The following is a 61,382-nucleotide window of genomic DNA, read 5'->3' as shown; positions in this document are numbered from 1 at the left end:
CTGCCTCCTGCACGACTCTAGTAAGGATTGAGCCTGCTACCCTGGGCATGTGCCCTGACTGGGAATCCAACCAGGACATCCTGGTTCATGGGTCTCGCTCACCCACTGAGCCACACCAGCCAAGCTAACAGCTTTTTTATACAATTCACATAATTTACAATTTGTCCATTTAAAGTACAGTTTAGTGATTTTAGTGTATTCACAGAGATTTGCAACCATCATTATAATCAATTTTAGAATATTTTCATCACCCCAAACAGTAAACCCTTATCAATTAGCAGTCACTCCCTATTCCCCATTCCACCCCACTCATCTTCTGACTATATAGATTTGCCTATTTTAGACATTTCAAGTAAATGGAATCATACAGGAATGTATGTAGTCATTTGTTACTTGGTTTCTTTTTTAAAAAATATATATTTTATTGATTTTTTACAGAGAGATAGAGAGCTAGAAACATCGATGAGAGAGAAACATCAATTAGCTGACTCCTGCACACCCCCCAGTGGGGATGTACCCGCAACCCAGGCACATGCCCTTGACCGGAATTGAACCTGGGACCCCTCAGTCCACAGGCCGACGCTCTATCCACTGAGCCAAACCGGTCTCGGCATACTTGGTTTCTTGGTACTGGTTTCTTTAACTTAGCATTATGCTTTTTTGTTCATCCATGTTGGAGCATGCATCAATACTTCATTCCTTTTTTTTAGCCAAGTAAAATAAAATTCCATTGTATGGATATAGCAGAAGTATTTAATAGAGCTTTAAAAACTCTATTAAATATTGTTTTATTTATTATACTAGAGGCCTGGTACATGAAATTCGTGCACTGGGTGGGGGGGGGGTGTCCCTCACCCCGGCCTGTGCCCTCTTGCAATCCAGGACTCCTCGGGTGATGTCCATCTGCAGGCTCAGGCCCAATTCCCCCAGGGGATCAGGCCTGAGCTGGCAGTCAGACATCCCTTTCCCAGTCCAAGGCTCTTGCAGGCAGGGAGCCCTTGCTCCTTACCGTTTGCCTGTAGCAGAGGTGGGAGAGGCTCCTGCCACCTCTGCTGTGCTCACCAGCTGTGAGCCCACTGGCAAGCCCAGCTTCTAGCTGAGCAGCACTCCCCCTATGGAAACGCACTGACCACCAGGTGGCAGCTCCTGCATTGATCGTCTGTCCCATCGTGGTCAGTGTACATCATAGTGACTGGTCATTCCACCGTTTGGTCAATTGCATATTAGCCTTTTATTATATAGGATATTATATTTATTAATAAAGTTTTGTTGAAAACTTGATTAAAGTTTTATTTATTTTTTAAAAAATATATATTTTATTGATTTTTTACAGAGAGGAAGGGAGAGGGACAGAGAGTTAGAAACATCAATCAGCTGCCTCCTGCACACCCCCACTGGGGATGTGCCCGCAACCAAGGTACATGCCCTTGGCCGGAATCAAACCTAGGACCCTTCAGTCCGCAGGCCATCGCTCTATCCACTGAGCCAAATCAGTCAGGGCTGAAAACTTGATTAAAGTTTTAAAGTTGCCGCCCTACCCAGTTTGGCTCAATGGATGGAGCGTCGGCCTGCGGACTCAAGGGTCCCAGGTTCGATTCTGGTCAAGGGCATGTACCTTGGTTGCGGGTACATCCCCAGTAGGGAATGTTTCTAACTCTAACCCTCTCCCTTCTTCTCTGTAAAAATTAATAAAAATATTAAAAAAAATAAATGAATAAAGTTTTAAAGTTGCCAAAGTAATGCATGCTCACTGTGACAAGTGAAACAAAATAAGAAAACAAGAAAAGGTTAATAATTTCCTCATTTTCCCTCTCTTGAGGTAATTAATGTTAACAGATTAGTCTATAAGCTTCCACATTTTACTTTATATGCATCTTACTTTAGATGCACATGTATATAAGTACTTGTTTATTTTTTGTTATTTAAAAGAATGTGATTATGCTATGGATATTACTTTGCAAGTTTCTTTTTTAACTTAAACGTACATTATAGATGTTTTCAATTCAACTTATACAGATCTAATTAATTTTTAAATAATTGCAAAATATTCCATAGAATGAATGTGCCACAGTTTATTCAATGCTAAATTGTGTAAATAACCATAAATAGTATTGATGAACATTCAGGTTATTCCTTTTTTTTAATACTACAAACAATGTTGCAATAATCATTCTGGTACGTATATATATATTTTTTAATTTTTTATTTTTATTGATTTCAGAAAGGAGGGGAGAGGGAGAGAGAGATAGAAACATCAATGATGAGAGAGAATCACTGATCTGCTGCCTTCTGCGTACCCCCCAAGGGGTCGAGTCCACAGCCCGGGCATGTGCCCCTGACCAGAATCGAACCCAGGACCCTTCAATCCGCAGGCCGATGCTCTCTGCACGGAGCCAAACCAGTTAGGGCTGGTATGTTATTTTTATAACTGATTATTCTATTTCTGTATAATTAAAATTCTCTCTTTAGCCATCTTTTTTTTTTTTTAATATATTTTATTGATTTTTTACAGAGAGGAAGGGAGAGAGATAGAGAGTTAGAAACATCAGTGAGAGAGAAACATCGATGAGCTGCCTCCTGCACATCTCCCACTGGGGATATGCCCACAACCCAGGTACATGCCCTTGACCGGAATCGAACCCGGGACCTTTCAGTCCGCAGGCCGACGCTCTATCCACTGAGCCAAACCGGTTCCGGCTCTCTTTAGCCATCTTAAAATGTTTTTTATGTAGTCAAATGTTTACATTTTCTTATATCACTTTTGAATTTCCTGTCTTGTCTAAGACAGAATTAATATGTAGACTATTTAGAATACGAAAGAAATGAGATGTGAAGAAGTAAGACGCTATAAAAATGAATTTCTTCAAGACAGTTTCAAAGAAGAAAAAAGACACGGAGCAGAGACAGAATTATAGATTTGAGTGTTGTCAAAGATAAACAAAGCCAGACACTAAAATTTAAATTTTAATCATAATATACTCTTACAATGGGGAAAAGAGTACGCACAGTATGAACTAAACTTTGATTTGCACAGAAGTGACTGGGTCCTTTAAAGGGAGAATGAAGAAATAGGGCGGGGGATGAGCAGGGGCCAGTAAAGTCAGGGAAGTGAAAGATCACAAACATCAAGAAGGGATGGGGGTGGGGTGCTGGGGATTGTAGCACAGGGCTCTATCTTCATGTGTCAGATGGGACAAAAAGCCAGTAATTTGGGGAACCTTGAGTTTTCTCAGACAGGCACTTTAAGGGGTGCTAAGGTTATCCCAAGGAGGCCGCTTTGAGCTGTTAGAAACTGTCAGTGTTTTTTTCATCTTTATAGGCCAAAGTTGAGGCCTAGTCAAGAGGAGGACTCGGAGAGAAGCTGAGCTAGAGTTTGCAGAGGGAGAGAATCTTAGTGTTTTGCTTCCTAGGGAGACTGCTTTTTTAAGCAACGCTCTTAAATAAATGTTTGTTATATTACCTGATTATTACCCGTCAGATATGAGGTAATATTTTCCCCATGATTAAAAAAAATCTTTTTAAAAAGGAGACATATGTAATACTTTAAACAATAAAAATAAATAAATACGTATAAAAACACCTTTTTGAATTTCAGTGGCAGTATTATTTTATTTATTTTTAAATATATTTTATTGATTTTTTACAGAGAGGAAGGGAGAGCGATAGAGAGTCAGAAACATCGATGAGAGAGAAACATCGATCAGCTGCCTCCTGCACACCTGCCACTGGGGATGTGCCCGCAACCAAGGTACATGCTCTTGACCGGAATCAAACCCGGGACCCTTCAGTCCTCAGGCTGATGCTCTATCCACTGAGCCAAACCGGTTATGGCGGCAGTATTATTTTATTTTATTTTATTTTTTTAATATATTTTATTGATTTTTTACAGAGAGGAAGGGAGAGAGGTAGAGAGTTAGAAACATCGATGAGAGAGAAACATCGATCAGCTGCCTCCTGCACATCCCCCGCTGGGGATATGCCCGCAACCCAGGTACATGCCCTTGACCGGAATCGAACCTGGGACCTTTCAGTCCGCAGGCCGACGCTCTATCCACTGAGCCAAACCGGTTTCAGCGGCAGTATTATTTTAAAAGGCCAAGAGTGCAGAATACAACAGCCTTTTTGATCCACCTCCCACTTCTCTCACTTTGCAAGTCTTTTACATTATTTCTTCACTGTGTCCTTTCAGTAAATTCTTTTCCAAGGTTTCAGTAGCAGAAATGAAATTTTCCAAATATGATACTTGTTAAGGTGATTTACATGGCTAATTCTAATCAACCAACAGAAATTGAGGGCCTAGTAGGCTTAATGCATTGAGATGTTGTGGACATAATGTAATTCGAAAATAGGAAAGTAAAAGACACACATAGTTCTTTCTTTATAATTCTAGATGTAGTGCAAAAGAGGACTTCATCTTTCTATGTTCATGTTCTTAAGTAGAAGTGTTTCTTTCTTGTATGACTTGCATCTTGTTCCATTAACACTTCCACTTTCTTTTCCTTACTCTGCTCCACTGGTCTCCTTGTTGTTTCTTAAACACACCAGATGTTCTTCTTGCCTGGAAAGTTCTTTCCCCAGATAGTTGCCTGGTCCACTCCCCTCACTTGATCTAAGCTTTGTTCAAATGGCATCTGACTTAATAAGGCCTACTACCCTGACCATCATATTTAAAATTGCAACCCATTCCCATTCCTCATACCCCATTCTATATATTACATAATTTACTTATATACTCTAATTATCATCTGTCTCCCTTCACTAGAATGTCAGCTTCATTAGAATAAGTAGTTTTTAAAATCGGTTTTATTCATTGATTTTTCTCATTCACCTAGAATATTTCCTGCCACTTAGAAGGAGCTCAATAAATATTTGTCCAGTAAATGAGTGTTTTTTTGCACTGAATTTTCTACTTCCTTTCTCCAAGTTCAACTTTTCTTTCTTTTTTTTTTCAGTATAATTGATTTTCCTTAGAATCTGGATACAATTAACTGTAGCAAGACAGCGCTCAATACTATTTAAACCTCATTTTAGGTTCTTTAAACTACCTCAGTATTTGTAAATACGAATTCACAATTAACTAAAATTTGACATACCAACAAATTTATTCAATATTGATGTAACTACAACATTTTATATGCAACCTGTGGACTTTAATATAACAGAATTTGACCTTTATAAACTAGTTACTCTTTGCTTATTTGTCCTAACCTTATTTAGTGTTGCACCAACAGAACCCCTTCTATAACTTTTGCTATGTAACCAGATTCCGCCCCTTAAGACAAAGTGGAAAAGAAGCAAAGTTCCCACCCAGAAAAAACATTAACAGGAAAAAAAATTAACAGAATTATCCAATTCTAAAGTATCAGCAGATATAACATCAGAAATAGATTATGGGCAACTCTTAAGTCTTTTACTTAAGTAGTATATAGAAAGTTACAGTGTTGACCAAAAAAAAAAAAAAAAAAAAAAAAATCCCACCCAGTTTCAACATTGTGGGTTTGATCAACCAATGAATGCATAAATAAGTGGAACAACCAATCAATGTTTTTCTCCCTTTCTCACTCACTCTCAAATCAATAAATTAAATACACACACACACACACACACACACACACACACGTTTCTCATTGTTTTAATGGGTCTCAAAATTCTGTGACAGAACTGGCCCGTGTGCTGGCTCAGTTGGTTGAGCATCATCCTGTGCATAGAAAATTGGCCTGTTGGATTCCTGGGCAAGGCACATACCCCAGTTGTGGGTTCCATCCCCGGTAGGGGGCAAGCAGAACAGGCAGCCAATCAGGTGTTTCGCTCTCACATTGATGCTTCTCTCTCTCTCTCTCAAAAAAAAATCTGCAACAGATTTTTACTCAAGTTGTTTCCATTAAAAAGTACTAATTTAAAAAACTAATAACTTTAAAACTGCCCCCCATACACACCCCAAATGGTCCACAAAACATTCTCCTTTCCTTCTGAAGGTTTTATGATGCATTATAATCATTAACCAGTCTTTTACTATTACACTTAAATGGCCAATTGAGATAAACCGTTCTGAGACCGCTCTTCCACCACTAAGACTGGGGTGGCAGATATTAGGGATAATACTCATTTAGCTTTCTGAGCTTTCTGGGGAGACTTGCTGTCTTTGCCACCTCCAGTTGCCTTCTCATCCACTGCTTTGATGACACCCACAGCAAAACGGCCCAGAGAAAGATAGTCAGAGAAGCCCTCTGGGCTTGCTAGGAACCATATCGGTGATGGCAGCATCACGAGAATTAAAAAATGTTGGGACATACTCCAGCTCTTTTCCAGAATGACAGTTGATTTCCTTCAGCTCAGCAAATCTGCAGGCACTGTGAGCTGTGACACAGGTGCATAGCCAGCACTAATCTGGCCTGGATGGTTCAGGATAATCACCTGAACTGAGCAGCCAGCGGCTTCCAATGGTGAGTGCCACAACCAAGTTCTTTGATAGACACGTTCTTGACATTGAAGCCCACATTGTTCCCAAAAAGAGCTTCACTAAAAGTTTCATGGTGCATTTCAACAGGCTTTATTTCAGTGTAACGTTGACTGAAGCAAAGATGACCACTATGCTGGATTTAAGAACACCATTCTCCAATAGGCCCGCAGGGACAGTACCAATGCCACCGATTTTATAGACATCCTAGGGGGACATACACAGGGGCTTGTCAGTTGGATGAGCTGGTGGTAGGATGCGATCCACAGCTTCAAGCATTGTGGTTCCACTGGCATTGCCATGCTTACGGGTGACTTTTCATCCCTTCAACCAAGGCACATTAGCACTTGGCTCCAGCATGTTGTCAACATTCCAACTAGAAATTGGCACAAATGCGACTGGGTCAGGGTGGGAGCCAATTTTCTTAATGTAGATGCTGACTTCTTTAACAATTTCCTCATATCTTTCAGGCTGTAGGGCAGCTCAGTGGAATCCATTTTGCTAACAGCAACAATCAGTTGTTTCGTACCCAGTGTGTAAGTCAGAAGGGCATGCTCACGGGTCTGCCCATTCTTGGAGATACCTGCTTCAAATTCACCAACACCAATAGCAACAATCAGGACAGCACAGTCAGCCTGAGATGTGCTGATAATCATGCTTTTGATGAAGTCTCTGTGTCCTGGGGCATCCATGATGGTCATATAATAGTTGCTGGTCTCAAATTTCCACAGGGAATATCAATGGTGATACCACCCTCATGTTCAGTTTTCAGTTTATCCAAGACCCGGGCATACTTGAAGGAGCCCCTTTCTATCTCAGCCACCTCCTTCTCAAAATTTTCAGTCGTTCTTTTGTCATTCCCACCACATTTGTAGATCAGACGGCCAGTAGCGGTAGACTTACCAGAATCTACCTGTTCACTCATGACGAAGTTGAAATGAGTCTTTTCCTTTCCCATTTTGGCTTGGATTTAGTGATGGTTTTCACCACATCTGTGTTCTGGTGGCAAACCCATTGCGAAAAAGCTTCAACCTTTCTTTTATACTTGTTTTCCTTCTACCTGTACTGTTCTTCATATTCATATACTGATTTTTATTTTCTTTTTGGGGGGCTGGATGGGTGGGGTATTTTAATTATGGAAATGGGATGGTATAGTACCCTTCATTCAGCCACCAATTTTCTCACCTAACAATACCAGGACAATAGTTACAGGTCCTACATTCTTTTTAATGCTTTGCATAATGTTCCACCACATATATGGGCACACTCTTTTCACTTCCTTCACCTTGGAGCCCACCCCGGGTCGCCCTCATTTTCCCTTTCACATAACGTCATGTACCCATTCATCTCTTACCCGGCAATCCCCGGAACATCCTAGTAGCGACCACTCAGTAAGTTATTTGGAGCTCCCCTGGTCTGTTTTAGACAGGGATTAGCCGTGTGCATTGTTTGAGAGGGAGTGATGAAAGGGACAAAAGAGGACCTTAGGGAAGAAATAAGGTGTTTCATCCAAACAGATGGGAAGGAAGGAGAGCTGGGCGAGCTTCCTCCGGTGCCTTTGGTGTCTCCTTGAAGTAGGGTAGACTTTTTGGAGCTCCTGGAGGGATGGGTGGAACGGAGGTGTCAGGGTGCTGGCAAAGCGGGGGGAACCTGGGCGGGGGGCCGGCGGGGGCGGGGCCGGCGGGGGGAGGGCGGGGCGGGCGGAGCACGCAGCCGCGCAGCGGCGAGCCGAAGCTCAGTGTGGTGCTCCGGGTCTCCCGAGTGCAGCGATCCGGGAGACATGAATCGTGCGGCGGGGGAACTCGTCCCTTCTCTTCTGGGGCTGTGGCTGCTGCTGTGCAGCTGGGTGTGTCCCGGGAGCACCGAGCTGCAGGCCCCGCCGGACAAGATCGGTAGGCGACCGACCGTGGGGGGCGCGGAGGGCGGTGCGGGAGTGCGCCCTGCGCCGGGCGGCGGCTGCCCGGTGCACCAGGCCCCGCACTGGGTCGCGCGGGCCGAGCCCTCTGCGCTTGTTGTGATCTGGCCGGTTCGCGTCTCAGTGTCGCTTTCGGTGCCCCGGAGATGGGCCCACTTGAGGAATGGGCCGTGGAAGGGGGACCCACGCGCGCCGGCAAGCACCTTCCAAGCGTCCCTGCAGCCCCTGTCTCGGAAGCCTGGTGGTAGAGGAGCCCTCTCGCCCTCTCGCCGCCTTCCCTGCTGCTCCTTTGGGGGGCCGGTCCCCCGGTTTGTCTTAGAGCCACAGGCCGCTTTCGCTCTGCAGATGACAGGCGCCCGCCGACTCAGCACATGGAGCCGTGAACTAGCTGACCCCGTCTGCTTCCCTCACGGGGGCGAAACCCCCGTCCCCGCTCCGCTTTGTTGCAGTAGGCCTGCGCTCAGGCCCCTGGCTTGCACAATTTCCCTGCCGAGGGTTGCTGCACAGCTGAAATATTGCACTCTCTCCACTTTCAGTCTTTATGTGCGTTTGCTTCCTGTTCGTTTTGCTTTGCTTTGTTTCTTACTCCCTTTAAAACTGCTCTTTGGGATCATTGTCCTGTCTACACTAAGGAAACAACAAATCTAGGCAAAAATGGCTGCCCCTTTATTTAAAAATGTATGCTGGACAGACCCATCTCCTCTGTTCCCATGAGTTGGGCACAAAAAAGGTTGTGCAGGCCCATTGGTGCCTCCACAAAGAACTGTGAGAATCTTTGGGCATCTGGCAAATGAATGTCAGCTGGCAAGTTAATTTACTGCCACTGTTGTCGGAGGTCAGTGTTTGTGTCCAGATTCAGAATTCTATCTTCACTGCAACTCATACTGGCCTTCCCCTATCCAGGCTTCCCTAAATTGTTCATAATAGCCTTAAGTAACATCTGTTATTGCTTAATGGTCTTTCAAAAACAACAAAACCCACAAAGCTGGTAAGAGTGAAATACACTGTTCCTTTTTTCCCTCCATAGCCGTCATTGGAGCCGGAATTGGTGGCACCTCAGCAGCCTATTATCTGCGGCAGAAATTTGGGAAAGATGTGAAGATTGACCTGTTTGAAAGAGGAGAGGTGGGGGGCCGCCTGGCCACCATTACTTTACAGGGGCAAGAATATGAAGCAGGAGGTTCTGTCATCCATCCTCTAAATCTGCACATGAAGCGTTTTGTCAAGGACCTGGGTATGTAATTTGATCTTAGAGCTTTCTGTGTGACCATCCACGGATATTTTGATCAGATAGGGAACTGAAACTTTTCCACCTTGTTCATTGTCTTTTACAGACAAGTTGGTGAAACTCTTCCCTCACTTTCCTCCTAGCAGTTGGTACTGCCTTGGTTAGGAGGCACTCCCCTGTAATGGGATGCTAGCTATCAGTATCTTAAGTTATCTGGAATTACAGCCATGGTGTTGGCGGGGATGGGGATGGTTGCTGTTGTCAGTTCTTCAACCTGCAGGTTTCTGTTGAATCAAAGAATGGTTTGGGTTAGCAGAAACCTAGTGAGCTCATAGTGGGAAATTAGACTCAGAGGCTTGTGTCTGGCTTAACGTCACTCACACAGCTATGGGTACAGACATGCGCTTAGAAACCAGAAATTTGACTACTTTCCTACCAGCATAGAAGCTGGACAGGTTGTGAGGGAAATCTGGCAAGCCTCTGCAGGCTCTTTTCTTAAGGAATATTGGGTAATACCGGCCTCCTCCCAGTTATCTGAAATAGCCAGTTATGCAAAGCACTATTTTCACAGTTCTAGGGTTCCTCCTTTCCCTTAGCTGCCTTCCGTATTTTTTGTGGATGCTTCCTGAGCCTCTTTTCTCCATGAGGGCGATTTGGAGAAATTTATGCCAGGAGCAATTTATGCTGCAAAGATTCATGCCTGCTATTTCTGTTTTTAAGTTGAATTCGGTTGCTACTCTACCTTTTTCCTTTGACTTTCTAGTCTCTTCAGACTAAAGATAGCCAGCCTAATTTTGATATATCTGCATGACCCATCTTTAAGAGAATTTGCTTTTGGACAGTGTAGTGAGTGTATCATATCACTTATTCTAAAGATAGTGCTCCTTTGGTATATCTCCTGAGAACAAGGGGAAACCCGGAATTCACTTCAGAGTGTCCCCAGTAAGTTCAGATTACCTTTCATGTGATCAACATAGACACTACTGACTTGGCTACCCTTTCTCTGTTTTTGCAGGTCTTTCTACTATTCAGAGTTCTGGTGGCCTCATAGGGGTCTCTAACGGAGACACTCTGGTGTTTGAGGAGAGCAGCTGGTTTATAATTAACATAATTAAGCTAATTTGGCAGTATGGATTTCAGCCCCTTCGAATGCACATGTGGGTAGAGGATGTATTAGACAAGTTTATGAGGTAATGTTTTCCCTTTCCATTTAACCCTAAGACCTTTTGGTTAGATGATCATTAGGAATTATGGTTTCTTGGAACAGTTCTCTACCTAACTGGAAGGCTTATTTGTTAGGCAAAATGTTTTGTATAAACTACGATCCACTTGGAAATTAAAAGGGCAGTTTATTTTTGCTTCTGAACATGTACTTTGCAAATGCTTGTTTATTATTGCTAGACACTCTTAAACGCTCTACAAATGTTAACCTGAATTCTCATAACAGCTCTCGAGGTAGGTACTATTTATTAGCTTCTTTTTGCAGCTATGGAAGGTGGAGCATGGAGAAGTTTCAAGTGTGCAAGTATACCCCCCTATGAGTGGTAGAGCCAGAGATTCCACCCGGGCAGGCTGACTCTAGTCCTCACTCTTGTTCACTTCACTGTGCTGGTGTTACGTATCAGATGAATGCGGTCATATGTGCAAGAGCTTGTAGAAAGGATCAGAAAAGTGGACTTTAATTGTGACATGATGTTTTAGTGAGCCAGCAACCTGAGGTAGGGTATCAGTTCTGTGCCCTAAGAATTTAAATTAAGATAATAAATTCCAGCACTGTCCTGGGAGTGCCTCTTTTTTCTTTTCTTTTCTTTTTTTTTATATTCTGTATTTTCAGAATTGTCTGTGTGTATGAACGCACATTACTTTGGTAATTGGGAAAAAATAACATAAAATAACCAGTGTAATTTTGAAAAATGTAACATTTCTTTTAAGGCTGTTGGCATGTGCTAATTTTTATGCTGGTTTACTTAAAATTTTTATTTACTTATTGATTTGAGAGAGAGAGCAAGAGAGATCAGTTTGTTGTTGCACTTATTAATACATTCATTGGTTGACTCTTGCATATGCCCTAACCAGGGATGGAACCACAACCTTGGCAATGGGAATGATGCTCTAACCAACTGAGTTAACCGCCACGGCTGGTTTACTATTTTTATTTTATTTATTTATTTATTTATTTATTAAATCTTTATTGTTGAAAGTATTACATATATCCCCTTCCCCCCCATTGGCCCCTTCTAGCCCACCCCAACCTCCCACCCCGGGTTGGTTTACTAGATGCTAGAGATATTGAACTTATAAATGCTATTAACATTTGATTACTATGACTATTCAAATATAATAAAATAATTATTAAAAAGGTGAAAATTACATGTCATATGTGCCTGCTAAGTGCCTGGCACTATTCTAGGTCCCCAGGATGTATAACCTAGAACATGTCCCTGCCCTCAAAGAACATACATTTTAGTAGAGCGACAAGCAATAAATCCATAACTAAGAAGATATATAGAGGCATGGGGACCTGGGGCTTGGGGTGGTCAAGGGGAAGGAGGGAGGGTAGAGTAGGGGATGAGCATTTCGCTGCAGTTGGTTGCAGGGCCACCAGTGGAAAGCTGTGCTGGGAGGGTCTGGGTCCTGTGGCAGAGGCACCATGAGCTGCCAGGCCTGCTGCTCAACCGGGGAATCCTCTGGGTGACCTCAAGGTCCCATCAGTCGTGTTCAGACCCGGTAACTTATGAGCTTAAAATTAAATTTAGTTCTGAACAAATGCAGCTTTTTTATTTGAGACAAACCATGTTGAAGACTGAGACTGGAGTTCTATCTTTGAGGATATAGTAAATCTTTGGGAAAGTCTGTAATTTATATAGCTAAAATGTGAATCCTGAGATGAAATCTCTAAAAGGCCAGTATAAGGGATAGATATTGGTGGAAGCATTTACATCCAGGCAGATTGAAGCGTTCCAAATGGATCCTACCACTGAGAACTCAACTTGGCAGTCCACAGTGGGAAATACAAGAGTGCTGTGATAATATACAAGACAGGGTTCTTTTAACATGGATTTTATGAAATGAATGAAGACAATAGGTTTCTTACCCAACACAAATGGACAGTGGATTTGACTTTCTAAAGACTTTTTGTATCATTAAAACAAGTTCATTTTTGACATTTGAAGATGAAAAGATGGCACATTAACAGAGATGATAGTTTGCATGCCTGGAATTTTTTTCAGTTTGATTTGTATGACCTTGTGGAGTGTTAACTTTAATAAAATTTCTAATACTTAAAAAGAAAGAAAATAAGTAGAATTTGTGTAGAGATAGGCAGTCACTCTTTAAAGAAGGTAGGTGGCATGGTGCTACACGCTCAGCAGGAAAATCCAGTTCCAATGGCATCAGATGCGGTGCCACCTGTATGTATAATTCTTTTTTTTTTTTTTCTTAAATATATTTTATTGATTTTTTTACCGAGAGGGAGAGAGATAGAGAGTTAGAAACATCGATCAGCTGCCTCCTGCACATCTCCCACTGGGGATATGCGTGCAACCCAGGTACATGCCCTTGACCGGGATCGAACCTGGGACCCTTCAGTCCGCAGGCCGACGCTCTATCCACCGAGCCAAACCGGTTTCGGCTAATTCTTTTCTTTTTAAAATTTATTGATTTTAGAGATGAGAGGAAGGGTGGGAGAGAAAAAAAAACACATTGATTTGTTGCTTCACCCATTCATGCATCACTAGTTGATTTAAAAAAAAATACATTTTTATTGATTTCAGAGAGGAAGGGAGAGGGAAAGAGAGATATAGAAACATCAATGATGAGAGAGAATCATTGATTGGCTGCCTCCTGCATGCCCCCTGGGATTGAGCCCGAAACCAGGGCATGTGCCCTTGACTGTAATCGAAACTGGGACCCTTCAGTCCACAGGCTGACGCACTATCCACTGAGCCAAACCAGCTAGGGCTCACTCGTTGATTTTTAAAAAAATTTTTATTTATTGATGAGAGAGAGAGAGGGAGAGAGAGAGAAGATAGGTAGATAGATAGATACATTGCATTGTTCAGTTCATTTATGTATTATTCATTGGTTGATTCCCTGACTGGGAATTGAACTGGCAACCTTTGGTGCACGGGACAGTGCCCAGTGTACTGAGCCACATTGGCCAAGGGCCTAAGTTTTCTTTTTTATTTACTTTCCTCAATATTTATCAGCTTCTAAATTATGTAATTTCCTCACATTTATTTATGTTTTTATTACCTGTTTCCCTAACTAGAACACAAGGTCCAATTAGGGCAGGTTTCTTTTTTTCTTTCTCTGTCGTGTTGACTGACCTCTGCATCTTTGACACCTAGAACATTGCCTGAATCAAAGTTGATGCTCCATAAATAGTTGAGTGAATAAATGAATGAATAAATGTTAAGAGTTATACAAATGTAGTTTGAAAAGAGCTGTGTAAGCAATCTGATTAGCAGAAACTGCCAGTTACATGTCTAACTTTTTTAAAAATATGTTTTTATTGATTTTTAGAGAGAGAAGAAGGGAGAGGGACAGAGAGATAGAAAGGTCAGTGACGAGAGAGAATCACTCATCGGCTGCCTCCTTGCATGTCCCACACTGGGGATTGAGCCTGCAACCTGGGCATGTGCCCTGACCCGGAATCAAACTGTGACCTCCTGGTTCATAGGTCAGTGCTCAACCACTTAGCCATGCCACCGGGTGGGGAATAATTTTTTTATAACATTATATGTTATTTTTGTCATGCTGACCATTAGCCACTGGTCACTTTACCTTAGCCACTCTTCATTTTATGAGATATTCATTCTATTATTTTTCTAAAAGAACTCAGTTCATCCTACTTTTTCCAAGTTCCTAGGACCTAGAGGCCAAATGATACGTCGGGAAGGAGTTATTTAGGTGCTCAGTTTTGGCACTTATATTATTTTTCCCCACAAAAATGTATTCAACATTTTTTTCAGTACACTGGTAGACAGTAGGTAATATTAAAATGGGTATGACATTGTCCCCTGCTCTCTAAAAATATACAGTTTATTTTGGAGAAGAAAGTTGATGTAAAACTCTTCTCTTGATCACTGATAAAGATATTTCTTTGGCACTTATTTCTTCCCTTTTTTTCATATATTTGTGCATACCTTATTACCTGTTTCTAACTGTAAGCTCCTTGAGGGAAAGGAACCATGTCTTTCTCATTTTTGTATCACTGGGAATCTGAAAAATTATGTATTGAATTACTGTATGAACTAATTTATATGGACATTCTTTTAAGTCCATAAAGTACAGAGATATGTCAGGTGGTATTTTCTAAATATTAAATCATACAATGTAGTGTCGAAGTGCTGAATGAGAGGCATAGTGGCCGGGGTGCTGTTAGGACTGATCAGATAATTGAACTGATACCCCCTCCCCTGGGAACTGACCTTCAGATCACTTCACAACCGACCTTCCCTTTCACTTAGATCACATTCCACTTGCTAAGACCATTATCTTTCCCAGGATCCAGACCTGCCCAGAGAGTTCCCTGCCGAAAAAGCCCGCCTAGAGTCCCTTAAAACCTCTGACTCCCCATCCTTGGGTGCTGGTGTCATTTTGGGGCTCAGCCCATCTGGTTTTACAGATGACCTAATAAATTTATAATTCCTTACCACTTTTGGCTAAATTTTATGCGATTTGGGGAGATGATATCACTGTGGACTGAGAGGTTGGGTAAGACTCTGCAGAGGAGGTGTGATTCAAGCTCTGAAGGAAGTGTAGCTGTTCTCTGTTTAGGAATGGGAACTGTATTCCAATTGGAGGAAAGAGGTAGTACAATATTAGGGAGTAATATGTAGAGCACTAGGGTCCCAGTGCACGAAATCATGCACCTTGAAAGGAACTATGGGCTGCGAGGCTGCGGTGGGCACAGGGGCAGGTCTTGGCCCATCCTCTGCACCCCCGCCCGGCCCCTCCCACTGCGGCCCCTGGTCCCCTCTCTGCTGGCAGCCCTTGCTCCTGCTGCCACTCCCATGCACTGACTGCGCTGGCCCCGCTCGCACCTGCTGATGGTGCGGAGTGATTGGGGCCAGCGCCAGCAGTGGGTGTGAGCAGGGCCGGCGCTGTCAGCAGTGCAAGTGGCGGCTGCTGCCCTGATCACCCCTCAGGAGCAGGGGGAGGTGGAGAAACCCTCAGAGGCGATCAGGGCTGGCAGCTGCCACTTGCTGATGGTGCCAAGCAATCAGGACCAGCGCTGGGTACTGGCAGCAGGTGCCAGTGGTGGCTCTGGCGCCGGCAGCAGGTGTGAACGCCGGCAGCAGTTGCGAAAGGCAGCTGCCAGCCCTGATCACCCCTCAGGAGCAGGGGGTGGTGGAGAAACCCTGAGGAGTGATCGGGGCCGGCAGCTGCCGCTTGCACCTACTGACGGCACCGAGCAATCGGGGCCGGTGCTGGCAGTGGGTGTGAGCAGTGGTTCTGGCACTGGCAGCGGGTGCAAGCAGGGCTGGTGCCGGCGCCGGCGCCAGCAACAGGTGTGAGCACTGGGCGGGACCGCGGTGCACGGGAGCAAAGAATTTTCAGTGACCACCAGAGGCTTGCCCCGATGACAGCAACTAGCGCCCTGCCTTAGTCTGGCGTCCCCGCTCACCTGCTACACCATCCTGCTGAGGCCGACACCCGCCATGTTCCGCGTGCGCCCCTGGTGGTCAGTGCACATCATAGCGACCAGTTGTTTGGTTGTTCCGCTGTTCAGTCTATTTGCATATTAGGTTTTTATATATATAGATATTTAGAGACTGGTGAATGGGTCAGGTGTGCTCAAGTTGAGGGAATGAGTATGTGTGTATATGTGGGGGGGTTGAGGGCAAAGGGGGCAAGTTGTGCTTGAGCCTTCTACTTGACATGTGGTTTTTTATTTTATTTAAATTTTTTTTTTAAAATTGACTTTTAGAGAGAGAGGAAGGGAGAGGGGGAGAGAAAAACATTGATGTGAGAGCAAAACATCTATTGGATGCTTCCTGCAAGCCCCCTACTGGGGATCGAGCCCACAACCCAGGCAAGTGCCCTGACTGGAAATCGAACCGGCAACCTTTCAGTGCACAGGAAGAACGCCCAACCAACTGACCATACTGGCCAGGGCTCAACAAGTTCTTTTAAAATTTCTTTGTTTCTTTACCTGTAATTAGAGCAAAGGAATTAGACTTGCTTGAGTTTGGCTTTAAAATCTGTGATTTAGCCAAAACCGGTTTGGCTCAGTGGATAGAGCGTCGGTCTGTGGACTGAAAGGTCCCAGGTTTGATTCCGGTCAAGGGCATGTACCTGGGTTGCGGGCACATCCCCAGTAGGTGATGTGCAGGAGGCGGCTGATCGATGTTTCTCTCTCATCGATGTTTCTAACTCTCTATCTCTCTCTCTTCCTCTCTGTAAAAAATCAATAAAATATATTTAAAAAAAAATCTGTGATTTAAAAAAAAAAGTCAGGACTTTTAGTTAGTAAGCAGCATTAAGCAAGATGTTTTTTGAATTTGAGTGGGTGGATTATAAAATAAAAGAGGTATTTTAGGGCTTCTGAGAGATTATTGGAAGAAACTAGAAGCAGGTAGATCAGTTACTAATTTTAGTAGTTTGAGTATAAATCCTGACTCAAGAACAGGGAAATGAGATTGATAAGGTTTCCTTCTTGGGTGGGAGAAGCAGAAGGGAGAAGCAAAAATGTTTAAGTTTGAAACTGAATGAACTGAGGATGACATGTAGGATGTTAGGTGTGTCCTGTTATTTTTGTTTGGGGTAGGGATTGGATGGAGAGGATTAAGCCTGGTGGAAAGATAAATTATAATTTTAGACATGTCTAAATCTTACTGGAGGATACAATGATGAATGAGAATAAGATGTACCCACTTTTTTATTTATTTATTTTTTTTAAAAAATATATTTTATTGATTTTTTACAGAGAGGAAGAGAGAGAGATAGAGAGTTAGAAACATCGATGAGAGAGAAACATCGATCAGCCGCCTCCTGCACACTCCCCACTGAGGAAGCGCCCACAACCCAGGCACATGCCCTTGACCGGAATCGAACCCGGGACCCCTCAGTCCGCAGGCCGACGCTCTATCCACTGAGCCAAACCGGTTTCGGCCCCACTTTTTTATTTTTATTTTTAAATCCTCACCCGAGGATATTTTTTCCATTGATTTTTAGGGAGAGTGAGAGATAGAAATACTGATGTGAGAGAGACACATCGATTGGCTGCCTCCCACATGCCCCTGACCAAGGCCAGGAGCCTGCAACCAAGGTACGTGTCCTTGACCGGAATCGAACCTGGGACCCTTCAGTCCGCAGGCCGATGCTCTATCCACTGAGCCAAACCGGTTAGGGCCCGTACCCACTTCTTTAAAGGTGCTCCCGGTGACTATATTAATGCAGAAGAGTCTATACAAAGGACAGTGGACTTTCAGAGGAGGCAGAGGGAGAGGGAGGGCTGAGAGCTTCTGGGATACCTGGAGAAGATGGTGGCTGAGGTGCGTCTCACATGATAAGTAGGAACCCATCAAAGAGAAACATGGAAGTCAGTGATTCTTATGGTGCCATTTCCCTTATTTATGCACATCTTGTTTGATGTTTAATGGCCATTTCTCTCTCTCTTTTTAAAGGATCTACCGCTACCAGTCTCATGACTATGCCTTCAGTAGTGTAGAAAACTTACTACATTCTCTAGGAGGGGACGACTTCCTTGGAATGCTTAACCGGACATTTCTTGAAACCTTACAGAAAGCAGGTTTCTCTAAGAAATTCCTTGATGAAATGATTGCTCCTGTCAACAGGCTCAATTACGGCCAAAGCATGGACATCAATGGCTTTGTAGGTAAGCCAAGGCGTGGGAAGGTTATAGAATTGGTTCACAGAGGGGCGTACCTGATGCTGTGGTTACTTCTGACCTGAGCAGTGAGTTGGAGAAGACTGCCTTTCTCTGTGAAACCTCAGACGTTATTGGCAGGACTGTGTCAATGCAGGTGTGCATTTTTATGGGGAGAGTGTCCTTGGTTTTCATCAGTTGAATGGTTCTCACTGGAGGAGGTTTTGCCCCCAGGGGCCATTTGGCAACGTGTGGAGACACTGGGGGGAGAACTCACCTAACTGGGAAGGGAGAGTGGGTGGAGGGCTCCTTACTGAGCTAGAATTAAACACTTTTTCTTCCTACTGCTGACAGGGGCAGTGTCACTAGCTGGTGCTGATTCTGGCCTTTGGGCAGTAGAAGGTGGCAATAAACTTGTTTGTTCAAAGCTCCTTCAGGCTTCCAAAAGCAACCTTATATCTGGCTCAGTAATGTACATAGAGGAGAAAACAAGAACCAAGCAGACAGGTGAGCTTGAATTTCTATTTTATTGTTCCTGATTTCCCCTGTAGAAAATAATTGTTCAGGGGAAAAAAACTCTCTTCCTCCATTTCTCACTCAGTTCCAAATGATGGAATTTTAAATTGTAAGTGTTGTGCCATGTGGAAATATTCTTAAATGTACTCAAGTATAGTGGCATGATTCCTTGGATTTAAAAAGTTTTATTCTCAAAAGTAAATTTTCCTTATTTTGTACTTGTATTATTTTTATTCTGAGTAGGAAATTGGCCTCAGTTTGGGACAGTTATCCTAATAGGTAAAGTCTTTTTTTTTTTTTTTTAGAGAGAGAGAGATAGAAACATCAATTTGTTGTTCTTATTTATGCATTCATTGGATAAAGTTTTTAATTCCTTAGGACTATAAATGATTAAGAAGATATAGAATTTTTTTTTATAGAATTATTTTTAGGAGGCATAAAGTATAGTATGTTAGAAACACTAAAGAAATGTATGCTTCCTTATTTCTTCTAGGAAACCCCACAAAGATGTATGAAGTGGTCTACCAAACTGGATCTGAGACCCGTTCAGGCTTTTATGACATCGTTTTGGTGGCCACTCCATTGAATCGAAAAATGTCCAATATAACTTTTCTCAACTTTGATCCTCCAATTGAAGAATTCCATCAATACTACAAACAAATAGTGACAACTTTTATTAAGGGGAAGTTGAATTCAACTTCTTTTAGCTCCAGAGCCTTAGATGAATTTGGTCTCAGTACAATCTTAACCACTGATAATTCACATTTGTTTATTAATAGCATTGGGATTGTGTCCTCTGTAAAAGAAAATAATAATCCTCAACCATCTACAGATGGAGCTTTTGTTTGGAAGACCTTTTCCCCGGAAACGCTCACTAACGAGCAACTTCTAAAGCTCTTTTTGTCCTATGAATATGCTGTGAAGCAGCAGTGGTATGCATATCCTTACTATAAGCCTCCAGATAAATGCCCCCCCATCATACTCCATGACCGACTTTATTACCTCAATGGCATAGAGTGTGCAGCAAGTGCCATGGAAATGAGTGCCATTGCAGCCCACAATGCCGCCCTCCTTGCCTATCATCGCTGGAATGGGCACACAGATATGATTGACCAAGAGGATTTGTATGAGAAACTGAAAACTGAACTATGAGATAACACTTTCATCCCCCAACCCCCCCGGTTCCAAATGGAATATCACTGGCAAAAAAGAACACAATCTGAGCAGAGATGATTTTGAATCAGATATTTTGCCATTATCATTGTTTAACAAGAGTAATCCCAGTGAGTCATGGGAAAATACAAAGGTCTAAGTGTGAAGGTGTAACTATTGTATTTATGCCATCTCCAAAATGTGTGTGTAATTTTCAGAGTACATTTATTAAAGCTGGCGACTGTGAAACAAAGGAAAGACTTAGGGTAGAAGCAAAAGGACTTAGGGTAGAAGAAGCAAAAGGAGAGAGCCTAGGTGGTACTCTGCTTTGGTTCCCTAGAAACGTTATAGAAGTGAGCCAAGGCAGAGCTGCTGTTAGCTCACTGAAAAGTCAGAAAAAAGGGGCCTGGGAGACGGGTTCAGGGTGTTAGTCCTGGATGAACTGCTGCTGCCCATTGCTCCCCTGGTTGCAAGTCTTGTGGGGACCCTTAGAGTTTAGGAGGGAAAAGTAAAGATGCACGCCTGAGACGGAAAAAAAGGCATGGGCGTGTTCCAGAGAGAGCCTGCTCCAAAATTTTGTAACTCTTAAGGTCCATCAACAGTGTTTTCCATACTTACCTGGCAGGGGAGATACCATGATCACGAAGGTGGTTTTCCCAGGGCGAGGCTTATCCATTGCACTCCGGATGTGCTGACCCCTGCGATTTCCCCAAATGTGGGAAACTCGACTGCATAATTTGTGGTAGTGGGGGAAAACAAAACAAAAAAAACAACAACAGTGTTTTCCAAACTTGTATGATCATAAGAATCATCTGGAATTTGTTAAACATATGGAATTCCCTAGTTCCTCTGGAGAGTCTGATTCCATAGGTCTAGAGGTGAGGCCTTGGATTTTGAACAAAACTTTAGAGCATTTTAAGCTGAACACTTGAGGAAGAACTTAAAGACATATCTTTTAGTTGGGGACTAGTTCATTTGTGCTTACAGCTGGTGTGATGTTTAGTCACATAGTGAAATCTGCTATGGGAGCTGGTATCTTATGCCTGGTTTTAGTAATTTATACCTTTTTCAAAGTAAATGTGCCCATTACTAAAGCCTTGACTTTTAGAATGATGCTTTTTTGATTGCTTCTGCCTTTTTTTTTTTTTTTTTAGGAATGAAATTTAGAAGTCTGAGTAGTATAACTTTAAGATGTCATACAAAAACTCCAGTAAAATGAAAAGCAAATATAGGCTATTGATGTGAAGAAATTGGCATTCTATTATCAAAACCTCACCAATGGAGCTTTTATATATTTTTACCTTTTAAAAATATGTTTTTATTGAATTTATAGAGAGGGAGGGAGAGGGGGAGAAATATTGATGTGAAAGAGTAACATTGACTGGCTGCCTCCAGCATGCTTCCTACTGGGGATTGGACTCAACTGGGCCACATGCCCTGACCAGGAATCAAAGCAGTGACCTGGTGCAGGGACAACACTCAATGAACTGAGCCATACAGGCCAGGGCTCACCTATGGAACTTAAAAAAAATACAGATAGATCCCCCCCTCCCCCCGCCCAATTAGAGATTCTAATTTAATAGATTGAGGATAGGACCTCACCATTGTAGCTTTTTAAAGTTTCTAATGTGCAACCTGTGTTGAGAATCACTGATTTGGGCAACTGAAATGTCTCCAAAGGGTTTGTAGTGCCTTAAAATTGTCACAAGAAATTCAATCCATAATCAAAGCAGATTCATTTTGTGAAGAATGAGTTCTCAATGAGAAAGCATTGACAGTTTAACAGCAGACAACCGAGATTAATTATTCTAGAGCAATTGACAAGAGTAGGACATTCAGAATGACACCATACTTGATCAAATCCAGCTTATGTTTCAACTTCTTAAGCTACTGTACCATTTTGAGAAACTGGTTGCTGAAACCTTAAGATGGTAGTCTCAACCTTGACTGCACTTTGAAATCACCTGTAGGACTTGAAAGCTTCCCAAGGGATTCTAACATGCAGCCAAACTTGAGAACCAGTTCTATACATCTACTGTATAATACAAAGATCATGAATGACTGTCAAGGTAGAGATAGAACAAGTAAAAGCTTGTGAATTCAAGAAACTGCAAAAAAGTTAACCTATACTGTTAAAAAAAATATTTAGTTTGTCAAAGGGTCAGTTTTCTAATTTTATTTTTAAAATGTTAATTTTTCCCCACATTGTTTTAATGAAGACAATATGTAGAGAATGTATATGCTACACTGGTACATACTAATTTATCATCTGTAGACTTATTTTGCAATGGGATATATTTTTACTTATAATTTTTTCCAACGGGAAATCTGTTGGAAATTGCTTCCTCAAAGAGCAAAACAGGTTATCTGTATATCAAGCATATTAGTTTTAATAGTTACAGCATTAAAGAACTTTTTAATTGGTTGAAAAATATCAGCTCATTTACTCATCTTTTTACGGAAGAGACTGGTAAAAATGATGCAGAGGCAGGATGAGACAGTTCTGCAACTTGAGTACGCATCAGACTCACCTGAATTTTTCAATAGGTTTGGAGTGGCATATAAAAATTTGCATTTCTAAGTTACAAGGTGATGTTGCTGGTCTAGGAACCCCACTGAAAACCCATTCTAAAATTCAGCTCTATGTGGTTGTAAAAAATCAAATCTATCAACTTCAGTGAAGATTTAAAATGTATTGGAATAAAAATGGAAAAAATTGGACATCACACCAACTCTCAAGTTGGTTTGATCCCTCTAGCTGTTTTTTGGCAAAACACATTTCCTATTAAGTAGGAATACCATTTTAGATACATATAAGGCATCCACTTGTTGTTTTCCAAATACCTTATGTACTCACTTGTATGTACTCCATTTTCTACAGTTTTAAAGTGACTCAAGATTTGTAGGCTTTTTACCAAATCACAAAAAGAGCAGGCCTAAGCATTTATTAGGCTTCTTAAGGTTAGGTTTATGACATACAGCTATGTGTAATATAGCCTTCATCAGTTTGTGCACTCTCTACTTGAACTAGATGAATGTATTATGGGCAGTATTATCACTATTCCACAAAGAACAATACACTGGAATATTTTTCTCTGGGTTCTATTTCAGCTCTTATATTCAAAATATTTTCCCATTTATGTCCAAAATAAACAGCAACATAATTACTTCCTGTTTTCTATTGTCCTCTACTCGGAATGTAGATGTGCTTGGAAAAAGTTACTACAAGAATTTTGAAAATTACAATTAATGCTTTAGAAGAAACCTACTCAGTTTGCAGGTTCTTTTATCTCTAGTCAATGTTAAAAGATGGGAAAAAGGCATCCTTTTATATTAATGCATAAAAACCTTTGGGAAAAAAACATCAGTGTTAACTAGGTATAGTTCATATAAGAAAGAGCTAATCTAATTTTTAAGTTCAGAACATCTGAGAAAGCATTTTTTGACCAATACAAAAGTTTATTTAACAAAAGTTCAATGTGAAAATGGACTGGACTCTATTTTTATATTGTAGTAAAACAGGTGCTGTGGAGAGGGGACATGTGGGAGCAGTTGATTTCTCTGGTAACTATAGCCATTCTTCATACTCGTTCCAAGGCTTCTAACATGATGATACTATTTCCTCGTATTACCTAAGAGAAAAGTAAATTTAAAAAGACCACAAGTCATTTAACAGACATACCATGATTAAAGAATTTTCACCAAATCATTAATGGTTTTGCAGTATTAAATATCAGCTTGAGGCTTTTTTCAAGCCACAGGAATACCAAATAACTTGTGTTTTAATCACTCGTGAGGTCATATAAGCTCTTTTTAATGAGATGCACGTTATCTAGATCAAAGGCTAACAACTACCCCTTTGAGATATCAAGTCTCCAGTGACTCATTTCACCTCCTGATGGATTTGCTTTTCAAAATGCAGTAATGAAAATACATTTGAAATAAACAGTTAACAAATAAGCAGGATGCAAATAATATACCCATCACTGCCCCTAAGGCAGTGGTCGGCAAACTCATTAGTCAACAGAGCCAAATATCAACAGTACAACGATTGAAATTTCTTTTGAGAGCCATATTTTTTAAACTTAAACTATATAGGTAGGTACATTGTTAACTTGGGTACTCCTAAGCTGGCCTTTGCTAAAAACGTCCTCAATCTGATTGAGGTACATTCGCTGAGGTTGACCCCTTCCAACTTTCCCATCCACACTCGTCTTGTATACTTGTTTCAGATAGATGAGTGTGGATGGGAGAGTTGGAAGGAGTCAACCTCAGTGAAAGTACCTCAAAACAATGTACCTCCCCCGCGCTGTGTATCCCGTTGCCTGACCGACCGACACCCCCCACTTCTTCTAATGCCACTTTTTCAAAAGACTCGCCCAGGCTGAAAATCGATGCATGGGCCACGAAGTTTCAATCGCACTGTACGTGTGCGCCCGCACGCGGTATTTTGTGGAAGAGCCACACTCAAGGGGCCAAAGAGCTGCATGTGGCTCTCGAGCTGCGGTTTGTTGACCACTGCCCTAAGGAATCCATAAATTAATGGGAAAATAAGTGCAATAGAATATGCATGTTATTAGTTTTGGGTGAAGATCAATTAGGAAACAAACCAGAATGAAAGTTGTGCAAAGCAGACTCTCTAAGAAATGGCATTTTAGCTGAGTTTTGAAAATTGGGTAGATTTTTTATAAGAAAATAGGAAATTCTGTATCTTATCTGGGGGATAAGGAAAGAATCTAAATGGCAGTAAGAGATTATGAAGGGAAGTGGAAACAAAGGTAGTTTGCACCCAATCTTAGAAGGCCTCAAACGCCAATCTTAAAAGTGTTTGGAGGGGACCAAGAAACCAACAATGTGCTACTGAAAATTTCACAGTTGGAATGACCAGTTCTGGCAACAGCATAGACAGACAACCTTTGAACACCATTGGACTTAGGGGGCCAAATGCTCTCACAGTTGAAAATCTGTGTACAGCTTTTGACTCCCCAGTCGTACTTCGAAGGGGATTGTTTCCAGGACCCTCTGCAGATACCAAAATCGACAGATGCTCAAGTCCCTTACATAATAAAGCATACAGAAGGCTCTCCACATCCATGGATTCCCAACCACGAAAACAGTATTTTCAATCCATAGTTGGTTGAATCAGTGGATGTGAAACCCAGGGACACTGTAGCTACTGAAAAAAATCAGCCTATAGCCAAAGCCGGTTTGGCTCAGCGGATAGAGCATCGGCCTGCGGACTGAGGGGTCCCGGGTTCGATTCCGGTCAAGGGCATGTACCTGGGTTGCGGGCACTTCCCCGGTGGGGGATGTGCAGGAGGCGGCTGGTCGATGTTTCTCTCTCATCGATGTTTCTAACTCTCTATCTCTCTCCCTTCCTCTCTGTAAAAAATCAAGAAAGTATGTTTAAGGAAAAAAAAAATCAAAAAAAAATCAGCGTATAGGTGGGCCTGCATAGTTTAAACCCATGTTGTTCAAGTGTTAACTGTATAAGAGAATGGGAGAGAGTTTAGAGGCAAAAAGAGAAATTATACAGAAAAGGCCCTAGGACTAGCATAGTGCCTGACATAGCCAGACACTTATGAGAGCTCAGATGAAACGGCTAGTAACTGAGTTCAAGAGCGATAGAAAAATAAGTCAAACTCCAGGGCAAGGCTTCTGTGAATAGAGTTTGGCAAAAGTAGGTTTACAGTTGTGAGCATGCAAAACAGAGTTTATTCTTGTATAACCTAGATCAGGTCACACCCAGATCAGGTCAAATAGAAGCTCAAGGAGAATGTACCCAAAAAGGTCGATTTACAGGAAACTTGGGGGAAAGTCTTTTTTTTTTTATATATATATTTTATTGATTTTTCACAGAGAGGAAGGGAGAGGAATAGAGAGCTAGAAACATCTATCAGAGAGAAACATCGATCAGCTGCCTCCTGCACAACTCCCACTGGGGATGTGCCTGCAACCAAGGTACATGCCCTTGACTGGAATCGAACCTGGGACCTTTCAGTCTGCAGGCCGACGCTCTATCCACTGAGCCAAACCGGTTAGGGCTGGGGGAAAGTCTTATACCTAGTGACTCTAAGCTGTTTTTCCAGCCCTGATGATGGACTTTTCAAAATGCAGTAATGAAAATATATTTGAAACAAACGGTAACAAATATTGGAACAAGTCATTAAAAAAAAATTACACCCCTCTATTGCTCAAACTAAAAAAGGGGGTAAGGGGAAAAAAATCAAGTCTAACAACTAGAAACTCTTATCACCTCATAGAGGTCTCTACGCTCTATGATTTGCTAAAGCTAAATTGTCCTTTTTGATTCAACTTTCCCAAGAAACTTGGACTTACCACTTAGTGGGTATATTGTCCTGTGCTGGGCAAAGAGAGGGATTCAAAGTCTGGGTCTTGCTGAGAAACATCAAAAATTGAACCCAAAACCTTGACATATTGGGTCGATACTCTAACTGAGCTACCCAGCCAGGGCTTACCTTGACTATTTTTAAATTTGGGTGTGATAAACTAGAAATCCAGGTTAATTATATACACAATTAAAAATAAAATTGTGATCTGCGGACTGGCAGATATGCATCAAATGGGCACTTGTTAAAAATGTAACATCTCAGGTTCCACCCCCCCATCTTATGAGTTAGGATCTGTATTTTTACAAGATTATCTGAGAATTCATAAAGATTTTTTTAAGATATTTTATTTATTTATTTATTATTTATTTATTTATTTATTTTTTAGAGAGAGGAAGGGAGAGGCATAGAGATAGAACACCAATCAGGGAGAAAAATCATCAATCGGCTGCCTCCTGCATGCTCCCTACTGGGGATAAAGCCTGCAACCCAGGCATGTACCCTAACCAGGAATCCAAATGGTGATCTTTGGTTCCTTGATCGATGCTCAACCACTGAAACACGCAGGCCAGGCCATAAGCATGTTCTTAACCTTTACTACACATTACTATTTTAATATAACAAAACAAAACAAAAAACAAAAAGCACCACTAGGGATAGCTTCAATTGTTTTGGGGTAGAATCTAGTTTTTGTTTTTTTGGGAAAACTCAGGTGATTGTAAATGCTCTGTACCAGTGGTTAATCTTCACTTTATTCCAATCATCTGCCGAACTTAAAAAACAAACAAACAAAAAACAAACCCCTCTAAGCTACATCCCAAACTAATATGATTCTAAGATGCAATTAAGATGCAGACCTACTGCTCTCTAATAAAGATTGACTATGGGCTTCTATTATAGAATAAAGCTAAAAAAAAAAAAAAGACTTCCAACAGCAATTTCAAGTCCAAGGACCTCTGAGGGTTCTATGTAAGATGCAAATCTAACTTGCCAGTTAAGTGCAGATCTAACTTAAAGGTAACTGGGATATTAACCACAGCTGAATGACTGCCAAGTGTTAAACTCAAAGGAAGATGGAAAGTCTAATGTTGCCTGTAATTTGCCTAACTTCAGTTTAGTTCAAGACTTTGATAGAGGGAAATTGATGCTTATTCCAAATGAAAAATAAGTCTCTTAAGAGAAATGTCACATCTTTACTTACCACCATCCCAATGTTGTTCTGTTGCCCACCAGTTGCCATCTCCACACATTCATCTATCACAAGATTCATAAAGGGATCAAATCCCCGTAATATTCCTTGGACATGTCTGCCACCATTTAATTTCACTATAAAAAAAGGAAAATGAAGTTTTAATAAAACTGTCCATTAACTATCAAGTATTCATTAAAAATTAGGTGGAGCCCAGCAGATGTGGCGCAATGACTGAGCGTCCGCCAATGAACCAGGAGGTCCCGGTTTGATTCCGGGTCAGGGTGTGTGCCCAGTTTCCGGCTTGCTCCCCACTGTGCAGGAGGCAGCAGACCAATAATTCTCTCTCATCATTAATGTTTCTATCTCTCTCCCTCTCCTAAAAAAAAAAAAAAAATTAGGTGGAGTAAAACCCACGTACATGAGATGTGCAATCCACTATCCTTACTATATGCTAAGCACTGGGCTAAACATTTTACATTTACTTCCACATTTAAACTTACAAGAATCCTGTAGAATTATCCCAACTTTTTACGAGGGAACTGTAGTATAAGGCTTTTAAAAGTGACTGGTTCAAGGTTACACAGCTATTGTGTGGTAGGGCTTGGATTCAAACGGAAAGTTGCTTACCTATCTCTAAAGCCATGATCCTAACCCTTACAAACTTCAAATACTATGCAGGTCAGATTTTTAGTTCTTGTCTATGTCCTTTGTTTAAAAAAAAAAAGGTAAAATTTCAAATATCACAAAATAGAAAAATCCTGTTAATTTTGTGACAGTGAGGGAGGGCTTATATAAACTTTTGAAAAGTCTGAAATTCTGTGCAATTTATTAAATTGCAAAAATTGGGCAAATAAAACTGTCTAGTTAGGATTTTGCTAGACCTGCTTCATTCATCAGAGGCTCTGTGTGCTTTGAATCTTTATAAAGTTGCTCCAAACACTGTATACTGCCAAGACATTTGTAAAGAGCAACTGAATAATTAAAAACAAAAAAGAAAACTTACATGACAACTTCTTGTCCATAAACCTGAAACAGCAAAGAGATAAAGATTATATAACTGCTAAAATTATATTTACACAATGGGAATAACGAAATTTAGTACTTATACAAAGCAATGTATTTTGGGAAGAAGCAAGATAATAAATAAGTTAATGTACATTAAATTGAGTCTTTATACTGACGTGAATTACAAAAACATTCTCGTTGTTCAATATTGACCTAATTTCCTATGGCTGGATTTTATAGCCGTAATAGAATAACAAATATTTTATTTTGGTTACTTCGAAAACCAAACAAAATTTTGAAGAAATTAGAAGTTGTAATCAAACCACATCCAACCCAATAGCTATATTTGAGACAATAAGTGGTGTTTTAATATTAAGGTTTTATTCTTCAATACATAATGATAGTTTAGCAAAATAATTGCATGGTTTGAATGAAGATTTAAACAAGAAAATCCCATCTCAGCAGAGTACTATACCGGATCTAGTACAGGATGGTTAACAAAGGGTTCGAGATCTTCAAGTCACGGGGGAGGGCGTGGGGGGACATGGGGCCGGGACCTCGGCTAGGGCCTAGGCCAAATCGGGGAAAGCCAGGGGCCTAAGCTGCCTTGGGTAACCATGCCGACCCAGCAAAAACGCGATTTCTGCGCGGGTTCAGGCCCGGAAGCGTGGGACCCTGGCTGGGACCCGCGCGGCCGAGGACCCGAACGCGCACGCCAGGCGCACTGACGGGAGATGGACGGGCATACAAAGAAGCCGCCAATCACCCGCGGCCCCCGCAGATACTTACTTTTTTAACTCGGGAGGGTGAGCTTTGCTCATGGTGGCCAAGCGAGCTCAAAGATACTTCCAAACGGAATTCGGGGCCGCTCTGGCGCTCCCGCGGTAGGCCCAGCGTTTTGCGTCTGACGTCACCGATCCGTTAGCCAATCGGTTGCCGGCAACTTTCACATTTCACCTCGCGATACTAAGGGGAAGCCTGAGCGTGTAGACTAGTCCCGAGCTTCCGGTTGCGTCGCCAGCGATTGGCCAGGGCAGAGGGGTGTGGCCTCGCGAAGTCCTTGATTTCGTTTTCTCTTCTGTAAGATTGAGCTACAGGTCCCGACTCTTTTTTTTTTTTTTTTTAATATATTTTGATTTTTCACAGAGAGGAAGGGAGAGGGACAGAGAGTTAGAAACATCGATGAGAGAGAAACAGCGACCAGCTGCCTCCTGCACACCCCCCACTGGGGATGTGCCCGCAACCAAGGCACATGCCCCTGACCAGAATCGAACCCGGGACCCTTCAGTCTGCAGGCCAACGCTCTATCCACTGAGACAAACGGCTAGGGCAGGTCCCGATTCTTTTAAAAAAACACCGGTTAATCCCTAATTTTAGTGGATCGCGTCATTTATTTTATTAACATCTAGCAAATGAAAATAAGCTCTAGATAGGTGGGCCCCTGATAATTTTTTGGAATGGATTCCCACAGCATGTTGCTTGCTAACCTTAGGGTTTAACATCGCAATTAGTGGCCTCTGCACCAGGATAGGGTGACATGCCTCAGTTCCCAATAATTTGAATCCAGAGCCCGGAAGTAGATTCCCGATGGGATGGTCTTGCTATTCTTGTTACACTGCCTACGGATCCCTACTTAAATGTGAAATGTACCTTGATCCCATACATAAAACATGAAGCACAGCACACAAACTCTCCGAGGTATTGATTTTCAAGTCAAAAGCGTTAAGTGTAAAAAGTAGTCTCTGACTTGTTCTCTTAAAAAAAGTTAAGTTACCCAAAATAGGGGAATCCATATTAATGAATGAAATACAATAGGGATTAGAGAAGACTTGGACCAAAATAGAAAAGCCTTGGTGATTCTAAGTACCGGCTGGTTCTCTTAAAATTGAATTCATTCCTAATATTCAGGAATGGCTCTACAGGGGTGGGCAAAAATAGATTTATAGTTGTGAGTACACGAAACACAGTCTTTATTCTTATATTATTATTTATTAATTATTGTATTTTCCATATGAACTGTAAACCTACTTTTTCCCACCCCTGTATTGAAATGCCAATGATAATAAAGACTTAAACGAATATATTTTATATTCTCTTGGTACTCAAAATCCTAGACACTGCATCTTCTCTCCAGGGGTCATAACAGTATCTTTTCTACCTCCTGCTGTTAGTGTTTAGAAACCTGATATATTAGTAGATAATGAATCTTTTTTTTAGTTTTATAGTTTCTATCTTTTTACTAGTACATTAATGAACTTCAAGTAAAAGTGCCCTAGTCTGCCCTTGAAATTTTTCCCATTTACAACAACCAGGTCCTGCATCCAAACCATAACACATAATTTTCACTCTTCTGGACGTCATGAGAAACTTATTTCACACATTACAATGAAAAGCATTCTTAGAAAGTTATATATTCACTGCCCAGATATAAAAAACACAATAGTAGAGGAAAATTAAACCTTATTTATTTTTTAAAACCAGACCATTAGGAAAATATATCACAGTCTTGAAACAGCAAACAGACAAGCTATTTTATCATTTCAAGTAATAAGTTGATAAAAAGACAGCAGCTCCTTATCAAAACAGTAAGGTGCCAGAGCTGGGGTAGGAACACTGTATGTTGCAAAGGGCCCGGCAAAAGTGGTATTTGGTAATGGGGGGCTGCCCCTCTTTTTTCTCCCTTGATCTTCCTATTGCCAAAAGATTGTCTCAGTAGGGCTCTGTTATTTGAGGGGGCTACCTAAGTGATACTGGATTCAGGTTTCATTCCTGAAAACCAGGTTTTTTCCCAAATCCAGTACTTCGTAACTCTTCATGAAGCAGCAACAGTTCCCCTCTCACTGTTTATTCCTGGATATTGGTATACAGCACAACCAAAACCCTCTTGCCCTTCAAGGTGGAGTACCACGGGAAGATGGTCCCGTCACTCTGCTGCAGACAGGCTTAGGACCCATCACGGCAGCCAGTGAGAAGGAAGGTCTGCTTCCATGTCCAGGGTGACATTGCCTCTCATGTTTCTGTAGGTTTCCGAGCTGAAAGGTGTAATGTGTGAGCATTTAAACGCATGTCCGCATCTGGGACAGAAACGATATCTATCCAAAGGAACCTTTTCAAGTTCTTATCCAAACTCCCTCCCTCAACTCCACATCTTAAATGAACTTTATGCCCTTGTACCTAAAACCAAACCAAACCAAAACAAATACTCAGAAACCGTTTTTCCGCTTCTCAATTAGTAACCTCATGGGTTTTGTTTCACAGCTTATGGACAAGGTTGTGGTAATGCTTCTGGTAAACAGGAGGTTGGCAACAAACAGCAACACCTCTCCTCCCCTCCCACCAGACCACTGGCAGGTTAGAGGACACTGCCAGCTTGTCGGCACCTCAGAGGGCTCTGGCTTGATTTGAGGGAAATGCCTGCTGCCAGGATGAGCATTTGCCACATAAAATTTAGGCCCTCAAAAACTCTCTGACCCAAACTTTAGCACCAGTTTTCCCCCCCATTTCACTTTCTAGGAATAAACATAAAAGAACCCTGTCCAGAGGCAAGTGACACATGCCTTAAACTTGCTGCCATCCTTAATTTCTTCATCCCTACACTGCTTAAAAGACCAACATTCGCACTCTTCATTTGAAACAGGTTCCTGCCCTCAGCCTCCATGGCCAATGGCAAAGACTGCTATTTCTGAATGGAGGAGAGAGACTCCTTCATCTTCTTGGTCATGGTGGGAATGAGGTTCATATGGTCATCCACGCACTTGGTCACACAGCTCTCCAGCTGCCGCTGCACCTGACGCTCTTTACTCCCTGCGTCTATGGAGTCTTTGGCTTTGTCGTTGCAATGCATGGTGCACCGGGCCAGGCGGTCCTGCGGCAAGAAGAGAACAGAGAAGGCTGAGAAGTTGGCCTCTATTTACCGAGTGCTTATCACGTGCCAGGCCTTGTGCTACATACAGGTAAGTCCTCTCTTAACGTTGTCATGGAACTGCGGTGGAACGATGTATAACGATACCAAGTTTACCATAGGCTAATTTGTATACAGGAGTCAAGTTCCTCTGGTTTCTTATCCATGTTATAACAAATGACGTCGTTTGAAGACCTGCTATGTGTTGGCTTGACATGTATTATCCTGATGAATTAAAGAGACCCTATGGTGAAATTAACCAGGATTATCCTGACTGAAACAAAGGGTGGCACCAGAAGGACCCGGACAAAGCATTACTAGAAAGCAGGTAAATGACAGAATAAATTGTACAGAAGCCCTTTCCAGGAAGTGAGAAGTAACTAGAGACCAGTTACTCAATTACAGAAAGACTTATAAACAACTTGAGTATTTAATGTCTGTCCTTGCTATAGAAAAACACTCAAAAATTACTTATTGACTATCTTCTATGTGTCAGATACTCTCCTAATGGGGGATACAGCAATGAATAAACCAGATAAAGTCCTTGCCCTTATAGAACTTATATTCCACTAAGGGTAGATAGACCAACAAAATAAATAAGTGGAGATGTTGAGGAAACCACTGGATATATGAATTTGGAGATCAGGAGTAGAGCTGGTCTAAAGACATGTAGTTGTCAGCAAATAAATGATAATTATAACCATGAGACCAGAGAACTAGATAGAAAAAAGGTTCAAGAACAGCCCTGGGGATTCCCATGTTCAGAGGCTGGAAAGGGGAAAAGCCGGCAAAGGAGGTCGTAAAAGTATGGCTAAGGAGAGAGGCAGAAAACCAGGAAAGTGAGGTGTCCTGGTAGCCAACTAAAGCGTTTCAAGGAGGGCAAAAGTGATGCACTGTGTAAATGACGCAGATAGGTTGAGTGAGATGAGGAATGAGAAATGACCACTGGATTTAGCTCAATGGAGAGGAGTGGCAAGAGCAGTTCTGGCACAGGAGAAGAGTAAGTCTGAGTGGAGAGGGCTGAAATGTTATACAGCAGTTCAGGAGTCAAAATTTCAAAGACCCTATTTATAAAATTAGGTGTCAAAATAAACACAAAAATCTTTTGGAGTTTCATGATTTTGGAGACATTATTCTTATCAGCAATTTTAAATAATTTTATGTAGCAGAGATAAAAATGTGTCACATTAGATATAATTTATCCATGTGAACAGAATCCCAGACTATGAAGAACTGAATAGAAATGGGCCCTGCTTCCCCCAAGTTCCAGAAAAATATACTCAAAGGAAGGAAGTAAAATGAAGTTGTGGCTACCCTTTGCTCCAGACAGGGATTTGGGGGACTCCTAGTGACCTCAGAGGGGCTTGTGAGGCAGGGAGTCAGCAATAATAACGCTTCATATAAATGACTGCTCTTTAGTGACATGGGGACTACCTTCTGTGTGTAGCAAGTAGGGGCTACACCCACAGTGTGTAAATCCATAAGATGATGGTAGGATCTTCCTCTAATCTGTACGCTTTAAGACTAGTCTATTCCACTCTCCTGGGGATTCTGCTATTATATGAATGAATGAATATATGTTTTAGAAAGATCTGTACTATACAGTACACATACATATTATATTTGGTAACTACAGAAAAAAAAAAAAAAGCATAGGGCTCTTGGTTGGTGATGAACTCCCTCCGTAACTCATTGTTTCTATGGGAAATATAGCGCTCGATCTCCAGTATTGTGTCCAAAATTTCAAACTCTGTGAAGACTGGTTGACCATAGCACTGGGATATTGCTCACCTGGAACTTCTCCAACTCGCTGGTAACCAGGGCCTGGGCTTGGGCCAGAGGTGCGTGGCAGCGCTCAATGCACTGGTGCACCTGCTGCATGGACGCCTGGCTGTCCTCACAACAGTCAGCGCTGCACCGGAACATGAGGCCCTGGGAAGGGCGGGCAGAGAGCGGTCAGGTAGGGACAGAGATGACCAATGAAGTGCAACAGGGGTTGGGGGAGGGTCTATATATTTGCACCTCTCCTCAGACCAGCCATTGGGACGTTAAGACCACAAACGGGAAAACTATCCTCAGTGCCTCGCAGTGTTTCATAGCCTTCTTGCTTTTATCTCAGTGGCAACTGTTGCCTTCAGGGCTGGGTGGACACGGAGGTGGCGGTGGGTCAGAGGAAGCCAAATTCTGAGAACCAGGTGCCCAAACCACAGAGTTCAGAGGCCAGCAACCTAGTAATCTAAGTTGCACCAGGGGGCAACCCATCCATTAATTAATGGCAAGGGAAACTCACAATCCTTTCAGGAAGGCAGGACCAACACCACAAAACATCAGGGGATCAAGGCGGAACAACACATAAACCAGCGCTCGGTGCCCCGAGACCTGGGCATGACCTGGCCACTGAGGGGCTGAGCGCTCTCGCCTTCCCGTCTCTCACCTGGGCTGGGCTTTCCCCGCGGGCGGCGCCCGTGCACAGGGGCCGGGCCAGAGGGGAAGGTGGCGGGGGCAACACCTCACCGCGGGGCTCGCTAACCCGGGTCCGGCCCCCTTCACCCCCGTGCAGGCCGGGGCGATAAACGGCCTTGAGCCTGGCGAGGACGCACACATTTCATCGGCTCGGCCGAAGCGCTAGAGTTTCTGCCCGAGGGCCAGGCCTGCTTCCGGGGGCGCCACAGCGACCCCAGGGGCCCCGACTGGGCTCTGCGGGGCGGGGGCGGCTGCGGGAAGGGGCCGGGAGTCGCGGGAAGGGGCCGGGCATGCCGGACAGCACCGCCGGGTTTCCCTCGAATCGGCTCCCGCCCGCTACCTGCATCTTCCGGATATTCTCCCTCTCCAGACTCTTCACCATGGTGTCCACCGCCTCCTGCACCCGAAGCTGCTGCACGTCCGCCATGGCGACCCCGCGCTGCACCGCGCCGCGACGGCGCCCACATGGACTCCGCGCCCGGACCCGCCCCCTCGCCGCCGCTTCCCGGGTCACCGCGGCCGCCCTTCCCTGCCCACGCCGCCGCCTGGCGGCCGAGAGGAGCAACTGCACGCCGCGCGCGCTCCCCCGCCCCCGCGCGCTCCCTCCTGCCCCCGCGCGCTCCCTCCTGCCCCCACGCGCTCCCCCGCCCCCGCCCGCTCCTTCTTTCCCGCGCGCTCCCGGCGAGGGCACCCCGCCCTAGCCGCCTCCGGGAACCGACGGCTTATTCGCTTGATCCTGCACCGGGCACCGCAACTGCCTTACTCCCTTCCCTTCTCCTCTTCCTTCCTTCTCTTCCAACTCTTAACACATATTCAATACGTACAATTAACGTACAGAAATATGCTCAGATCTTAGGTGTACAGCTTGATGAATTTTAACAAACCTGCTCTTTCCCAGTCTCTGCCCTTTCTCCCCTATTCCCTCACTCCCTTACCCCAGGTAACAATTGATCTGCTTTCCGTCGCTACAAGGTTACATTTTCCCTTTCTGAAATTTTATATATATAGGGTGGGCAAGAGTAGGATTATAGTTGTTTGGCATGGAAAATAACACAATAATGAATACATAATATAAGAATAAACTCTCATAACTGTAATCCTACTTTTGCCTACCCCATATTACTCTTTTTTCTGTCTGACTTCTTCACCTAGCATAAGCTTTTGAGATCCAGCGCTGGCATTGACTCCTGTTCCTTGCCAAACGGTAGCCCATTAAACAGACATAGCACAATTTATTTTTCCATTCCCCTGTTGACATTTGGGTCTTTTCCAGTTATTAGCTGTTATGAATAAAGCGGTGACTGAACATTCTTGAGTAAGTCTTTTGTAGACATAGATTTCTATTACTGTTGGGTAAATATCTGGAAGTGGATTTGTTAGATTGTTGGTAGATGTATGTTTATGCATTTATAAAATACTAGTGGGGGATGAGAGCACGAGGGGGGGGAGGTTGGGGGTTAATGGGGGGATGAGGACACATTTGTAATACCTTAACCAATAAAGAAATAAAAAAAAACCCCCACTAGTGACTCGGTGCACGGATTCGTGCACATTGAAAGGAAATTAATTAGAAGGTGCTGGTGGGGTGGGACTGGGCGAGAAGGGCCCGACACACCCTGGAGCCAACCTCCCACAGTCCCTCCTTGGTGTCTGTGGATTGAGCAGGGTCCCTCCACCTGGCCCGTGGGGATCGGGCCGAAACTGGCTCTCTGACATCCCCTGAGGGGTCCCAGAGTACGAGAGGGCACTCTGCAAAGTTGCTGTTGTACAGGGTGTGGAATGCAATCTGCAGTAAACCAGATTTGGGGTGGACAGTGCCCCAGCAACAACATAACCCACGGCCCAAGGTGGAATCGCGTGGCCCTGCAAGGAATCGGGCTCCCTCCTCTCTGGTTTCGGGGTGCGTCATGCAAGAATTGCTGCTGCCAAGTCACTGCAGCTCAGCAGCTCCTGGTGGTCAGTATGCGTCATAGTGACTGGTTGGACGGTAGGAGGGACACTTAGCATATTAGCCTTTTATGTATATAGAATCTATATTAGCTTCAAAGCCAATGCAGAGGCTACAGATATTCAATTGATGATGGAACATTTACATGCCAGCAACAGCAAGCCGTTTCTGAGCTCCTGGAACAGTTCTATCTGGAATGCCCCACCTTCCACCTCCAGCTTCCTTATCCTATGCATTCACTTATTCAACACATATTGGGTCCTTGCTAGATGCCAGGCACCGTGCTAGGTAGGGGTAAGGGTCCACAGGGGAGCATCAGTGAAGGCGAAGGGGGCAGACAAAGGCAATGGAAGAGATGTGCTCTAGGGGATGGTCCAGGCTGGCAAGAAGGAGGTGAGGGGTTCAGGTGCCTCAGGAAAGTTTTCTTAGAGCTGTTTGCCTGGCACACAAGAGGTGAAGAGAATGCCATGCCAGGCACAGGGGACTGCTGTGAACAAAACAGAATGTGAAATAGCTTGAAGCTTTGGGGACACCAAGTGATTCTGCTGTCTTGGATCCTGGAGGAGAAAAGGAAACGGATGAGTGGGGGGACACAGGAAAGGGGCCCTGACGTTGGAATTTAGGCATTTGCTGCCATTGGGCACTAGATGGCAGGAGAACTCCGGTGTGAGGGTAGGGGGAGGCTCGGGTCAACCTACGTCCTTTCAAGAAAGCTGCTTTCCAGTGCTCGCTTCGGCAGCACATATACTAAAATTGGAACGATACAGAGAAGATTAGCATGGCCCCTGCGCAAGGATGACACGCAAATTCGTGAGGCGTTCCATATTAAAAAAAGGAAAAAAAAGAAAGCTGCTTTCTGGGTAGACCTAGACTCTAGGACAGCTGTGGGCAAACTACGGCCGCAGGACGGATCCAGCCCGTTTGAAATGAATAAAACAAAACAAAAAAAAAGACCGTACCCTTTTATGTAATGATGTTTACTTTGAATTTATATTAGTTCACACAAACACTCCATCCATGCTTTTGTTCCGGCCCTCCGGTCCAGTTTAAGAACCCATTGTGGCCCTCGAATCAAAAAGTTTGCCCACCCCTGCGTCTAGGAGGTGGTCGGCAAACTCATTAGTCAACAGAGCCAAATATCAACAGTACAATGATGAAATTTCTTGAGAGCCAATTTTTTAAAACTTAAACTATATATGTAGGTACATTGTTATTAACTTAATTAGGGTACTTTTAAGGCTTAGGAAGAGCCACACTCAAGGGGCCAAAAAGCCTCATGTGGCTCGAGAGCCACAGTTTGCAGACCACGGACCTAGAGGGTATTATGGTAAGTGAAATAAATCAGTCAGAGAAAGACACATATCATATAATTTCACTTATTTGTGAAGTCTAACGAATAATATAAATGAACAAAGGAAACAGAAAACGACTCATAGATACAAGAGAACAGACTGATGGTTTCCAGGGGGTGGGGGTTGGGAGACTGGTTGAAAAAGGTAAAGGGATTGAGAAGTACAGATTGCCAGTTTCAAAATACTAGTAGTCATAGGGTCGTAAAGTACAGCGTAGACAATATAGTCAATAATATTCTAAGAACTATGTATGGTGCCAGGTGGGCACTGGATATATCAGGGGAACACTAACCACCATGCTGTACACCTAAAACTAATACAAAATAACATGGAATGCAAATTGATTGAAAAATAGGTAAAAAAAGAAAGCTGCTTTCTGAACATGGAACATTTGTTAAAACTAAGACATCTGCGTATTATTATTAACTAAGCTGCAAATTTTATTCAGATTTCACCAATTTTTTGTTATAACGCACTTTGATGTTCCTGGATCCAATTTAGGATACCACACTGCATTTAACATCTAGGAATTTTGTCAGAAAATATAGTTCAACAAAAATCCCAACCAAAACTGGATTCTGTTCGGATTCATTCTAAGAATTAGTGTGCTGCAGTTATAATCAGAATTATGTTAATTTTGATAAAGTAAAATTTTAATCCTATTACTTTCTTTCAAGTTTCAAACTGGAGAACCAATCAGACCATTTCTTACACAATTTACTACCAAATTTACTTCCCATTTGTAGTAATTTAACCAGTTTTTTTTTTTTATGCTTCTAACTATGCTTAGATAACTACAATAGATGCTTAGTGAGGCTTCCCTTAAAATAAGCAAAAGAAGATGTGATTAGTATCTGTGGATTAAAAAAGTAAGTAAGTTTGATGGCTCTATAATCAGTGGAACTGTGTGTAATATGTATATTGGTCCTTTGAGCTACGAGTTAAATAAATGAATAAAGCAAGACTATTTTGATGCAGTGTGGAACCCACAGATGAAGCACTGCCAGATGCTAATTATTCTCTGCCTGCCTCTTGTTGCACAAATGTATACTTTCAAACAGATACGCAGCACTGTAGTGAAAAAAGATTTTCATTCATTTTAGGAGTATTCCATTTCACCAATATCACTTTTATCTTGTTAAAAAATGAGCCCCCATGGATATGTAGCTTCTATATTGGGGGTAAGGCAGCTTTCCATTATTTATTGGTTCAATAAATAACTCTCTTAATATCTAGGAGAATTAACATTTTCCAAGAAGCCAAATTCACTCTTTTCTTCAAAAAAATTTTTATTTTTATTTTATTAATTTTTTTAAAATATATTTTTTCCTTTGTGTGAAGAAATATGAATGAACTGTACATAAACATTTAAAAGCAAATTAGTTCACTGTCAAAATTTTAAATGTCTCAAGAGCACTGCAAATGCTAAACACGCTAAGATTGTGTTGCTACTTCAATAGCTGGGGAGTGGCGAGCGCTGGCCTATGGCTTAGGATCTGTGTCCATGCTTGTTTCCTGAGCCTCCTCCAACTCTGAGAGCTTCTTATCATTTTCCAGTATTTGCTAAAGTTCGTGGATGGTACTAAGAAGAACATGAAACTGTTTCTGTCTCAATTCCAGCTTATATTCAACACTTTCTTTAATATGTGAAAGATGCTCCAATTCTTTGCCCATAGCTTCTAGTTTCTTTAATGTTTCATGCCTGTCTGGATGATGCTGAATCACTTTGGCCAAAACACCATATTCTTCGTGATTTTTTTGTATTCGTTTTGCTTGAAGAATCTGCTTTTTGCATTCAGCAATTTTTTCATGTGCTCCAGCAATGCTACATTCTATTTCTTTGTAAATTTTTTAATAATTTTCCATTTCTCTTAGATTCATATCATATATCAGCAAAGTTTTTCCCATGGAAAATTCACACTGGGACAGTGTACTCAGCATACGTTGGTACTGGCTGTAACCCTCTTCCTGGGATCCAGAGTTGCACCATTTAATGAAAATTTTCACTAGTAGATTAATTCTGCGATCATCTCCAGCATCATTTCCATCAATTAGGAGGCGTTTCCGTATGACTTCGTCTAAGGGTCCCTGTTTGGGTGCCATCTGTTGGCGTCCAGCTCCAGCAGGTCCAGGGGTTCCCATAGGTGTGGATGTAGTCAGTGAAGAAGGAATGACACGGAGACAGCGTTCAGTTGATCAGCAGCCTAGCCAGGATCTCTAGCCAGGTTCTTCAGCCAGGTTCTGAGTTTTATTGTCTTGTTACATCTGTATTTATACCAGTTGATTTTAATCCTGTCAATTTCTATTCCAAAGGTTAGGGCGTTTCTTATCTCCATTCCAGGGAGTAAAGATTATGTAGCTTAAGCGTGATTGTTCATAGTTAAAGTGCTTAACTACCCTCCTGGCATTTAGTTAAGGGGTTTTAGTCCCTCCCTAACTTCAGGGAAAAATCCCTACCTGGGGAAACAACCTTTCTCGGAGAGTTGACCTTGGTTAAAACACATAGCACCAAGAAGGTGAGCAAACATATTAAGAACAGTATGCCATATACGCCAGGTCCCTTGAAACATATGCTGTGCAGATGTTTCTTCCCTGCAGCGACTGTGTCAAGCAGCAAGGATGGACCAGCTTCTGGCAAATTTCCCCCTTTTTTATTTTTTACATGTAGCGCATGTAAATCAGTGGCTACCTCTCGGATTGGGTTGTTTAAGACTTGGAAGAAGACTGACAAGCAATGATAGTGACCATAGCTATAAACATAGTGGATGGAGTGCACAAGGAGCTTTGTTCCTGTAGAAGGTTGCTGGCCTCTTCAGTCAAGGGATTTCAGCTGTCCTCAAGTCGGGGGTTTGGTTGTCCTTGTTTTTTTTTTTTTTTTTTTCCCCAAAACTAAAAGAAGTTTATTTTGGATAAAATAATGAAGACAGATTACAATGGTACATTGTACAAAAAGACTAGAAAATGCCGGGGTCCTGCCCCAGCAGGTCTAGGGGTCCCCAAAGGTGTGGACGGAGTCGGCGAAGAAGGAATGACACGGAGACAGCGTTCAGTTGATCAGCAGCCTAGCCAGGATCTCCAGCAAAGTTCTGGTCTGGATCTCCAGCGAAGTTCTGTTTAGGTTCTCCAGCCAGGTTCTGTGTCCATGGTCTCTTGCTAGGTTCTCCAGCCAGGTTCTCCAGGTTCTCCAGCCAGGTTCTGTAGCCATGTTCCCTCGCTAGGTTCTCCAGCCAGGTTCTGTCCAGGTTCTCCAGCCAGGTTCAGTCACCAGGTTCTAGTCAGGTTCTCTTGCCAATTTCTGTAGTCAGGTTCAGTCCTGGATCTTTTGCTATGTTCTCTCGCTAGGTTCTGTCTCTAGGTTCTGAGGCCAGTTTCTGTCCAGGATCTTTTGCCATGTTCTCTCCAGCTAAGTTCTTCTGTCTCTAGAGAACGTTCTGTGTAGGTTCTGTGCCAATTTCTGTCTCTCTCTCCTCTCTCTTGCTGTCTTGTTACATCTGTATTTATACCAGTTGATTCCAATCCTATCAATCTCTATTCCAAAGGTTAGGGCGTTTCTTATCTCCATTCCAGGGAGTAAAGATTATGTAGCTTAAGCATGATTATTCGTAGTTAAAGTGATTAATTACCCGCCTGGCACTTAGTTAAGGGATTTTATTCCCTCCCTAACTTCAGGGGAAAATCCCTACTTGGGGAAACAACCTTTCTCAGAGAGGCGACCTTGGTTAAAACACATAGTGCCAAGAAGGTGAGCAAACATATTAAGAACCGTATGCCATATATGCCAGGTCCCTTGAAACAGCAAGGATGGACCGGCTCCCGGCAAGAAAATAATTTAGTGCTGGCATCTGACAAACCCTCAACCTGTATCTGCAAAGCAGGACTGGCAGCCTTCTGCCCATTGCCACAAGTGGAGAGGTTTCCTTAGCAAGGAAGGACTATTTATATGCAGGGAACCAAACCAAAGTTCCATCTTGCTGAAGAGAATAAGACTTTTCTTCATCAAAAACAACAGTCACACCAATAAATCTTCCCAGTTCTGCAAATTTGATGCAATCAAAAGTCCATTAAAAGCAGAAACCAGTCTACTCAAAGTATTCGCAATATTAGGCAGTGATAAAAATTTCTCACACCTGTATTGTTAAGGGTTAACCATAATTTTGAGGAAAACAGGTGCTTTAGTTATTTCATTGCTATTTCCAGTTTACAGATCATGACTCCAATTCTGTGAGACCAGACCGTATCAAACCAGAAACAAACAACAGTCCCGCCAAACTGCTCCGCTGAGAAGGACACTGTCTCCTGTCCTTTTTACCAGCTTTCCTCTTCCCAGAGAGTAAGTGCTTGGGCTTCATATCAAACACATGCCTGTCTGCCTCCCCTTTCTTCCCCAAGCGATTCATCTTCTTCTGAGCATTCTTCATCATAGTCTTGGCTTTCTTCACCATCTTGACATCCCGAAGACCAGACACATCACGTGGAGTTCGAGAGCAACTGCGACTCCGGGCAAGAGATGTGGGCGGGACAGAGTCTTCCCGCTTCCTTTTCCTAGTGACACTCCGAGACCTTCTGGCGTGGGCTGCATAATGGGCGTTGTCATTATCATCCATGTCAACACCAAGACTGCGCATCTCATTCTCCAAGACTTTCTGCTGAATCTTCTTAGCAGTTCGTGGCATTCTGGGTCCCTGTGTGTCCTTCTCTTTGGATTGCAGAATTTTCAACTTCCTTTTTTCTCTGATTTCTTTTGCCAGCTGTCGGATTTCCACCATTTCTTCATCTTCACTTTCTGATTCACTGTCATACTCTCCAGCAGCTGTTCTTAGCTCTTCTTCTTTTTCTAATTCTTCCAATTTCTGCATGATGTCAGGATCAATGTAATTAGCTACATGATGGCCTTCCCAGATCTCAGGTATCTTCTCATACTTTTCAGATGAATTCATTATGTCCCAATACTTTTGAAGATCCAAAATATAATCATCTCCCAGTTCCAGTTCAATATCTCGTTCCCTCTTCCTTTGGGCCTCCCCAATCTCCATTCTCTTCCGGCGTGCCACCACTCCTTCTGGGATGAAAGGGGGTCTCTCCTTATCCTCTCTTCTGTTTGGCATAGCCCAATGCCATCTGCTCAGCACCTCATTGACTTTATTTCCTTTCATTTTGGGTTCAACTCGATGAGCCAAGAGCCTGTCACAAGCCTTTGATAACCCCTTCCTCCGTCAGGGTGCTGGTCTCTGTCACAGGAAATCCTTCAGCCTGCCAATCTCTCAATATTTCCTGGTCCTCTCCTGGAAGCTCAGCGATTCTCTTCACATCACATTTGTTTGCTACAACTATAAGAGGCTTGCTGACAAAGAGAGGTCTGGTGTTCTGGAAGAGCTCCAGCTGCGCCTGCAGCCCGTGCCCACACTGCTCAGACAAGTCCATCACATACAGCACCGCAGCACGCAGATGGGCCAGGGCCGTGCTGGCCTGCATTTCAATTGTGTTCCGATCCTCCAAAGGGTGGTCCAAAATCCCCGGGGTATCTACAACCTGCGAGCGCAGACACTTATAATCCACGTGTCCAACAAACAGAGATTTGGTGGTAAATGCGTCAGGCTGGACAGCCACATCTGCTCTTGTCACCTTATTGATGAAGCTGGACTTGCCGACATTCGGGTACCCACATAGAAGCAGGGTCCTCGTGTTCGGATCAATAGTTGGCATACGAGACAGGTGCTGACGCACTTGTTCCAAATACTCCAAACTCTGTTTCTGTCTTTTGATAATAGTGCACCTTCGCCCCAGGGCGGCACGCTTCAGCTGCTTGCAACGGTAGAGGGAGTCTCCATATTTCATAAGCCGCACATAATCTTTAGCAACATTGTCCACTAAATTCTTGGCAATATTTATTTGTCCCAGAGCCAACTTGTAATGATCTTTATCATAGAGAATGTTCATCAAATCAGCATAAAATGGATGGATATCATCCAATTTGGGGAAGTCCATTAAAATCTGTGACAGTCTGTCATGGTAATTCTGTTGAGTAAATTTGACTTTTCTCATGTAAAAATGTCTAATGCGATGAATTTGGTAATGTTTATGAATGACCGTTGGAGTCTTCCGTTGCGTCTTCGATAATGTCAGGTCAATAAAGTCCTTGGCGGACGGCACCACCGTGATCTTCTTGAAGTTGTAGTGCGCCATGTCGGCGGGTCGGCCACGAGGGAGGCAGGCCTGGTTGTCCTTGTTGATCTGGCTGGTGGGCGGCGTCATTGGCGATGGGCTTCCCGGAGCGTCAGCGAGTTGAAGGGCTGCATCAAAGGGTCCATCAGGGTGCTTGATGGCGGTGTTGGTGTCCGGGGAGGAGTCAGCTGTGCTCTCTGGGTCGGCCGATATGGATGATACCGGGGAGGAGGAGGAGGCCCGGGACAGGGCTTCCTCAGCCCAGGATGTCAGTTCTTCAAAAATTTTTACTGAACTGTGGCAGTTAGCTAGTGTCACAAAATTGCTGTGTGGCACACAACACTGCACATTTATTTCTCAGGTGCCTGAAGGCTTCGGCTAGGTTGGCCAACATGTGATCTTGACTGGGCTTCCTCATATGCCTGGAGATTAGGCTTTGAGGCAGCTGGTTTAGGCTGGGCTGGCCGGGTGACTGGGCTCTGCTCTGGGTGACCCTCCTCCTCCTCCTGAGACAGTGTGCTAGCTGGACCCACCCTCCTTGTGACGGCAGAAGCACAACAGAGCAAGCCCAGATTGTCAAGCTTCCTCTTGCATCACATCCATTCTTATCCCATCGGCTAAAACATATCAGATTCTAAAATACTGAGAATCAAGGGGTTGGAAGGTGTACTCTGCTTCCTGTCGGGAGGAACAGCAAAGTCACACGGCAAAAGGCACAGGCACAGAGAGGGCTGGAGACTCGTGGATCTGTTTGTTGAAACTCTTTAGCCTCGCGGGCTGGGCTGGTGTGGCTCAGCGGTTGAGCATCAAGCCAGGAACCAAGAGGTTGCCATTTTCATTGCCGGCCCGGTCAGGGCACGTGTCTGGGTTCTGAAGATCTCCAGTAGGGGCCATGCGAGAGGCAGTGGGCCGAGAGAGGATGTTCCTCTCTTTCCCATGTTTCTATCTCTCTAGCCCTCTCCCTTCCTCTCTCTCTAAAAATCAATAAAAACATATTCAAAGAAAAAACAACCCCCGAACGATTTAGCCTTCTCATCACGGCAGCCTGTCTTACAATGCTGAAAATTCAGTAGGGCCTGGCCTTTTAAGGATTACATATAGGAGCAGTCTCAAAGCCTTAAAATGCAAATTGTAACACCCAATTTCTATCATTAGATTTAGAAAAATGATTAATAGTTTGGGCATCATAATTTTACAGATTCTACAGGAAAGGTTCAGTGCACTGAACTGACTCATATACGTCCATTCCTTTGATGAAGACTCATCTCTGAGTCTCAGACCAACGTCTCTTCCCTTTCCACCTTGAGCATTAGCCCAGGAAACTCAGGTGATTCTTGGGAATGGCGGGAAGCAGTTTTAAAGTCATAGCACAGAGCTACATGCAGTTCATAGGAAGGATTTATTCTGAGTAATAAATAAATGTATTTATTTTAATTACGCCTATAAACATTGATCTTTCGGGGGTGGGAAATTATTATGTGGCAAGGTTTTAGGGGATATGACAGGATTTAATTTCTTAAGTAACCATTGCTGTATCACAATTATTTTTTTTCCAAATGGCTAATTCTAGGAAAGTTTTCAAATTCTATCTTTATTCGATTTTTTTTTTATTGCTTAAAGTATTACAAAGGGTATTACATATGTGTCCTTTTCCACTGACTTTTAGAAAGAGTGGAAGAGAGAGGAAAATACAGAGAGAAACATCGATTTGTGAGAGAGACACATGGATTGGTTGCCTTCTGCAGGAGCGGTGACCAGGTCTGGGCCTGCAACCAAGGTACAGGCCCTTGACCGGAATCAAACTTGGGACGCTTTGGTCCGAAGGCTGATGCTCTATCCACTGAGCCAAACTGGCTAGAGCCCATTTTTCTAACAAATGTAAATCATTTCGTACAATATAGCACAGTGAAGTGAAGATGAGTGCTATGGTCTGAATGCTTGTGACTCCTCCCCCCCACCCCCCAAATTCATAAATTGAAATCCTATTGGCCCAGCTAATGGGATTAGGAGCTGGAGCTTTGGGATTGGATTAGGTCCGGGGGTGGAGCCCTCACGATGAGATTTGTGTCCTTATAAAGGAGGCCTGAGCGAGCTGCCTGCCACATTCCCCAAGTGAGAATCCAAGAGGTCAGAAGTCTGCAATTGGAAGAGGGCAGTTGGCTGGTGTCACAAAATTGCTGCGTGGCACACAACACTGCACGTTTGTTTCTCAGGTGCCTGAGGGCTTCGGCTGGGAGGCAGGAGGCGCTCTAGCCCGTGTCGACTCTCAGAGCGCGAGGAGGCGAACGGGGAGCCAGAATGATGGCGGAACAGGACGTGGAAAACGAGCTTCTGGATTATGAGGAAGATGAAGAGCCCCAGGCTCCCACAGAGAGCACCCCAGGACCCCGCCAGAAAGATGTCAAGGGGGCCCACGTTTCCATCCACAGCTCTGGCTTCCGGGACTTTCTGCTGAAGCCTGAGCTCCTGAGGGCCATAGGGGACTGTGGCTTTGAGCATCCATCTGAGGTTCAGCACCAGTGTATTCCCCAAGCCGTCCTGGGCATGGATGTCCTGTGCCAGGCCCAGTCTGGAATGGGCAAGACTGCAGTCTTCGTGCTGGCCACCCTCCAGCAGATCGAGCCCGTCAATGGACAGGTGGCCGTCCTGGTCATGTGCCACACTCGGGAGCTGGCCTTTCAGATCAGGAAGGAGTATGAGCGCTTCGCCAAGTACATGCCCAGGGTCAAGGTGTCCGTGTTCTTCGGGGGTCTCTCCATCAAGAAGGACGAAGAGGTGCTGAAGAAGAGCTGTCCCCACGTCGTGGTGGGCACTCCAGGCCGCATCTTGGCACTCGTGCGGAACAGCAGCCTCAGCCTGAGAAACGTGAAGCACTTCGTGCTGGACGAGTGTGACCAGATGCTGGAGCAGCTGGACATGCGGCGGGACGTACAGGAGATCTTTCGCCTGACGCCACGCGAGAAGCAGTGCATGATGTTCAGTGCCACGCTGAGCAAGGAGATCCGGCCCGTCTGCCGGAAGTTCCTGCAAGATCCCATGGAGGTGACGGTGGACGACGACACCAAGCTCACGCTGCACGGGCTGCAGCAGTACTATGTCAAGCTCAAAGAGAGAGAAAAGAACCGTAAACTCGTCGGCCTCCTGGACGTGCTAGACTTTAACCAGGTGGTGATCTTCGTGAGGTCGGTGCAGCGGTGCATGGCCCTGGCCCAGCTACTCGTGCAGCAGAACTTCCCAGCCGTCGCCATCCACAGGGCCATGGCGCAGGAGGAGCGCCTCGCACGCTACCAGCAGTTCAAGGACTTTCGGCTGCGGATCCTGGTGGCCACCGATCTGTTTGGCCGAGGGATGGACATTGAGCGAGTCAACGTCGTCTTCAATTATGACACGCCTGGGGACTCGGACACCTACCTCCACCGGGTGGCCCGTGCCGGCCGCTTTGGCACCAAAGGCCTGGCTATCACTTTTGTGTCTCACCACAATGATGCCAAGATCCTCAATGATGTTCAGGGTCGGTTTGAAGTCAATGTGGCGGAGCTTCCTCAAGAAAAGGACATGTCCACATACATCCATGTCAGGTCACCACACACCTGACATCCTGGAACCACCCTGTTTCCCACGTGCTGCTTCAAGTCTTCTTAACAATAAATTCTTATTATGGAAAAATAAATAAAAATATGGCCTTGTAGTTTGCTTCTTCCCCTCATTGTTCAAGTCACTCATCCAGAGTAGACTGTACATCCCTAACAGGAGTGAGGCACAGGGTGTGGCCAAGGCTAAGTTTCTCCAATATTTGTACGCAGGAATAATAAAGCTAACATGTGTTTGACAGGCAGACGTGAAGGAGACAATCACAAAAGGGTGGGCTGTGTATGGGAGATGTGTGGTGGGTAAGAGAAAGGGAAGGAATTAGCCAGTAGGTATCCAAAGAGGTGCCTGGAGTACAGACGTGTGTACAGGAGCCTTGAGTGTATTTCAGCACGGATTTTCCATACCTCTTTGGCCCCCATTACTACTCCACTGGAGCTGCCATATCCTGATGGCAGTTTGGGTTCCCTATAACTTGAGGTGTGGATATCATATGGAGCGGCCATCCAGTTGGAAAGAAACGAAGACCAAGTGAATGAGAAAGTAAGGCTGTTTTTTTCTGAACTTGATATAGTAAGGAGTCAGCCACCATCACTTGCATTTGGGCAGAGACTCAAAGACAGGGGGAGGAGTGAGGAAGATTTATAGTGGAAAAAAGGGAAGGCTTCAGGTCTGTCCTGATTGGAGGCTGTTGGCATCTGGAAGCTATAGGCTAACTGAAAGTGGGCATCCTGCCCTGGCTGGGTGGCTCAGTTGGTTGGAGCATTGTCCCATACACCAAAAAGGTTGCCAGTTGGGGCTCATACAGGAGGCAACCAATTACTATTTTTCTCTCTCGTTCCCTCCCCCCCCCTCTTTCTCTACCCCTACTCTTTTCCTCTCTAAAATCAATAAAAAACATATCCTTGGGTGAGGATTAAAATAATAATAAACCGAAACCGGTTTGGCTCGGTGGTAGAGCGTCAGCCTGCGGACTGAAGGGTCCCGGGTTCGATTCCAGTCGAGGGCATGTACCTGGGTTGCGGGCACATCCCCAGTAGGAGATGTGCAGGAGGCGGCTGATCGATGTTTCTCTCTCATCGATGTTTCTAACACTCTATCTCTCTCCCTTCCTCTCTGTAAAAAATCAATAAAATATATTAAAAAAAATAAAAATAAAATAGTAATAAATAAAAATGGGGCACCCTATGTGATTGATTAAGGGTGCATATTTGGCTTTCTCTGATTGGTTCTAAGTTTGAAGTAGGAATAAAAATGAGGGAAGCTGTCAGTTATTGGTCAAATCCTGGCCATTTGGGGCTAATTGTTACAGAAGTTATTGTTTAGCTTCCTGGATTGTCATTAGAGACAGCAATTTGGCCTCCTGCAAGCCTGACGTATAGCAGGCTGGTTTCCTGGGTTTATTGTAGATGAATGGGTTGGTTTTCTGGACAGGTTGCTGCAGGTTGTGGGTCGGAGTTCTGTTTTTACGTATAGTCTGGCCATTGTCCATTTGCATGTTCAGTCTCAGAACTGTTCTGATAGAAGGAGCTGCAGGGCTGGGCTTTTCCTCCAGTCAGTGTTTCCCTTTGGAGAACTAACTGGTTGGATTTTCTGGGACGGTGACAACAGCCTCCTTTTCTCAGCTTGGGTGGTGTCAAGAAGCCTGGGAAGGTTGCTTGGAAGAAAAGAGCATGACAAAATAGAACCTAGTTGGCCCTACTCAAACTTTTGTTGTTGTTAATCCTCACCTAAGGATATTTTTTTCATTGATTTTTAGAAAGTGAAAGGGTAGGAGGGGGGAGAGGGGAGAAAGAGAGAGAGAGGAAAAGAGAGAGAAACATTGATGTGAGAGAGACACATTGATTGGTTGTCTCCTGCATGCACCCTGTGTCTGGGCTGGGGATGAACCTGCAACCCAGGTAGATGCCCTCGACTGGAAATCAAACCCACAACCCTTTGGTGGTGGTGGTGGTGGGGCTGAACTCTAACCACTTCGCAGCACTGGCCAGGGCCCTATTCAAACTTTTTAGAGGACAAGGAGTGGTATCTGTGCTTTGAAGATCTACAATAAGAACTTTCTTGTTCTGCTAAACATTTGGCGATCTCTAATGAGACTCCTAAACTCTTGCTCCTGGAAGTGAGGCTAACAGATGACTGTGCCAAGGAGGCAGTGGCACAAGTTAACATGGAGCATCCTTCCTCCTACTCGGTCCTACCTGTCCCCCAAGGCCCAGGCTCAGACCCACCCCTCCAGAGAGAAGCGTTCCTGGAACAGCCCCACTCACGATGACTGTCCTACTTCTCTGAATTTCTGTAACGTGTGGGAATAATTTTTTCCAGCTCTTCCTCCCACCAAGCTTTATGTGGCCACCTGACTGTGAACCAGGGAGCAGAAATCACATCTTACTTTTGCTCTAAATTCCTTTAGAGCCCAGGAATGTCCTGCACATAGTAGGTTTGCCTAACTGCATGAGGAAGTGGTAGTCTTGTGGTAAGAAAGGGATGGCTCAAGTTAGTGTGTGAAGAATTCGGAGTATACTAAGCATATTGCACTGGCAATCGCCAGGCTCTGTCGCCTGAACTAAGATGGTCAGAGTAACTAGGCAGAGACTGAGGAGGAAAAATGAAGGTATCTTTCATTTTCTGATGGAGGACTATGTATTGGGGCTCATGTGTAATTTTTTACCACTTTGGCATTGGTACATAGACATGGCTGCTGAATGTCAGCATAGTCCTCCACACTGGGGCCACTTGTCCTTTAAGATTTAAATAAAATTGTCTTGAACCCTCATCCACATCTGCTGGGAGACTGAGCATCCCCCTAGCTTATCTGAGAATTGTAAGGGGTTTCCATTTCTTTCACTTAATCCTGGTTGGGATTCCCTGCTCTGTGGAGTTCTCGCCTTCTGCCACATCTCATCTCCTGTGCGTGCTGAACCCTGTCATCACTAGAATCTGCCCTGATTCCTATGCACCCCCTCAGTACCATGGACACAGTGGAGCATGTGTGGGTAGCAGTTGTTGACCAAAAGTCTGAAGCCACAGGAGAAGTTATACTGCATCACCATGCAGCAAACCACTTGAACTTGAACATAGGATAGTGTGGAACATAATTCTTCAGCCATTCCTGTTTTCTCTGGGGAAGTAGAACATTCCCACCCATTGTGAGGTTTGGCTACTCTTTCCTCCAGCCCTTTCCTGTGTTCCTGTAATAGTTCAAGTAAAAACAAAAACAAAAAAACACCAAACAAACAAACAAACAAACAAAAAAACGAAGAGAAAAATAAACGGCGAAGACTATGGGCCCCATGATCAACCTGGGGCATAGAGGAAATATGTCTGTGGTGGGGAAAGTTTGATTTATTTATTCACAAACACCTACTACATGCCAGACATTATTCTAGGTACTTTGCAAGTATCTGTTCATTTAATCCTTATTCTAATCCTATGGGGTAAGTACAATTTTTATTCCCACTTTACAGACAAGGAAATAGGAGATTAAGAACCTTGTGCAAGGTCATGTGTTTGCAAGTAGCAAAGCCAGGATTTACATCCAGGTTAACTGGCTCTGAAGGCCACGCACTTAACCACCAGGCTTTCCTGACTTTTGACAGGGGTCCTGTGGTCCCTGTGGATCAGTGGGGTTCAAGGCAGTGGTGGCAATCGGGCACTGAGACTCAGGAGGCTGTAATAAGGCAGCAAGCCTTTGGTGGTTTTTGAGGAGTGAGTCATTTAGAGTGTCAGCAAAGTTCTTTATAGATACACAAGGTGTTGGCCTGGTAAAATTGCGCTGCATGTGAGAGGCGGAGGGGAAGGGAAGACCTGGTGGGTTGCCAGGGAGCTGTCTGTCCATAGTCTGGCTGTAGCAGCAGCCACAGTGGAATTTGCAAGATTTGTTATAAATGTTAAGTAGGGCTGAGAGCTACCAGGTGTCACATAGTACAACAACCTCATTAAAAATGTCGCAAACAGTTGCAAAGAAAGAATTCTTTTTTCATGATTCCCCATGGCCTTGGTTCCTTTGGATACCTGCATCACTGAAAGGGCATTGCATCCTTCGACCTGAGGTACGAGAGATCATGCCTATTAATGGAGAGTGAGGGGATCTAAAAAGAACCCATGCACCCAGTTTCTAGGAGAAATACCAGACTTGGATAAAATCCTTACAGTTTAGAAATGAGTAAATGGATGGATCCTCCCTCCCCCAACTCAGGAGACATATAAAAAATTCAGTGCCCTGCAAGAAAGAGACTATAACACAGGATAAGGGGTGGAAAAAATGCCTTTAAAAATGATTTATGGCAGGAAACAAAAGAAGGTTTCAGATAACATCTGCATGATTCTTTAGATAAAGTTAATAAAATGTGGTTTCTAGAAAATGGAAAAAAAGATAAGACAATGGGATCCTAGACAAATAAAAATGAAGCTCACTGATGAATACATAAATAAAAAGGCAAGCGGAAGAAACAAGAAAAAAGTGCTTTGAAATGAAATGGGGGGGGGGGCGTGTCATAGAATTTAAAAATATTTTAGAAGAGGAGAACCAAGGGGAGAAATCTAGATATCAGTTAAGGCAAGGAAATGAAGGAAACATTTAGCAGAGAGGTTGACAGTATAGGGGGATTTATTATACCCAGAACAAGTTCTGGTGGGCACAGTGGAAAAGCTTGGGAAAGAGGAATAGAAAGAAGTCGAGTCAAGGTGTGAAAACCCTGAGTGATTTGGTGATGAAAATACAAGAGGAGATAGATGGCCAGAGTAGATAATGCATTCCCTAGAACCTTAGGGGGCACGCACAGCCCAGGCCCCCCTGAAACCTTGACGTTGAACTTCTGGCCTTCAGAACTGAGACAATACATTTCTGTTGTTTTAAGTTACTCAGTTTGTCACACTTTGTGTGAAATAATATCCAGCTTCACTAAAAATTTAAGAAATAAAATCACTGTCTCTTGTGTCACTGTTCAACTTGTTAGATAGCAAGATAAAACAAATTGCATGTGAAAACGAGAGGAGAACGGAACATTTATACAATGGTGGTGGAGATATAAATGACTTATCAGTAGGGCAAGACCATTTGGCAATATATATCAAAAGCCATAAATACATGAAAACTCCTTAGCTTAACCATTTATTTTAAAGGAGGAGCCTAAAGGGATAATCAAACATGTTTGGCAAAATCTGTGAACAAGAATATATAGTCCATATTTGGAAACAATGGAAATGTGTAACAATAGGAAGCTGATTAAATAACTACTACAGATACCATATAATGGAGTACATGAAGAGTGATGGTACACTGTATAGGAGTATTTTTTATTGACATGGAAAGATGTATGTCACATTTGAGTGAGTGAAGAAATCAGGCAACAAAAGAGTTCTATACATCATGATTTTTTATTTTTCATAGGAAATAAAAGTATACATGCATAGAAGTTTAGAGAGTTACAGGATAAAATGTTGAAGTGTGTTACATATGGGTGATGGGATTATAAATGATTATGATTTCCTTCTGAATGTTTATATGGAATTTCTAATTTTCTCCAATAAATATGTCTCTCTTGGTTCTATAAAACCTCTCTCATGTTGGAACATTCTATCATAATTGATGAGCAAGAGAGTGAGGATGGATCAGCTCATGTGAGATTGCAGCTCACTCAACAACAATGCTTTTAAATTATTATTATTGTTACTGTCAGGTGTTTTCCCCACAAAGCCTTAGGGCCATGTCACTACCCAGATATACTAGTTGGAGTAGCATGGGGAGCATGGGAAAGTCTCGGGCACGTGTCGGGGAGCTGGCTGTGTGGATTTGGTTTTCATCCTGACAGGTTGGTCCATCTCTAATCATAGCTCTGCCCAGATTGCCTTAATGACTGCCTTGCCTCACCTGGTTTCCTGAGCAGATGCATTCCTTCCCAATTGGGTCACATCATACAGTGGGCCCTTGACTTACGAGTTTAATTCGTTCTGAGACCGAGCTCATTAAAGAGATTGTTAAGGAGCTCGTTAACTCAAATTACTCTGTCAACTCAATGCAAAAAATCAGCCGAGAGACAGCTGGTATCTCAAAAAACTCGTTAGTCGGGACACTCGTAAGTCAAGGCCCCACTGTACTATTCTGATTCTCCAGAGGGTGGGCCTATCCTAGCTCAGTGCCTGCTTACCAAGGACCTGTCCCGAGTCACTCATTCTTTGGGACTGACAATCTGGTTGCTACAATGGGATTTTTTTTCTTACCTCCTTCAACTTCAAGAAAACACCTCCTACTCACTTCTGCTGGCTTGCCCAGGTAAATCACTCTAAGATTTAACAGGATTATTTTTCCTCTCTGACTTTGGGAAAGCAGGTGAGCTGGCAGGAGTCTACAGGGCAGATAGGGGCTCACTGGAGCTTGGACCGCTGTTCTGATGGGTTGCCAGAGTATGTAAAGTACTTCTGATAGGAGAGACACCGGCTAACTTGTTTACAGTAGTTAATCACGAGGATCTGCTGTTAACCACGTATATATGCGCGTGTACACACCCACACCAATATGTTAAGACCTATAAAATGCTCTACAACTGTTAGTTATTTTATTATTAGGGGTGTTTTTGGCAGACTTTTCAATTTGATTCTTCTGAGCACATCAATGAAGTGGAAGACAGAAAGATCAAGGACAGGCATTGAAATATTAGTATTTGCTAATTCAGTGTTAGCGGCAAATTGACAGAACATAACTCTGTGAATAACAAAGTGATTGTACTTTGCCGTATCCAAGATAGTAGACCTCTGCCTAGGAACCTTCATAAGGTCCCAAGAAGATCTGAGTGGTGAGCTGGGCACCTAGAGAACATCTCATGTAAGGCATTAGTTTTCCAAGAGGCTGAAGTGTAGGTCTTGGGGGCAGGCCCTGCCTTGGCCTCTAGTGCTCAATTTGTGAGGCTCAGGGTGGAGCCCTCTTCTGCATTCTGATGTCCAGACACCAGTGTAAAGTTACTTTCTGCTTCTCCAGGCAGCTCAAAGGTGCCTCTGGAACCTGATGGCTTAAGCTTGATGTCACAGCAGAATAGCAGAATGGAGACAGCCTCTTAGTAGAGGAAAGAAGTAGAGATCAGCCCGGCCAGTGTGGCACAGTGGTTGAGTGTGGTTCCAGGAACCAAGAGGTCATGATTCGATTCCTGGTCACGGCACATGCACGGGTTGCGGGCTTGATCTCCAGTTGGGGGCATGATGTTCCTCTCTAATCAATATTTGTATCTCTCTCTTCCTCTCCCTTACTCGTTCTCTAAAAATCAGTAAAAACATATTGAAAAAAACACGTAGAGATCATGGCTGAAGGCACTATGGAGAGGTGCAACGACAGGCTATAAAAATTGAATTTGAGCCAGAACCGGTTTGGCTCAGTGGATAGAGCGTCGGCTTGCGGACTGAGGGGTCCCAGGTTCGATTCCGGTCAAGGGCATGTACCTGGGTTGCGGGCACATCCCCGGTAGGAGATGTGCAGGAGGCAGCTGATCGATGTTTCTCTCTCATCGATGTTTCTGGCTCTCTATCTCTCTCCCTTCCTCTCTGTGAAAAATCAATAAAATATATTAAAAAAAAAATTGAATTTGAACCATGAGGTTAGGAGCTGATTGGCCTGGGAGCAAGTTAGGATGGAGCAGATGAGACAGAAAGGCTTTTAACAAAAGACACCAAATAGATGAACAGAGATGAACAAAACATTGAACAAAGGTTATAACCAGGTGGCAGCATTTCACCAGCTTCTGGGTGTGAGCTCAAGGGAAATCAGGGCAGCTTGGAGCCAGTTGTTTATCCCATGAGGTCTGTGTATCTGTGCCAGTGTGCATAGCAGAGCTGAATGGACCTGACTTTATAGTAGCTTCTGCCTCTATTATCACAGTGAGTGGGAGTGTGCGCTCTCCCAGAGTCTTGCTGGGAGGAAGAACAGACAAATTAGACCCACCCAATTAGACTGTAAGTTATTTATACACTCTCTACATGGTTATGCATATTAATAAAGTAATAAAATATCTAAATAAGGCTCAAGGACCAGACCTATGTCTTAAATACTTAACATCGTGAACATTCTAGCAATAGCTCTAGTTCTTCCGATTTTCCCCATGACTCCCAACAGCCCATCAGTGACTCATGGGCTCCCTCAGGATTGAGACCAGGAGGTTCTTAGATGCATGTGAATCTTCTCCAAATATTTTTTTCCTCCTGAAAAATCTGAAACAAAAAAGAACCTACATTCTTGGGCTGATTTTTCCTCTTCTTGGACTCAGTTTTCCCAGCTGAAAGTGAGGTTAAATCAATGTTTCTAAATTTCTGTTTTGTGAGGTGATCCTAAAAATCCTAAAACCAACCAAAACCAAATTCCCAACATAGTTCAGATAATATTTTTTCTTAAATGCATTTAAAAACATGTAATAAAATAGAAACCCACACCAATATGTGATAGAAATTGGGATTATTATGTCATAAACTGTCTTTAAGGGGTGATGATGACCCAAGCCGAGGCACAAGAGATGGAGGGTGTGCTGCATGGACAGGCAGGGGTTACTAACCACGGTGGGGTTGAGGCCCATCGCCAGCTTGATGATCATTGCATTATATTAGACCTCATGTTTTGTATTCATTATGCACTTTTGTCATAGTTTGTGCTTTTGGTTCTTCGTACAATACTACTGATTTAATTGATCTATTTTTTCCACCCCACTATGAGATAAAATAACATGAATAAACTGTGGATCCTTTGGTGAATTTTGGCTGCTTAGTTGAATCTAAGCGACCCTACTCACATTCCATCCATGGATAATGATTAAAAACTTTCTTAACTGTGAAATTTCCTAAGAAAGCACTGGATTGTAGGATCTCTAAATTTCCTTTTAGGCCATGGAGGTTAGGAGCTGGGTGTGAGCTCAAGGGAAATCAGGGCTCAAGGGGAATCTATATTAATATGAATGGCATTTTGGGAATGAAAGAAGAAACAAAGGTAGGAGGCCCCAACAAGTAGGAACTTAGGGGTCTACCAATCAAGGCAAAGTGTGTGTGTGTGTAGTTGTGTGTGTGTGTGTGTGTGTGTGTGTAAAACACTGAAGTACAAGGAGTATTCACATGAATAGCGACGGTCTGCTCCTGGCGCTTATTGGGAAGCGTTTTATCTAAAGGCCTTCCCAGGACTCCTTCTATGGCCGCCCACACACCCAGACACACACAAGACAGAGACACTTAGACAGACACACACACACACAGGCACACTCAGACACAGAGACACAGTTTCGTATTCTTTTATGAGAAGGTCAGTCAGGTGCAGCCACAAGAGGAAACAGAAGAGGGGCTGAGGAAAACACAGTTCATATACTCACAGGACCCAGGGACACCCCTGAGGCACACCGCACAGGGACACTCCTGAGGCACACCGCACAGGGACACCCCTGAGGCACACCGCACAGGGACACCCCTGAGGCACACCGCACAGGGACACCCCTGAGGCACACCGCACAGGGCCACTCCTGAGGCACACCGCACAGGGACACTCCTGAGGCACACCGCACAGGGCCACTCCTGAGGCACACCGCACAGGGCCACCCCTGAGGCACACCGCACAGGGACACCCCTGAGGCACACCGCACAGGGACACCCCTGAGGCACACCGCACAGGGCCACCCCTGAGGCACACCGCACAGGGCCACCCCTGAGGCACACCGCACAGGGACACCCCTGAGGCACACCGCACAGGGACACCCCTGAGGCACACCGCACAGGGACACCCCTGAGGCACACCGCACAGGGACACCCCTGAGGCACACCGCACAGGGACACCCCTGAGGCACACCGCACAGGGAAACCCCTGAGGCACACCGCACAGGGCCACCCCTGAGGCACACCGCACAGGGACACCCCTGAGGCACACCGCACAGGGACACCCCTGAGGCCCACCGCACAGGGACACCCCTGAGGCCCACCGCACAGGGCCACTCCTGAGGCACACCGCACAGGGACACCCCTGAGGCACACCGCACAGGGACACTCCTGAGGCACACCGCACAGGGCCACCCCTGAGGCACACCGCACAGGGACACCCCTGAGGCACATCGCACAGGGACACCCCTGAGGCACATCGCACAGGGACACTCCTGAGGCACACCGCACAGGGATACCCCTGAGGCACACCGCACAGGGCCACTCCTGAGGCACACCGCACAGGGACACTCCTGAGGCACACCGCACAGGGCCACTCCTGAGGCACACCGCACAGGGCCACCCCTGAGGCACACCGCACAGGGACACCCCTGAGGCACACCGCACAGGGACACCCCTGAGGCACACCGCACAGGGACACCCCTGAGGCACACCGCACAGGGACACCCCTGAGGCACACCGCACAGGGACACTCCTGAGGCACACCGCACAGGGCCACTCCTGAGGCACACCGCACAGGGACACCCCTGAGGCACACCGCACAGGGCCACCCCTGAGGCACACCGCACAGGGACACTCCTGAGGCACACCGCACAGGGACACCCCTGAGGCACACCGCACAGGGACACCCCTGAGGCACACCGCACAGGGACACTCCTGAGGCACACCGCACAGGGACACTCCTGAGGCACACCGCACAGGGACACCCCTGAGGCACACCGCACAGGGACACCCCTGAGGCACACCGCACAGGGACACCCCTGAGGCACACCGCACAGGGAAACCCCTGAGGCACACCGCACAGGGCCACTCCTGAGGCACACCGCACAGGGACACCCCTGAGGCACACCGCACAGGGACACCCCTGAGGCCCACCGCACAGGGACACCCCTGAGGCCCACCGCACAGGGCCACTCCTGAGGCACACCGCACAGGGACACCCCTGAGGCACACCGCACAGGGACACTCCTGAGGCACACCGCACAGGGCCACCCCTGAGGCACACCGCACAGGGACACCCCTGAGGCACATCGCACAGGGACACCCCTGAGGCACATCGCACAGGGACACTCCTGAGGCACACCGCACAGGGACACTCCTGAGGCACACCGCACAGGGACACTCCTGAGGCACACCGCACAGGGACACTCCTGAGGCACACCGCACAGGGACACCCCTGAGGCACACCGCACAGGGACACCCCTGAGGCACACCGCACAGGGACACCCCTGAGGCACACCGCACAGGGAAACCCCTGAGGCACACCGCACAGGGCCACTCCTGAGGCACACCGCACAGGGACACCCCTGAGGCACACCGCACAGGGACACCCCTGAGGCCCACCGCACAGGGACACCCCTGAGGCCCACCGCACAGGGCCACTCCTGAGGCACACCGCACAGGGACACCCCTGAGGCACACCGCACAGGGACACTCCTGAGGCACACCGCACAGGGCCACCCCTGAGGCACACCGCACAGGGACACCCCTGAGGCACATCGCACAGGGACACCCCTGAGGCACATCGCACAGGGCCACTCCTGAGGCACACCGCACAGGGACACTCCTGAGGCACACCGCACAGGGACACTCCTGAGGCACACCGCACAGGGACACTCCTGAGGCACACCGCACAGGGACACTCCTGAGGCACACCGCACAGGGACACCCCTGAGGCACACCGCACAGGGACACCCCTGAGGCACACCGCACAGGGACACCCCTGAGGCACACCGCACAGGGCCACTCCTGAGGCACACCGCACAGGGACACCCCTGAGGCACACCGCACAGGGACACTCCTGAGGCACACCGCACAGGGCCACCCCTGAGGCACACCGCACAGGGACACCCCTGAGGCACATCGCACAGGGACACCCCTGAGGCACATCGCACAGGGACACTCCTGAGGCACACCGCACAGGGATACCCCTGAGGCACACCGCACAGGGCCACTCCTGAGGCACATCGCACAGGGACACCCCTGAGGCACACCGCACAGGGCCACCCCTGAGGCACACCGCACAGGGACACTCCTGAGGCACACCGCACAGGGACACCCCTGAGGCACACCGCACAGGGCCACTCCTGAGGCACATCGCACAGGGACACCCCTGAGGCACACCGCACAGGGCCACATGGGAAAGACACCAGGTGGTCAGGAGGCAGGAACGAGGGGAGTGCTCAGTCCAGAACCTTTATTGGAGTTTCCCTGGCAAAGGCAAGGCAGGGCAGAGGGAAAACAATTTAGGATTGGCTAGTTTGAATAGTGTTAGGGGGCCCTTAGCTATAGGGGTGGTCCCTAGTTGCTGGAGCAGGCTGGGCAGTCGGGTAAAACTCACAAGGCCCAGTTGTTACAAGGCCCAGAGGTGAGGCCTTAGAGCAGTGGTTCTCAACCTTGGCTGCACATTAGAATCACCTGGGAATCTTTTTAAAATCTTGATTTCTGAGCCCCATCCTCCGGAAATTCTGTTTCTTTGTTACTAATGTTGCGGCCCCACCCCATAACAAAGAAACAGAATTTCCGGAGGATGAGGCCCAGAAATCAGGATTTTAAAAAGATTCTCAGGTGATTCTAATGTGCAGCCAAGGTTGAGAAGCGCTGCCTTAGTGATTCCTATATTGTTTATTAATCCAAATCTGCTCTTAATCAGGTGGGAAGGGGGCTAATTTTTTTTTTTTTTTTTTTTCTACATGGCCCTGGGATGATTAAGGCACAGGAATAGTGCTTTGGGGCCAGATAGAGGCGGTATGGCCTAGCTCTGAATTGCTTCGCTTCACATCATGGGAATGTTACTAGCTGGGTCTTTTGCTATCTCTAAGAATTGGCTAGCCCAGGGAGGGGCTAGTCTTTCCTCAGACAGAAAGGTTACTTAAGATGTCAAACATCATCAAATACAGAAATAATATAATAATATATCTGAGTGTGTTCTGTAATACATATTATATATATTAAAGTACTACATTATAATACATTATATATTATAGAACATACTCAGACACACTCAGACAACATAGAGAGACACATGCAGACACAGACATATACTGGTCTTGTGTTTTTATATAAACACAAAGCTTTTTCGTGGAAAATGCTTAAGTAAACTCTCCTTTTAAAGGAGTCCTGAAAAATCAGGGCTGTTTTCAGTTACCTTCATGGTGCAGTGAGAACGCTCAGAATTCTGGCCTTTGCACAATAGAGTTAACCTTCATTTTTCTAGGGAAATTAGAATTTAAAACATGCTGACAGTCCTCGCTGTGACTCAGTAGATCTCAAACATTAGTATGCCATGACCAGGGGGCTGGGGCTTGGGCCCCATGCCTCTGATACTGTAGGTTCAAGGAGAGGCCCAGGAGCCTGCATTTTATAAGCCCCCAAGTGATTCTGATGCAGGAGTTTCATGGAGAAACATGCCATCGAACTGTCTCAGAA

At 44.5% G+C, this 61,382-nt stretch overlaps 5 protein-coding genes and 2 pseudogenes across 8 annotated transcripts; 2 read left to right on the top strand and 5 right to left on the bottom strand.

Moving 5' to 3' along the window:
* Positions 1–6,102: 6,102 nt before the first annotated feature.
* LOC308526515 (elongation factor 1-alpha 1-like) lies at positions 6,103–7,415 on the bottom strand (annotated as a pseudogene). Its single transcript has one exon. The product of its transcript is annotated as an elongation factor 1-alpha 1-like (transcript).
* A 727-nt stretch (positions 7,416–8,142) lies between these two features.
* Positions 8,143–22,380, top strand: PCYOX1 (prenylcysteine oxidase 1). The gene is made up of 6 exons (XM_081101402.1): positions 8,143–8,349; positions 9,400–9,606; positions 10,616–10,790; positions 18,234–18,445; positions 18,791–18,943; positions 19,446–22,380. The coding sequence occupies exons 1-6, from the start codon at positions 8,238–8,240 to the stop codon at positions 20,102–20,104; spliced, it is 1,518 nt and encodes a 505-aa protein (XP_080957528.1). The 5' UTR covers positions 8,143–8,237; the 3' UTR covers positions 20,105–22,380.
* Positions 22,381–23,035: 655 nt separating this feature from the next.
* Positions 23,036–30,554, bottom strand: SNRPG (small nuclear ribonucleoprotein polypeptide G). 2 transcript variants are annotated; one of them, XM_081101403.1, is made up of 4 exons: positions 29,441–30,554; positions 28,650–28,672; positions 27,656–27,780; positions 23,036–23,736 (listed from the first exon to the last, which is right to left on the bottom strand). In XM_081101403.1, the coding sequence occupies exons 1-4, from the start codon at positions 29,470–29,472 to the stop codon at positions 23,686–23,688; spliced, it is 231 nt and encodes a 76-aa protein (XP_080957529.1). In that variant the 5' UTR covers positions 29,473–30,554; the 3' UTR covers positions 23,036–23,685. The 2 variants fall into 2 exon arrangements, with proteins under 2 accessions (XP_080957529.1, XP_080957530.1); XM_081101404.1 differs by lacking the exon at positions 29,441–30,554 and adding an exon at positions 29,127–29,212 and having other exon boundaries at positions 23,202–23,736.
* A 104-nt stretch (positions 30,555–30,658) lies between these two features.
* Positions 30,659–35,491, bottom strand: FAM136A (family with sequence similarity 136 member A). The gene is made up of 3 exons (XM_081101593.1): positions 35,356–35,491; positions 34,344–34,484; positions 30,659–32,516 (listed from the first exon to the last, which is right to left on the bottom strand). Exons 1-3 carry the CDS (start codon positions 35,440–35,442, stop codon positions 32,328–32,330), a joined length of 417 nt encoding a protein of 138 aa, XP_080957719.1. The 5' UTR covers positions 35,443–35,491; the 3' UTR covers positions 30,659–32,327.
* Positions 35,492–39,797: 4,306 nt separating this feature from the next.
* LOC308526456 (THO complex subunit 7 homolog) lies at positions 39,798–40,256 on the bottom strand (annotated as a pseudogene). Its single transcript has one exon. The product of its transcript is annotated as a THO complex subunit 7 homolog (transcript).
* Positions 40,257–42,477: 2,221 nt separating this feature from the next.
* LOC308526292 (GTP-binding protein 4-like) lies at positions 42,478–44,498 on the bottom strand (the record flags this gene model as incomplete). Its single annotated transcript, XM_081101416.1, is given in 2 exon segments — positions 42,478–43,508; positions 43,510–44,498. Coding segments are annotated over 2 exon segments (1,977 nt in total). The 3' UTR covers positions 42,478–42,520.
* A 2,277-nt stretch (positions 44,499–46,775) lies between these two features.
* On the top strand, positions 46,776–48,071 carry LOC308526252 (ATP-dependent RNA helicase DDX39A-like; the record flags this gene model as incomplete). The annotated part of the gene is made up of 1 exon (XM_081101340.1): positions 46,776–48,071. One exon carries the CDS (start codon positions 46,776–46,778, stop codon positions 48,069–48,071), a length of 1,296 nt encoding a protein of 431 aa, XP_080957466.1.
* Positions 48,072–61,382: the final 13,311 nt, after the last annotated feature.

Source organism: Myotis nattereri, assembly GCF_964212035.1.
Source record: "Myotis nattereri genome assembly, chromosome: 10".
Classification (NCBI taxonomy): Eukaryota; Metazoa; Chordata; class Mammalia; order Chiroptera; family Vespertilionidae; genus Myotis; species Myotis nattereri.
The sequence above is the reverse complement of the archived record's forward strand: the minus strand, read 5'-3'. Positions and strand labels throughout refer to the sequence as shown.

Coding starts and splice junctions, on each gene's coding strand:
- PCYOX1 (XM_081101402.1), top strand. CDS start 8,238: ATGAATCGTGCGGCGGGGGAACTCGTCCCTTCTCTTCTGGGGCTGTGG. Junction 9,607..10,615: donor GCGTTTTGTCAAGGACCTGG/GTATGTAATTTG, acceptor CTGTTTTTGCAG/GTCTTTCTACTATTCAGAGT. Junction 18,446..18,790: donor GGACATCAATGGCTTTGTAG/GTAAGCCAAGGC, acceptor TACTGCTGACAG/GGGCAGTGTCACTAGCTGGT.
- SNRPG (XM_081101403.1), bottom strand. CDS start 29,472: ATGAGCAAAGCTCACCCTCCCGAGTTAAAAAA. Junction 28,673..29,440: donor CACCCTCCCGAGTTAAAAAA/GTAAGTATCTGC, acceptor TTGCTGTTTCAG/GTTTATGGACAAGAAGTTGT. Junction 27,781..28,649: donor TATGGACAAGAAGTTGTCAT/GTAAGTTTTCTT, acceptor CTTTTTTTATAG/TGAAATTAAATGGTGGCAGA.
- FAM136A (XM_081101593.1), bottom strand. CDS start 35,442: ATGGCGGACGTGCAGCAGCTTCGGGTGCAGGAGGCGGTGGACACCATG. Junction 34,485..35,355: donor AGAATATCCGGAAGATGCAG/GTAGCGGGCGGG, acceptor CGCCCTTCCCAG/GGCCTCATGTTCCGGTGCAG. Junction 32,517..34,343: donor GCGAGTTGGAGAAGTTCCAG/GTGAGCAATATC, acceptor TTCTTGCCGCAG/GACCGCCTGGCCCGGTGCAC.